Source organism: Struthio camelus, chromosome 5, assembly GCF_040807025.1.
Source record: "Struthio camelus isolate bStrCam1 chromosome 5, bStrCam1.hap1, whole genome shotgun sequence".
Lineage (NCBI taxonomy): Eukaryota > Metazoa > Chordata > Aves > Struthioniformes > Struthionidae > Struthio > Struthio camelus.
In genome coordinates this window covers 82,789,638-82,861,726 of record NC_090946.1, presented here as the reverse complement: position 1 = coordinate 82,861,726, position 72,089 = coordinate 82,789,638, and positions in this window count along the sequence as shown.

Below are 72,089 nucleotides of genomic sequence, written 5' to 3'. Positions count from 1 at the left end.
AATGCACTGTTATTTTTATTTTGGCAGAATCTCACCCCCTCCCTCCTCCCCCCCCCCCCACCCAATCTCTTTACTGAAACCTGAGTATCCCAAATCTGTGCTGAAGAAGGAAAGTTTAATTTCTAGCAAAATTATGCAATGTAGAAAAGGCTTGATTAGTTTCATGTTTATGATGGTAACATGAGTTAAGTTCCCTTACAGTGCGATGAGGTTCAGGGACACTGGCAGTTTGCTCTCTCTTGCAGTATCAGACATGCACTCCGTGCCATACCACTGTACCCCTAATGTTAAATACGTGTGCTGACAACATACCATTTGCTGGGGTAAGCATTCTTATTCTTTAGGTAAGAGTTTAAAAAAATCTTTGTTTTTGGTAGAAAATGACCGATAAATAATGGCATATTGGTTTCCTTGCATTTAATTAAATCTGGTTGTATAGCATCGTAGTTTAGTGCTTGCCTGACAGAACTTTAATGCGGCATGACAGGGAGTACACATTATAAATTTCAAATAAATTTCTCTTGCTCTTTTTCCCTCTACCTCCTCTTCCCCACATCATCATCATAATAATAATAAGTCATTAAAATCCTGCAGGAGGCAGCCAGTCCTGGCAGGAGTAACCAGCCTCTTCATCTGGCAAGTGAAGGTGAGGTTCATCAGTCCATTAACGATGAAGTTTAGTTTCAGTTGTATAGATTTTTCTCTTGTCCTAGTTTTATCCTAAAATAATCTGTTTGGACCACAGATCAAGGCTGACCTTTATATGCTAAGACCTTCATACTGAAGAAATGAGATAGGAGAAGAGAGCCAGGAAGTTCTGTGGGTGAAGCTTAGAAATAACTGACTGACTCCAAAGGCTTTTCTGCCACCTGCAGAGTTGTAAAGGCTCAGTCCCTACAGTCCTTCCTTTACTTGCCAAAAGGAGTTCCTGTGTCCTCCTCTAAAACTACTAGGTGCAATCTTTCCATCATCGTTTCTCTGCTCTTAACAGGATCGTTGGGTGGTCACAGAACGTACAAAGGAGAAGCCTGTAGCTGCATGGTGTCAGGGGTCCAAGTACAAGGCCAAACTGAAAATTGGCTGCTGGCTACACAACTGTCCTAGTACAGGAATCCTAGCGAAATGAAACTGCCAGTCATTTTCATATAAGAATGCTAAATGAGGAGAGTAACATAAATGATTATATAGCTTGCTGTCCAGACTGAGCACTGGTGGCATCTTTTTCCTTTCTCTCTCTCTCTTTTTAAAATAAAATCCAAATTCACTGCAGTGCTTTTGAGATGACAAGAATAAAGCCTGTTAATAAAATTATTTTCAAACAATGTTAGCATCTCAAGCTGGCTGGAGATCTGTTGGGCCTGCTGATGATACAGTATGATAGAAAATCAGTAGCATAGGATAAAAACACTAATACAGTAGGAAGGAAAATAGATAGCCGTTGTGGGTTGCTATGGCTACTTGGTGCATTTGTTCTCCAATGTCCTTTTGAATGTCTTCATTCTAGAGTTAGATTATGTTGCTTCAGAGTTGTGGTCACGGTTAACAGGGTTATGTTTGTGAGATGGCCATTTCCAGGTACAACTTGATACATTTTAACATAATTCATTTTTAATGAGAGATGCTAATGAGATACTGTAAGAAACTCCTATAGCAGAAATGCAAGAATTTTACTGGATCAGCTGGAGCTGGCTAGAGTTACGCACAAGGGCAATGCAGTGGTTGGCAGTAGGGCCCAGCCAGGGTGAATGGAGGATTTCTGAGTCGAGGCCTGTTGCTGGTGATCAGTGGCATAGTCCTGTCCTTAGGACAGGAAAGGTGAAACTGGTCAGGCCTGTGTAACCCTTTTATCTCAGGGAATTAAGTTTCATTTATAAACAATTGTAAATGACTGGTGGTGTAGCCAGCCACTGGTGTTTGGTCCTCATGATGGAAAACATCCCTGTTCAGTTGAAATTAAACATTGTTCTTGGAGTGAACCTTATGCCCAAGCTGGGACCTCTCCAAGTGAGATAGCTCCTGTGTGAGGTCATATTCTCATTCCTGCAGTGCTAGATAAGCCTATCCTCTCCGCTACTTTCCTCTATTTATACACTATTGTTCATACTTTCTTTTAGCAAAGCACTTCTAGCAGGCTCTTAGCTCTGGTTCCTGCAGTGGCATTGATGTCACTAGTTACATAATGCCATGCTGAGCCAGAGCCTGGATGTTCGAACAGTCATCTGCTAACTAGGATGCCTGTGCTAGAGCAAGACACAAAAGGACCCTGGTGCTCACTAGTGGGAGATTTTCCCAGGTTACGCTTTTAGAGCCCGTTTGAGTGAGTCCTTGGGTACTTTGGGCCGGTTCATGGATAATTAGCTGCTGTGCCAGGACACCCTGCTTAAGTAGTTGGCTTAACAAAGCAAAATGATTGTTTGGTCCAAGCACTGTCAACCCAAACTGTCCTGTCTGACCATGAGAAAAGCCACCTGTTATCAGGAGGGATTCAAATACTTCTGAATGTGATGGACTGCTTCTCCATATTAGAGGAGACAGCTCTGCACTGCTGCAGCCATGACAACTTATGTAAAGAGTGATTTGTGCATAGTCTGCAATTTCATCAAAGACTGTTACTGATCCTTCTTCCACTATAACTGTATAGGAATTACTGTACTGGAAGAGGCCATTTGTAGACCTACAATAGGGTCTGTTGCTGCTACAGAAAAAAGACAAATCAGTCCACTTTCCATCATGCACTTGGCAATATTTCTTTGCTTGCTCCCCAACGTACTAGAACTAATATCCTCTTTTATTTGTTAGCCTGGCTTGGGCATCTTTTTCTTTCTTTACTGTCACTGCAGTAAAGTTTGCACCCAGACACTGCAGACACTGTCACGGCATTCGGAAGTGCGTGCCGCAGGTGGTGTGCTTGGCTTTAAAAAGAGAAGCTCCTAGGAGCTGGAGTGATGACTTTGTGAGCTGTGTCTACAGCACCAAAATATAGAGCAAACAGTCTTTGCTTTCCACAGTTTGGTAACACCGCAGAGATATTGTCTTTATTAGAAACAGATAAAGGAGGAACAACCTTCTATCCTGATGAAATGCAAATCTATAAACTAATTGTAAGGAAATGTCTGGTTTCTGGGCTTTCTTTGCTCAGCATCCTCTAATTAATTTTTGTTATCCCCTTCTCTTTTGTAACTCACTTTTATTAAGCCAACGTTTGTCATCTATTTGAAGTTGATTAAACACTCTTTAATCTTTTTTTTTAATTATTGTTATTATTAAATTTCCAAAAGAAGCAGCAGCATCACAAAATATCCCTCCTCTTTGTTCCCCAATCCCAGTGAGAAGGCGCTCAGATGAAATACGTTTTCAGACTAGGTGGGAAGGTGGAGAAGGTGTTGGTATAGAGATGCAGTTCAGTGTCGGGCAAAGATAACTGCTCTAAATGAAAGAACTGAGGTGCCATTACAGGGTAGCTGTGTTAGCACTGAGGTCTTTGGAAGCTAATTTGCTCTGCTGAAAAGTTTGTTCAGAGATAGCCTGGATATTTCTAAACATCTTCGTGTTACACCGTGTCCCCCATGTGTTGCCATCCAAATGCTAAGACGGACTTTGATAATACAGTTCCATATTAAAACTGGAATGAATAGACAGCAAATGTACGCTGTCAATAAGATGTCACTAACATAGACCTCTACTCACAGAGCCCAACTTGTATAGCTTTTTTGGACAGTATCATGCACAGAATGTCATAAGTCAGCCCTCTATTTTGGGCTGGATTGTACAGTGAACTAATGCGTAACACTTTATTACAAGTCAAATGATAACAGTATTTAATGGCATTGGTGCCCTTTCCATGTCACTCCAGTCAGTTGAATGGGAGGAGCAGACAGCCATCTAAAACTCTGTGTGGTTAACAAGAGATCTTTGTGCTACAAGACTGAGCCATGGAAAAGGAACGGTGCATAAGGTCTTTAACATTTATCCTGTTAGTCCTTTGGAAGACATCTTTGGACAGAGAAGTCACCCAGAAACTGCTCCGTAAAGAGTCTCAGTTTTGTGCAACAAAGGCTCTCCAACTTGAGGCAGTCCTGAGAACAGCTGGCAATCAGCTCTGTGCTAGAGATGCTCTAGGACAGCCGTGGGGCACAGTAGGATTTTAAGCGTGATTTTGGAGCCGCTGATCAGTCAGTGGTCTAGTTGTGGTCATTTGGCTGAGAGTTTGTTAGCAAACGCCTTGTTGATGTCAGCAGAGCCAGGATTTCTGGCTGGAAGTATAAGGCAATCTTTTATCCCGTTTCTGATGTCTTGCATTCTCTAACTCTTGAAATGCCTCACTTGTTCCAAAGTCACTTCTGTTTGGTTTTGGAGATGTTTTCATCTATTCCTGCTCCTGAAATGTCTGATTTGAAGATACAGAGGCAGGATTGCTTGCTGTGTCTCAGCTTGGCTGGGCATCACGTATTTGTGAAGCTCAGTGGTATTTTATTTTCAAATATCAAACAGAGTGTGCCTCAGAATAACACTGTGCTCCTAGAGCAGGTGCTAGGAATACAAGCCATCCACGAGACAACGGTTATTTTTGAACAGATGAACTGGTTAAGCAAATAAGGCTCACATCCTAACAACAGAGGTGATGCATCTTTGTAATCATCCTGCATTGTTTTGGTTGGTTTCAAGTGTACTGCCAAACCCCCCTGGAACTGGACTTATGAATTATTCATTGGACACAGTTTAACAGTCGTTATTTTTGGTGCTTCAAGTTAGCTAATGATGTCAACTTTCTACCTTAATAATGACAGAAATAATGACTTGGCAATGTATCTGGGTGCTTTAGTCTTGTGTTATTGTTTACTGAAATAAAGTCCAAGATATTTGCAAATGGGCACAGCTGAAAGCTATAACATTTTATACTTTGGGACAAGAAAACCTTTGTTCAGGTAGCACTTTTAATTCTGTAATGAATCAGATTAATACCAAATCAGATTTTATTATTGCATTGTTTACTATGGACGTACTCTGCAGAAATTAGATTTTTTTAACGTTTGTGTCTCTCTGTGTAAATGCTGACAAGATGCATTCTGACGAACTGTTTAATTATGAAAAACTTGCCAGAGCCAGGTACATTGTGGATGGCTAATCTTCAGGCTTTCTCGTATTTTGCTGTTACAGAACAACATAGTAACGTTTATTAGTTTAATTTGGGTTTTTTTCTCTAAGGTAGATGGAAAAAAAGCAGCAATTATCTAAAGTACAGATTAGGTTGAGGTTATGCATTCTGAAGCAGAGAATACGTGATGTGGCCAATTGTAGCTTGAGTGGCCATGGCACAGTGCTCTTCTGAAACGTGGGCAAATGAAACGCTTTTGGTCCTGGGTAATTTCCTTGCTGAATAGCTTGGAATGGTATTCCAGACCTTTTCATCCCATCAGCTGATCTTTCTCTTTCGGGTTTTTTGAGTATTCCTGATTCTTGCCCTCTCACCAGACAAGATCAGTTCTGCATGCGAGTAGATAACCAAGGAAAGAAGCAGACACTAATATTAAAGAAACTATAAAAAGTTACTGAATTATCCTTCTGGCATCTTTTTTTAAGAATTAGAACATGGTATAAAAAGAGACCCTGAAATTTTAATCCTTTAGATGTTGCAGAACTGAAGGCTTCTATTTTGGGAAGTGATGAGAGATTATTTTTTGGAAGTAGCTGTGTTCTTTATAGGTATCTTTTGCAATAAGGAGAAGGCCTTAATTTTTACAGATGCTAAGAACTTGCTTAATTAGAGTCCTTTCAGTTACTCAGAATCATCCCTTCTTGTGAAATTAAGGCATGAACCATCATTTGTTTGATATAGATGCTGATAGGTGAGAATCTCTGCGTTTTCTTTCTGAGAGCAGTTTCCCTTGTAACATGTCTTTCCTCACAGTTTGTGACTTAAAGTGGGAAAACAGCTACCTTCCCTTGCAACTGGGAAGGATCTCAGAACATCTAACTTGACGGTACACACCTTTCTCTAGAATTATTGCCTTGAAAAACCTTGAAATCTCAATTTCACCGCCCTAACCATGCCCTTACTCAGCTTTCATTCCCAATATTCCTTCAAAACACACGAAGCAGTAGAAACAGAGCTCAGGAAGCAGAAATATGCCAGCTCATTTTCTTGCCAGCCCACTTAATGCAGAACACAGGCAGAACTGCCTTGCACAGGCAGTGCTGGCTGCCACCAGATTCAATCTCTTTTCATCTTATTTCATAGTGCAATGACAGCAGGATTTAGCACTGTGGTGAATGTTAGTGATCTTCTGAAGGATGTTTTCATGGCTGCCTCACATTTATTATCCTATAAGCTAAAGTTTGCTTTGCTAAATGACATTGCTCTTTTAGACCCCTCATAGAAAGGGAGCTGCCAGCAATTCTTCTCGTATAACAGCATATTCACGAGTGTGGTGGCTGGAAGATGAGGTGACAAACGTTGTCTGTTCCAGCATTTGGTGGCTGCTTGGGACTGATGTCCTCGCTTTGCTTGGGCATGCGTCCACATGAGAACGCTACCGGGGGAAGCTGAGGAGGGAAGCTCTGAAGCTGTCTGTCCTTTCCAGCACCTGCCAGGGCTGGTCTCCGTTCTTCTGGCTGCAGCCGCTCTTCTGTCCCGAGGTGTTGTTACACAAGGACTGACAGCCTTTCTGAGGAATGTTTCTTTGCTGCAACAGAATTTCTGGGTCTACAGGGGATGTTTTCTGACTTGTCTTTTGCAAGAGATTAGACAGGAAAATCAAAGCAGTTCCTTCACATTTTTTAAAAATGGCTCTCTGCCCTCAGGCTTGGTACACAGACTGGAAGCTAGAGAAGAATGGGTTTGTAGTTAGCACAAGTGTGGGGCTGGTGAATCTTGAACTTAGTTCCCTGTACTGGTATAACCTTATGCAAGTGAGGACAGGTAGGTACATGCTTTATGCATGTCAGCAATCCTACAAGGCAGAGGCAGTAACCTCATACATAAAAGCAAGTGTCTTTTTGGATGATTCCTTACTTGGTGCATCAGTTCTTTCTGTAAAACGGATGCAAGAATCACTTCCTTACTCCTGACATTGAGAGTAACTTTTTATGTGTTTATAGCCATCAGTGCAACAGAAGTTGGAGCTGAATCATCACTGTGATGACAATAAATGTGTTTTGGAATGAAGTAATGATGATAGGACAAGTTCCTACTTTCAGTTTATCCACTTAGGTTCCCAGAGTTACACTTCCTCTGAGCTGTGCATCTGAACATCAGTACAGGCTATTGTGTAGACTTTCTAAAGCAGTGCTGAAAACCATTTCCCCAAGATCTCTTGTTGACTCTTCCTATTTTTTTCTCAGCAAAGAAAACCATTCCCCTGCTACTGGGATACCTGCATAGGCAACATCACCTAAGCTGCATTAATGATACATTTTCATCCAAAATCTTTATTCATAGTGGCATCTGGCATGCTAAGGAGATCCCTTCTTTCTTGAGTTCTCCTCATCCTCAGTGTATGCTCCCTCCTCAAATCATTTGAGATTCCTGTAAGAAATGACTAGAATATCACAAGTATATTTGTGACTTTTAAGACCAGGAAACAGCTGTAGAAGCAGTTATTAGGAAATGAGAGACACAGATATACTTAAAGCGTGGAGAGAAAAGAGCAAAGGGAGAGTAGTGCAAATACTGTTCGGTTCGGAAGCAACGTTTGTGCTCTTCTGGGCAGAAAGACTGTCTGTGTGCCCAGCCATGCATTCTGGAGCATTCAGGACAGCTTTTTTACAGTCTGTGTTGTAACAAAAATAAGAAGTCCTCTGTGATTAGTGGAAAGTAGTATTGCTGAGGAATTTCTCACCAGCTCATCCTGTAGTTCATCAAATTACAATGAGATAAAGTGATGTCTTCACACTTGGCTCACTACAGGGGAGATGAGGTAAATTTCACTTGATATTCAGTTTCTACCCCCCACCCCCCAGCCCACATATAAGGAATTATAAAGGTAAGCAACGGTGAATAGTGTGACAAAATGACAGCTTGTAAAATGCTAAACTTCTAAATGGTTTTGTGTGCAAACAGCATGTAAAAAATACATTCTTTTGCAAGCTGGGGTGCTGCCTTTACTGACTGTTCTCAGGGAGAAGAGGCAAAGAACCGATTCTATTGCCATAAAGAAGAAATAGTATTGTTATTTCAAGTGTCCAGTAGGTTTCCAAATTGTTCTATTAAAATCAGGAAGATAAATATATATTGTAAAATGAATTTAATTGGGACTGGTACTAAAACTTATAACAGTGCAAGGATCAGAAAGAAGCGCAATGGACATAAAAAGTACGTGATAACTCTAAACTGTGAATGGACAGTCGTTTCTGACTCAATAGGATTAATGTAGGGTTGAAAAAGATGATTTTGGCAGTGGTACAAAATAATGAGCAATTTTTTGTCACAAGAGCCTTGTAATGTAGAGATCTCTGAATCTGTAGAGTACTAATTCACAAAGCACGTTACAAGTGAGTTTGGTATCACTATTCCTTTTTTTCCCAGTATTGTTTAGATGAGGAGACTAAGCTAGAGGGACACGAGTGACCTTCCCAAAGTCATCTACTAAACCAGTGGCAACATACATTACTGCCTTTCTCTACCACGCCACACTGATCATCTTCATGTTGTCATTCATTATTTGGGTTTGCCTTTGTTTTCTACTTGCTTGGAAAACAAGCTTGCACCTGAATGCATTATAATGCTGCTTTTCCTGGCTATTGCAAGATATGCTGAGCATTCCAGTCGCTCTCCAAACTAAAGAAAATAAGACTCAGTAAACCCAAGGGTTAACATTTGTCTTGCTGGTTTTAAGAGGCAGTTGTTGGATTAGAAAAATTAGAAAGTGCCCTAAGACAGGAGGAGTTTACCATATCTCCTTGCAGGAGCTGGAGTTGTTGATGTGACTAATTTAGAGAGCCTGGCGGCAATGCTGTGGTCAGCAATAGGCTGTAGGGGGAAAGCAGCTTTATTTTTCTGGATGTCCACTGAGTGCTATTTTCCTGCTGATGTGCAGCATTCCCATTGTAGGAATGGCAGAAAGAGTTTGTGGTTTCTGTTTTCTAAGATACAATCAGGCAGAAAGCAGCTGCAAATAACCTTTCTGGAGCAGGCAGTGCAGGAAAGGTGTTGTGTCAGCTTCTGCTGGTGTCTCCAAAGGCTGCTCTGAAGAGCAAAGAAGTCCAGGGAAGCTGGCAAGCCTTTAAGGACAGCAGCCTCCAAGCCCAAAATCGTCCACTCCCATACTCAGGAAAATAAGCAGATGCATCAGGAGACCAGCTTGCCTAAGCAGGGAAGTCAGGACAGAGTTCCTGTGCAAAAAGACAGTATACGGGAGGTGGAAGCAAGGTCAGGCTACCAAGGAGCAATTTAGAAACATTGCCTGGGCATGTCGGGTTGGTACCAAGAAAGCCATAGGTCACCTGGAGTTGAGACTTGCAAGGGATGTCAATGGCAACAAGAAGAGCTTCTACAGCTGTAAAAGTAGTAAAAGGCTGAGTAAGGAAAACATGAGCCAACTGCCAGATGGCTGTATGACAGCAGACACAGATGAGACTTAATGTCTTCTTTGCCCCTGTCTTCACCAGCAAGGTCTCCTGAGCCTCTGTGCAGTTAAAAAGTTAAAGGAGGAGAAAAACTACCAACAGTGGGTAAGGACTGACTCAGGGATTGCTTGTGAAAACCTGACCCGTACGAGTCCGTGGGACCGGACAGGATGCATCTGAGGGTGCTGAGAGAACTGGATGATGTCCTTGCAAGGCTGCTCTCTATCATCTTTGAAAAGTTGTGGAGATCAGGGGAGTTGCCTGACAACAGGAGAAAGACAGATGTTGTACCCATCTTCAAAAATGCTGAAAGAACAACCCAGGGAACTGCAGGTGAGTCAAACTCACTTCTGTCACTGGGAAGATCATGGAGCGAGTCCTCCTGGAGCGCATTTCTGGGCTCATGAAAGAGAATAAGGTGACATTATGCCTGACAAACCTGAATGTCTTCTACAATACAATGACTGGAGTTGCAGAGAAAGGGAGAGCAGTGGATGGCATTTACCTTGACTTTAGCCATGTTTTTGAAACTATCTCCCATAATGTTCTTGTATCCAAGTTTGGATATGACAGTCTGGATGGCTGGACAACTAGATGAGTACAAACCTGGTTGGATGTTTGGGCTTAGAGAGTGGTGATTAATAGGTTTTACTCTACCTGGAGGCCAGTGACAAGTACTACATCGATCTATCCTGGGACCTGTCCTGTTTAACATCTTTATCCATGACCTGGAGTGGGCAGTGAAGTGCACTCCCATCAAGTTTGCACATGACAATGAAGGGCTACCAAGATGATTAGAGGGCTGGAGCACCTCTCCTAGGAAGAAAGACTGCAAGAGCTGGGCCTGTTCAGCCTGGAGAAGAGAAGATTGAGAGGGGATCTCATCAACGTGTACAAGTATCTGAAGGGGGAGTGTCAAGAGGATGAGGCCAGCCTCTTCTCCGTGGTGCCCAGCGACAGGACAAGAGGCAACGGGCAGAAACTGAACCACAGGAAGTTCCATCTGAACCTGAGGAAAAACTTCTTCACTGTGAGGGTGACAGAGCACTGGACCAGGTTGCCCAGAGAGGTAGTGGAGTCTCCTTCCCTGGAGATATTCAAAACCCGTCTGGATGTGACCCTGGGCAATATGCTCTAGGTGACCCTGCTTGAGCAGGGAGGTTGGACTAGATGATCTCCAGAGGTCCCTTCCAACCTAAACGATTCTGTGATTCTGAGAAAACTATGACACGAACCTGGCGGACAGCTGAAATGCCCAGGGGCAGGACTGCTGTCCAGAGGGACCTACACAAGTGGTGGAATGGACTGCTAGGAGCTGTATGAAATTTAACAAGGATGAAAGCCCATTTCTGACCCTGAGAAGGTAAAACCCTGGCAATGACAGTCTAGGCCTGCCTGGCAGCTCTGGGGAAAAGGCCCTGGGGATCTTGGTGAGTAGCAAGCAGGACACAGGCCAGCATTAGCACAGCCCTGGCAGCAAAAGAGGCCAACACCATCCTGGGATGCATGAATAGAGACACAGCCAGAAGATGGAGAGAAGTAATCATCCCCCTCTGCTCAGCACTTGTTAGACCACATCTAGATGGTGCGTCCAGTTTTGGGCCCCAGTGCAGGACAGACTTCAACCAACTGGGGCGAGTTCAGTGGAGGCCACAGAGACAATTGGGGCTGGAGCACTTGCCCAGTGAAGAGAGCCTGAGGGAAAGGGACTTGTTCAGCCTGGAGATGAGACATCTTTGGGGGACTTGAAAGCATCTTGACCATTCTTGCAAGGATGTCATCAGGGAGATGGAGCAAGGCTCTTTACAGTGTTGCCTGGTGAGGGGATGAGAGGCAAGCAGTGTAAGTTGAAACACAGGAGGTTCAGACTGGGTATAAAGAGAAACTTCTTCCCCATGAGGACGGTCCAGCAGTGGAACAGGTTGCCCAGAGATGTTGTAGGATCTCCATCCTTGAAGGTTTCCAAGACCAGACTGGCTAAAGTGCTGTGCAACCTGGTCTGACCTCACAGCTGAACCTGTATTAAGCAGGAGGTTGGGCTAGAGACCTCCTGAAGTCCCTTCCTGCCTGAATTATCCTATGATCCTAATCCATCAGTCGATGTACTACATATACAACAGGGGTCTAAGAAAAGTTACACGAGACCAGTCTTTATCCTCAAATTTCAATACTTGATTTATGACCTTACTAATATTTCTTTAATAGTTTCTGAGTTTGTGGAAGAAGTAAATTCAGTTGTCCCATTGACACTCACAGCCTTGTGAACTTTTCAGCCTCTGTACAGATCTCTGCCATCTGCTCAAACAGCTTTAACATTCACTGGAAGGCTTCTCTCTGAACAAGGTGAACAGGGTGTGAGACGCACACTGTGATGCACCCCTTTATTTAAATGATGCAGCCATGCTGAGACCTTTCAATCCATGTGCAGATCTCTGTACCTAGCAGAGCTAAGGGAGCAGAAGGGTGATTTGCACACCAGTACTTGAAGGGAGCAGGACATACGTTGTGCTGGGGGATGCCAACAAATAGAGAGGTGTGGGGATCCTGGGTTTTGTTCTAAGGTAGAGATTGTGGTGCAGTAAGCACTGCTCTTTTCCCCCCACAATCATGACCTTCTTTTGACTCCTCTGTGCCTTTCTTTGTCCTTTCCACTCCCCGCACTTTTCTGTAAATTAACCTGGTCTCTCAGCCCTGTTCTCTCATTTCTCTGCCAGTTTCCATCCTTGTTATCCCAACTCCTCAGCCAGAACTTGGACCTTTGCTCTTACCTGTACTGGCTCCTACGCACAAGCTGCCTCTCAGATGTACTTTTCTGTCTCAGACTTCTCCGAAGCTGCTCTCCTTTCTAATCTCTGCCTGCCCATTCCTAGTTGGCTCCCAGATCTTTCTTCACAGACTTCCCCACCTGCTGGTTCCCAGTCTCCCTCCACTGCATCTCCATCTCCATCTCCATCTCCTCCTTGCATTTCCCTCATTGTCTCCTTGTCCCACTTCTGCCATCAGTCAAAACTTTAAGCCCTATGAAGTCCCCTTGTCTCCTCCTTGTTCCCTCTGCGTTTGCAGTTGGCAGTTTCCCTCAGGGCAGTCTCTGGGAGCACAGGAGAGATGGGCTCCCTGGTCACTGCTCAGAGGCCAGCCTGCAGCAGTCCTGAGCTGCAGTTTCCAGTAGGAGCATGCCTAGGGCAGACAGAATCTCTGGGGACTTTAGACTGCCACCAGCAAAGAATTTCTGTGAAGAATGTGTTAACTGCGCTTTCTCAAATTTTATTTGGCCAAATCTGGGTGGATTTTCCTCTGCCTTGCAGAGCCTTCTGCAAAATGAATTTAAAGTAGACACAGCAACAATTTTTCTCTGCCATCATTCTTAAAAAGGCCTTACTCATTGCAGCAGAGATGTTCTAAAAAGATCAGCTTGGGACTGACCTAGCATGGAAAAGGTAAACTGAGATGTCTGAAGTTTGTCCAAGGTGTAACAATGAAAACAAGGCATTATAATGGGAAACACCAGGCAACTTCACTTAGATGTAATGGTATCTGCCTTTTATCAAATGTATTCTCCCCCTTACCTTCATATAATTAACATTTATTTATTAAGTCGGTACTGGTGTGTGTCAGAAGTGGTGTTTTTTTCATAGGGATGTAAAGAACATTTTTGTTATTGGTTGAGTGAATAATTTGTTGTCATAGCTCCATAATTTTCAAGTTGCCAAGTTTGTATCTTGCAATGGAAATCCAGGGCCAGCCTTGAACTTAGTCAGGGGTATTGAGAGGAGCTCGTCTTCATGGTGCAGGGAGCAGGGCTGGACACGGGCTCTGGGCTACTGGGGAGGGAGCAACCGCAGAGGGTCAGCAAATTCAGCTTCAGACTCTTTTTCCAAGTGTGCTAGAAGTTCTGCCTGCCTGGGAGCATATGGACAAAGGGGAGAAGTCTAGCGTGTGCCCGAAGATGAGCTAGGGAGATGAACTGTTGCCTGTATGTTAACAGGGACTATTTACCTCTTGCCGTAGTCAACAGTGATTCATTTAAAAGCAAAAGCTCTGGGGCATTTACTAGAAAATGGTAGTGTGAGAGGGGGTGCCCAATAAAGTTCAGCATTTATTTCTACAGGTTTTTTGTTTCACTCTGAGAATACAAACTCTATTGATCCATGCAGCACTTTCATTTTCTGTATAAATAAAAATAAGTGAAAATAATAACCCAATCCACGTGTAGCTTAGTTTGAGCTACATTTTAACTTTCCATAATAGAAATCAGAGAACTGCAGCTATACTGTATATTTGATGTGATAACCTTGCTCAGAACCCCACCTCCAGAGAAAAGAATCAACCTGTATGTATTCTCTTCACTCACATAAACTTCTCAAGGTCCTTGACTGCCCAAGCAACTCTTTTAGGCAATTTCCTAGAAGCAAGTCAACTCTCGTAGTTTATTTGTAAAACTTGTGGATGTGCAGTTCTTGCATTTTATTAATAAGAGCAGAAATGGAATGAATTTTTTATCCATTATGAACCTTGCGCTGGATAAAATACTGTACATTTTTACTGGGAGATCTACTATTTTAACCTTTGAAAAGTGATTAATGATTCAGCTACCAGTTTTTTCCTGATGTCTTATATGGGGCCTGTGTACTTACCCACTTCATTCTCTTTCAATATACTGATTTAATTATGTTGTAATAGTAAATCCAAATGTTCAACATCACTGTAATTACTATATTCTGTATTTTTGAACTGAGAAACAAACATTATTCATTGGGAGAACACATGCTGATTTGGCACACTAAAATGGTGTTATGAGGCCAATATTTCTTTCCTTCTTTTTATAGTAGTCTCTTTCCCTTTCCATTTTGGCCACCACTTTAGGTTTCAAGACTGAAGTGTACTTCCTGGGCTTCCCTTCACTGCTGACCCCTGGGAAGCATCTTCTAGTATTCATCGAAGAGCATGAAATTGGTTTTGGCTGGCTTTATTATTGCACAACTCACATGGACAGCAGCCTTAATCAGCAGGGTTTTGACCATTTTCTTAAGGCTTCTTTCCAACATCCATGCCGTTCTGTGCCAAAACTCACTTGTACAAGCGTCAAGGGTGAGACCCAAGACACCATTTGGGGTTCTCCAGAGCAGCATAAGCAGAATTAAAGTGACAGCAGAACAATCAAAAAAATCCCTGCCGAGACCACTAAATGGCCTCGTAAATTCTCAGAGGGAACCAGAAATCCAGACATACTCTGAACACTTTTCACATACTCACAACACTGAGTGCACAGTCTGCAGTCATTCCCATCAGAGAGTAGAGGAAAAGGAGGAGTCCTTAAAATAGGAGGGAGACCTAGTCTCTGAGATACAGAGGGATGCTCTGGAAGCAGTTGATAAAGAAGAAAATCCCAATATCCCTGAACTCTGGCTTTTGATTATCCACCCAAGTCCAGCAAGCTCCTCTCTTTGAGAGAGAGAGATGCTGAGGTCAGCATTTCTACTGGCTTACTTCATTCTGGCAAAAGGAAGCATTTGTACCATCCAGGCTGGGGGGAGTGCCCACCTTCGCTTCCGCTGTCTAGTGAAGAGGGGTTAGAGGCCTGACTGTTTCCACTGATAGAGGAATCTTGTCTGCTTGGGTAAGCGCCATGCCAGGTGGTGTGAACAATGTTCCTCCACCCATCTCACCACCCTGGGTGCAGCAGACCTCATTATGAGGTGCCTTCACCTTCTCATCAGATGTGTAGAGAATTTAGGGACCTAGCTCAGCATCCTGAATTGCAGCTCTGAAACTCAGCATATAAGTTTTCTACGTTGCAGTACTGGAGCCTTTTTGAATCTGGCCCAAGCACTGGTATTTATCACACACATTATTGTCGCGTTTCAGTCCTAGGCAGGAGTCAGGCACCCGCTATGCTAATTGCTGCATTCACACAGGCAGTAAGAAGCAAGTCCCTGCCCCAGAGACCTGAGATGCAGATTCATGCCATAAAGTCTAGGTAGTTAACCAACACCCACAGATATGGGAGCAGCTGGGCTTTCTTTAGGTGTAGAGAAAGTGGTGCTTGCACAGAGCAACTGGCCCCTATGATCTGAATCACTTTGGTATGCCTTGAGGGAGCCTGGAGTGACAACCCTTACAGAAGACTAATTCGGCGAAGTGCCTGAAGTTAGGTGCAATGAAGCCAAGTCTCCCAGTTCTAAACCCATCAAAAATCAGCAAAATGGAGGAAATCAAGAGCCATGTCTTCTCTGCAATAGCTGGCAGTGGCTGTACTCACTGCCCAGAGCCTGTTTGTTGTGAGATAGCATTTGCCATGCCTGCATGTCTTAACAAAACTGAACCTTGAAAAAAAGAGCTTTCTCCCCTCCCCTCTCAACTCAGTTGGACAAAGGCATGGCTGACTTGGTTTAGTGTTGGTGAGGGTCTCACTTCAAGCGCAAGGTAGGACTAGAGGCCTTCAGAGGTCTATTCAAGCCACCACTTCTGTGATTCTCTCTGATGTTTCTGCAGGGGTAACCCTGCGTCCCTAAACCCACATCTTTTTCTCTCTACAAAGCCCAAGTGTGCCAGGAGGGGCCCAGCAAAGAGATATTTAACATAGTCGTGTTACACCTATAGTCAGTGACCCACATGAGGTGGGGTTCAGTTGCTAGGTCTGTCCCTTTCCCTGTGTGGCTGTAACCATCTGGTGCCTCAGGATAAAAACGGCAAACAGTCGGCTTTGCTTCTCCAGATAGCAAATTCTGCAGGGCACCGGCTCGTTCTGCTCAGGTGGAGTGACAGACACACAGAGGACCCTTTCCTTATTACTACTGCAAGGAAGGAAATGATGGGCAATCTTCAGCCTATGGCGTAAAAGTGTTCTACAGCAGCCTCGGGGCAGTAATATGTCCTTTCCAAGGTTATGGGAGCAATCTTTCCAGTAGATTCTCTAGTCTGGCCCTTCCCTTTCTCTGTTCACCTTGCTGGCCAGGAGCTTCACTGGTCAAGTCCTACATATGCCAGATCTTGGGCATTTTTACTAATCCTGGCCTCTCTTACGAGGGTCCTTTCAGTTGCATTAGGGGAAATAGCTGGGCTAACACCTACCTTTTCCATTGCTTGCCTTGTTCTGCTGCACCACTGTGTGATCCTGCTGTGCATGTGCTGCTCTGATACGTGACAGATCAGCTATTTGGCTTGCAAATGCTCTCAGAGAAAAGTGTTGGGTATGTCAAAGCTGGGATCCATTATGGGGTTTGTCGCTAGTCATTTTTCCCGCAGACATCATTTGCCTTTGGCATGTCAATGGGCGAGACAGCTGCTGTCCAGTCATTGTAGGAAAACAGCGTTTCCCAACTGATGCGAAGCGTGATCTCTTTGCATCTCCTTCAGTGTGTTATATGGTTGGGACAGGAGGAGGAAGATCCTCCTCCAGACATGCCTGTTGGAGCAGGATGCACAAGAGTCTTATGGAACCATCAGGGACACCTGTGGCTGTGGCTCTTGAACAGCTCATAGGAGTCTTTGGAGAAAGGCTTTTTTAAAGACGCTCCAGTAATACAACATGTAGAGAGACTTGGGACTCCTGAGATTTGAAAGCCATTAATCACGCAGAATTAAAGCAGTTAATCAAGTCTCAGAAACTGACAAAAGATTGTCCCTGAGGCTTTTTACCTTGAATATCTTCGGAAAATGGTAGTTTCAGCTTTCCACTTGACTACCTCTGTAAGCTAATTCATTTTCTTCAGATGCAACCCAAGGTCAGCCATTATGCGACCGTGTCAGCTTGAGATGATGCTTCAGTCGTGTTAAAGTAGAGCTCTGCTGTGACTGGCACTGATGGTCCTGGTGTCAAGGAGATGCCATCAGGTATTCTGGCAGGAGCTTTACTAGGGGAAAAGAGCTAATGCTGTAGACTTCAATTTATCTTAGTTTAAAACTTGAAATATTTCAGTCATCAAATACACCAAATAAGATATTGTGTGCAGTAATGGAGAGTGTTAATGCGGAGTAGGAGCGTGCACAAAGCATGGGGCTTTGGTCGTGCTGTCTGCATTCTGAGTTCACACAGAAACACTAATTTAGCTAATTTTTTCTCATTACATAATTTATGTAAAGAATTTCAAATTCAGTTGCTCCAAATGCTGATTCTGCCTGCTTGGTTGTCTGCTGCTTTCTTTCTATCAAATCCAGTAGTGTTAATAGCAGAGGCCTAAAGTCCCCTCTCAGGTCTGCTTCCTGCATGGATTTTTGGCTTGCCAGATTGTGGCTCCAAAGTTCCAAATTTCATATCCTAAAAGCAGTTTATGTTGTTCATGGCCAACCTGCAGCCTGACTCTGTGCCTTTTTCCATAGCCACTACATGTTTCCTGGAAATCCTGTAAGCATACTGAAATGTCACACCAATATTTACTGCCAGTCTGTGGGGCTGGCCAGCCGAACCCACTGTATTAGCACTTGTGTTCAGGAGAGGAGTGAGTGCCCTCCGTCTTCACTCTGGCTGCAGAGCCTCTAACAAGAAGGGGAGGGGACAGATGTGGTACAACCACAAGACCAAACTGGTTTGCAGCAGTGACTCCTCACAGGCCTCCTGGGAGTGCTCTGAACTGTGTGTAATGGTAGCCCTGAGATCATCTCCCAGCTCTGTAGTCAGGGTGCAGAACGCACAGTTACAGGGATGAAAAAATAATAAAAACAACTGACAGTCTCTAACTCCAGGCCAAAATAGGGAATCTGTCAAACCCTCAGGACTTCACTGTCACCCCCAGTTGACACAGCTATGACCCTCAGAGGTACCCAGATGACACTTTCCACATAGATTACAGTCTGGGATTTGTTCACCACAGTTTGAAGGAACCATTTCTGCAGCTACTGCATAAATGTATCATAGCAAAGAGGAAACATGAAAACCCTGCATGGAAGAGTGTTAGAAAAAAGCAGTTCCTTGCCATGGAGCAGCAGGGCTTGACTCCTTCATTCTGTACTCAAGTAGGAAGAGACTAGCTAGCTAAATACAAATAATCTTTTTTCTGTATGCTAAAGTTTCTCCCACTTTGGAGGGAAAGTGAGAAATAATCCAGAGCTTAGCAGAGTGTGCTATATAACTAATTCTCACATTGCACCTGTATTACACTGGAACACTGGAACATTATTTCCATTTGATACAAGGAGACAAGTGTTTTAGGTGTGGATTGACTTGTGGTCTCAAAGGGATTCAGGATCAAAATATTGATGCAGATATTAGTGGGAGGTTTTCTGCTAGCTTCAGTGGGATTTGGAAGTTTGATTTTGGACGCTTGAGGTTTCTTCTTGAGAACCTGGGTGAAGTAGCACACGCTGGGCATGCAGACACACACAAAGCAGGTCAGGGAACAGGGCAGACTGGCTGCCCTCTAAAGGACTGGGAGCCGAGGGCGTAACACAGCCAGCAGGGCAGGGGGCCTCAGCAGATGGGACAAGTCCTGCAGGACCTGGGGCAATGCGAGCAGGGCAGATACAAGTTCATGGACAGGTTCAACCAAGAGTCAAGATCGCTAGGCAAGTTTGTTGCAATGAGATAGGTCTGAGGCCAAGCCAGGAAGTCAGTCTGCAGGTCAGAGTGAGGTCAGATGGCCAGGCAGGTCTGTGGTGAGCAGGCAGGTCCAAGGTCAGGCTAAGAAGACAGTCTGCAGGTTGGAGTCTAGTCTAACCTAGTCTGGTCTGGTCTGGTCTGGATTGGATTGGACTGGATTGGATTGGATTGGCCTTGGCCTTGGCCTTGGCCTTGGGCTGGGGCCCAGCACACCTACAGTGTAGCTCAGGCAGGGACTGAAGGCCCAGGGCTGAGCTTAAATGGGCTCCTCCATGGACAGTGTGTAGGTGGAGGCCCCAGGTGAGGCTGGTCAGGTCTGTCAGTACCCTCAGGACCCTAACAAAGTGTCAGCAAAAGCATTCTGTAATGGCAGTAAGATAATTTAGCATAAGTGAACCTAGAAGGCAAGCTGACGTTTATTAGCTACTGGTCAATTCCTGGAGACCATGCAGAGACAAAGCTGCCATCACTCAAGCAGATTTGGCTAGGTAAACAAATAGGACAACCTGCCGGGGAATGCATCTGCACTGAGCACCACACGATGAGCTGACACATCTCATCCCACCTGCTTTGTGATACTGATACAAATAGAAGAAACAACATCTATTTTCTGTCCTCTCCAAAGGCTGCATTATTGCTATGTTTTCAGCACTTTTCCTGCTCAGCACTGAACAGGACAGAAAATGAAGACTCTTTTTGCCACCTAGTTCTAGTGATTAGTTAAGACTCTAGTCCCACAGGCAGCTGTGCTGTAACAGCAGCATTGCTTGTGTGGCTGCAGCTAAGCAATCATTGCACGCACACATTCTTGGTTTAATGTAACATCCGCTGCTTTTCAGAGGCACTGAGGACCCCTAGGTGTGGTACCATCAGTGTTAGTGTGTAGTTAGGGTCAGTAAAAGTGTTAAAAAAGTGTTAGGGACGCAGCACTCTTACTGGGCTGGACAAGGAGAAATCTCTCCAGGCCTGTGTGTCCCTCCACTCATGGATGTGGGAGTCACGTGAACATACGGAGCAAGCAGACTGTGGGACTTCTCTGAGCAGCCAGAGGAAGCATAAGAATAGGACATCCCATAACTGCTTTCCTTTAATTACTCTCAGTAGCACCTAGTGGTGAAAATAGTCTTTATTTAGTGTCGTGTTCAACGCTGAGTACCTGTTGGCAAGAGTAATGCCAATAACAGCAATAACGAGGCCTTGGAAAGGAGATAGAAAATTGTTGTTGTTCTTCCATTTGCGTTAGCATCACAAAGCAGGCAGGACAAGATGTGTCAGTTCCTCATGTGGATCTTGATGGAAATGCTTTCCTCAGGCAGGGCTTAGCATGGATTTGTCTGCAAAAGTGGGCCTCTCAGCCTTTTCCATTTTGGGAAAAGCATTACAGTGATCATCCTGTCAAGGATCAGGCTTTAAAATCAACACAAGCAATAAGCATTTTCCTGAGCCGCAGCAGTGATAGATTGTGATGGATTGTGATGAATTCTGTGTTCCGCTTGTTTTTTACCTAGTGCACGTAAAGCCCATGGCATGGTTTGAAATTGCCTGGAAGTACTTGGTGGCCTACTTGTGGGCATGTGTGCTCTCAGTTGGTGAAAGCTACTTCTGCAACAGCCACTCCCACCTCTGCGTCAAGAACAGGAGAGCACAGTGGGCTGCAGAGCCTCACCACAACAGCTCACGTGAGCGAAACTCCTGCTGGCAGCATGGAGGTCGCTGCTGTCCTCCGACTTATGCTCAGACTTATGACATGAGACCAGCTTTCTGAAGCCGTCACTGTTCTTCTCTTTCCTCCGCACACATGCATCTTGAATGCGGTGTGATGGAGCTTGAGGTGCAATCAGGCACACAGAGACTAGCGGCTGCGAAGAAGTTCCACTGTTTGGATTGAGATGTGCTACAGGCACACAAGAGTTTAGGATGATCGTTCTCTTTTCTGTCTTTTATCTCACAAAATCTCATTTTTCAACATTGATTTCTCTGACCACAGTGCAAAGCCTTTGCAGTCAGTGGAAACCCACCTCCTGACTTCTCCAATCTTTGGATTATGCCTTGAACACTTTCTGGTACACTGTGGCCATGGCGGTCACAATGATCAGTGTTGCCTACTGCCTGTGTGTTGGTGAGGTCTCTGAATGATGACCCATTAAGAATCCCATGTTGTCTGTAATGCATCCCTGTATGCCTTTAATGAGCCTTGGAGAAAGCTATATAAAAATATATTATTTGGGCTTGGTGACTGAAGGGAAGATTTGAGAATAAATTTGACTCAGTCTGAAATGATATCAACAATTTTTCTTTTTCTTGCTGAAACAAAGAGCCCAACCCTCTTCTTCACCAAATCTCTTCAAATAACACAGAGTGTCTCTATAGCCAGAGAAAATTCCTTGGAAATATTTTTCAAAAGTATGTGATCACTAATTTAAGGAAGTCTTTTTCAAGAGTTTTCCTTAACTTACACACACACACAAACACAATTTAGAAACCTTTCAGCCTCTTTCAGATCTCCCAGAGAGCCTGGGCTGACCAGCAGAACATCTGCAATATTGGCTTACAGCCACTATGCTGATAGACTGTGTAATATACACACGTCTTTATTATACTGTATTACCCCTGCATCTGCCTTCCTGTCAGGGAGTCGAACTTGCATGCAAAGACACTAGGACAGAAATATTCAACTAATGGGAGTGTGTAAAGAAATGTTAAGCTAAATGAAGAATCTCCAGTAATTTAATTTGCACTTTTTCATACTTTTTTCTGACTCTATGGAGAATACATTAGCAGGTCAGAGATTGTTAGAGTGAAGATAAGGAGGTCAGAGAGTATCTCTTTGAGCCTACGTTACCCTACACATCGGTCCTGTTTTGACTCACAGAGAGAAATACATTGAAAATTAAGGTTATTATTACAGCTTAACTAGAGAATGGAACTGAATAAAATAACAACCAGAACACAGTCGACAAACCTCCCTTCCCTGATAAATTAGCAAGAATTTATAGAAAGTTCTTTCGGTAATTTAATTACTTTGTGAATTTTTAGGGGGAAAATTGAAAACTTTTTTTTACAAGGTGTGTCTATGGATAACCTTGACTTTCTGGCAAAAACTGAAAAATGAAAACATTTGTCTAAAGCTGGAAGTGCTCTCAGGGTCCTTGTGTCATGCTAACTCTTTTAAGAGTAGGGTTTCGGGTGGACTACATCTCCCATGATGGATCGTGCATTCCTCTTGTTGGGATTTCATCCCCCCCCTTTCCCCCCATATGTGAGGCACTATAGAACGTACAGATTGGCTTAAAGACTGGCATATATATGGGGGTGGCATTAGTACATATTTGGATAACTATACCAAGGTTCTAGAGTAGCATTTGTGATGAAAAGCATTCAAATTTTGTCTGCCATGTTCAGCTGTGGTGTTTGAATTAGCATTTTCCACATAGAAGAATCAGCTTCTTGAAAACTGTTTTTCAAAAATGTTTTTTCATTTAAAAAAAAGCACTCGGAATAAAGACTTTGAGTGTGTTTTGATTTCCATGTTCACATCACAGTGCCAAAACTCTCTTTGTCAAAGGCCTGCTGGCATCTCTACAGAGAGCCTGACAACAGCAGCCGCAGGCAGAGCCAGGTGAATTGCAAACACATTTTTGCCTTCTCCTGTCCCACTTTGTGCTGCAGCTGCCAATTAGCATTAATTAGCATCGATTTCTCTGTGCTGGTTGTTAAGTGAGGGCTATGTTAAATCATCTGCAGTTTCTTAAAATTAGTATTTTGTTTACTGAAAGTTAAGTTTTCAATATAGATAATCCCATTGATGTCCTTTTCCTCACGGCCCAGGAACAGAAGCAAAGTAAGCAGCTGTTTGCATTTCCAGCTGTGCATGGAACAGTAGAGCACTGAATGGGCCATTGGATCTGCACCTGCAAACCCAGCAGAGACCCTATATGTCAAAGAACTGATCTCTCCCAGGCGTCATGTCACCTTCTGTATGTTCCCGACCAGTCCTGTTCAGCACTGGGAACAGTACCCACGCTCTGAGAAGGTATTCACAGAATCACAGAATCACAGAATCGTTTAGGTTGGAAGGGACCTCTGGAGATCATCTAGTCCAACCTCCCTGCTCAAGCAGGGACCTCTAGAGCATATTGCCCAGGATCACATCCAGACGGGTTTTGAATATCTCCAGGGAAGGAGACTCCACTACCTGTGCCAGTGCTCTGTCACCCTCACAGTGAAGAAGTTTTTTCTCAGGTTCAGATGGAACTTCCTGTGGTTCAGTTTCTGCCCGTTGCCTCTTGTCCTGTCGCTGGGCACCACGGAGAAGAGACTGGCCTCATCCTCTTGACACTCCCCCTTCAGATACTTGTACACATTGATGAGATGGCCTCTCAGTCTTCTCTTCTCCAGGCTGAACAGGCCCAGCTCTTGCAGTCTTTCTTCCTAGGAGAGGTGCTCCAGCCCTCTCATCATCTTGGTAGCCCTCCGCTGGACTCTCTCCAGTAGGGCCATGTCTCTCTTGTCCTGGGGAGCCCAGAACTGGACACAGTCCTCCAGGGGAGGCCTCCCCAGGGCTGAGGAGAGGGGCAGGATCACCTCCCTCCACCTGCTGGCAACACTCTGCCTAATGCACCCCAGGATGCTGTTGGCCTTCTTGGCCATGAGGGCACACTGCTGGCTTATGGTCAACTTTTTGTCCACCAGGACCCCCAGGTCCTTCTCGGCAGAGCTACTTCCCAGCAGCTCAGCCCCCAGCCTGTCCTGGTGCATGGGATTATTCCTGCCTAGGTGCAAGACTTGGCACTTGCCTTTGTGGAACTTCAGGAGGTTCCTCTCCGCCCACCTCTCCAGCCTGTCCAGGTCCCTCTGAATGGCAGCACAGTCTTCTGGTGTGTTAGCCACTCCCCCCAGTTTAGTATCATCAGCAAACTTGCTGAGGGTGCACTCTGTGCCTTCCTCCAGGTCATGGATGAATACATTGAACGAGACTGGACCCAGGACTGACCCCTGGGGGACACCGCTAGCCACAGGCCTCCAACTTGACTCTGCGCCATTCACCACAACCCTCTGAGCTCGGCCATCCAGCCAGTTCTCGATCCACCTCACCGTCCACTCATCTAGCCCACACTTCCTGAGCTTACCTAGGAGGATGTGATGGGAGACAGTGTCAAAAGCCTTGCTGAAGTCCAGGTAGACAACATCCACTGCTCTGCCCTCATCTACCCAGCCAGTCATTCCGTCATAGAAGGCTATCAGATTGGTCAAGCATGATTTCCCTTTGGTGAATCCGTGCTGACTACTCCTGATCACCTTCTTGTCCTCCAGATGCTTAGTGAGGACCTCCAGGAGGAGCTGTTCCATCACCTTGCCAGGGATGGAGGTGAGGCTGACAGGCCTGTAGTTTCCTGGCTCCTCCTTCTTGCCCTTTTTGAAGACTGGCGTGACATTGGCTTTCTTCCAGTCCTCAGGCACCTCTCCTGATCTCCAGGACCTTTCAAAGATGATGGAGAGTGGCCTAGCGATAATGTCCGCCAGCTCCTTCAGCACTCGTGGGTGCATCCCATCGGGGCCCATGGATTTATGGATGTCAAGTTTGGACAAAAGATCTCTAAGCTGATCCTCCTCCACCAAGGGAGAGTCTTCCTTTCTCCAGCCTTCCTCTCGTCTCCAAGGTCTGGAATTCACGGATATCCGCTCAATGCATTAACTGCCTGACTGGCCTGTAGTTTCCTGGCTCCTCCTTCTTACTCTTTTTGAAGACTGGAGTGACACTGGCTTTCTTCCAGTCCTCAGGCACCTCTCCTGATCTCCATGACAGTACCCCATGACCCTGAGGCTCCGGGGAGAAGGCTGGAGTTGCTGCTATGGCTGTACTGTGTGTGGCCTGAGCCCTTCTGCATATCCAGACTCGTTCATCCACGCTGCTTACCCTCAAGCATGCATCCTGCTGAACACAGGGAAATCCCTGTGTGCTGTGGGCCACAGGACAGTCCCCGGCTGTCATCCATGCAGTGTGCGTAGGTGAGACACAGGTCTAGCTGGGCACACCATAGCAGTCTGTCAGTCAGCAGCTATGTTGAGCTTGCTGCACCAAAGACAGTGTGGATGCCTTGCGCCAAGTCTGACCATTTGCTCACAGCCATCAGTGTGGATGGGAGCAACTCTGTGGCAGCCTGAAACTTCAGTGAATTCAGGATCAGCTCTGGAGATCAAGACCAGCAAGATGCTGCTTTTTCATACATAAGATTTGAATTCTGCGAGTGCAGCTCTTTGAAGAAGAGAGGAGCACATGCAGCAGAGAGGAGGTTACAGACTCTGCACTGCTTCTTGACTGACTGCAAATAGTAAGCCACTGCTTTGCTTCTGCTGCTTCTCAGCCATGTAACAGAGTGGCACGGCAGAAGAAATAATGGACAAAGAGACCTTTTGGAAGGATTTTAAACCTTTGTTGCACATCAGTCTTCAATGTCCTCTCACCATTAATAATCTGGAGAGGGTAATATGGCACAGCCATCTCATGATTACTTTTGTGATGAAAGTGTTTCGTTATATGTTGCTTTTGGAGCTTTCAACCAGCTGAGTGCTTCGAAGCTAAAGACAAATAATGAAGGTGCAGAGCACGCAGCACCTTTTTTCTCCTGATCTGCAGGTAAAATACCTTCCTTATTACCCACCCCCTAAAAGAACAGGACATAGATTACCGCACATGGCCAATTCTTTCAGCTCTCATAGGCAAGGCTATTTGCTCAATAGTCTATTTGAAAGCCATTTTATGTGGCTAAACATCCTAACAGCAGTTTGCTCGGCAACAAGAGTTGCCCCACTGCACATCAGACAAGCCTCGCCCACATCGCGGATCCTGGTCCCTAGCAAACGCAACCCTCCCAGGACGTCGGGTCAGGCTGACAGACAGGCGCCTCCATCCCCTGCGGACAGGGGTCTCCAGGAACTACCCCGCAGCTGCTCCTCGCCTACCGAAACCGCACTGGGGCTCAGCTGGCCCCGAGGAATCCTTGGTGGGCCTCACCCTCACCGACCTGCTCAGTCCCTGCTGGAACTGCGCCCCCCCCCCCGACGGCCGCGCCCCGTTCGAGCCCCCCCCCGACGGCCGCGCCCCCCCGTTCGAGCCCCCCCCCGACGGCCGCGCCCCCCCGTTCGAGCCCCCCCCGACGGCAGCGGACCCGTTCGAGCCCCCCCCGACGGCCGCGCCCCGTTCGAGCCCCCCCCCCCGACGGCCACGCCCCGTTCGAGCCCCCCCCGACGGCAGCGGCCCCGTTCGAGCCCCCCCCGACGGCCGCGCCCCCGTTCGAGCCCCCCCCCGACGGCCACGCCCCGTTCGAGCCCCCCCCCGACGGCCACGCCCCCGTTCGAGCCCCCCCCGACGGCCGCGCCCCGTTCGAGCCCCCCCCCCGACGGCCACGCCCCGTTCGAGCCCCCCCCCCCGACGGCCGCGCCCCGTTCGAGCCCCCCCGCCGACGGCCGCGCCCCCCCCGTTCGAGCCCCCCCCCCCCCCCCCGCAAGGCTCCCGCCTGCCCGGCCCGTCGCGGCCCGGCCGTCCGGTCCCGTCCGCTCACAGCGAGCGGGGCCGCAGCCAGCGGGCCGAGGCTGAGTGGAGCTGGCTTTGCCAGGCTAGAGCTGAAAAATAAATTAAAATAACAGGTGAGTGGGAACCGCGAGCAAGTGCAATGCCATGGGGTGGGGGAGGACTTGTCAGCTTGGGGTGGAGGGTCAGTCGAGTGATTTATTTTTAATTTGGGCGGACGACAGCTGTGATTTCATTTGTTAGCCTCCGCAAGCGAGGGTGTGACATTCCCACTGAAATGTGTCGGCTAACGTGTCACATCACGTGAGACTGTAACGCGGCGTCTCCGCAGCGGCAGGCGCCAGCTTTTCTCGACTGCCTTGCGAGCCGGCAGCCCGCGGCGCAGCTGGAGCTCCCTGCAGACGTGGCCCGGCGCAGCTCGGTCTGCCAGGCCTGCCTGCGCGCCCGAGCTGTCCCCGCGGTCTCTTGTGCGCCATCCTGCCCCGAGAGCAGCCGGTGCTGCAGGCATGGAGCGCGTGCTGCCCCTTGCCGCCGGCCCGGCAGCGCTCTCGGTTGCGGAGCGAGAGGGTTTTCGCGTGCCCCACGCGTCGCTCTTGGGGCAGACAGCCGGCAGCGGGCAACAAAGCAAACTTAGTCGTAGCGAGGGAGACGGACAAGCTGCTTTCTCGTGCTCTGGAGGAGCTGTTAAATCCGACGACGCCTGCTTCAACCTGGCCGTTGTGCTGCCAGATGTGTAGAGAACCGTTCTGTTTGCTCATGGGGGCTCATAAAAGGCTGTTAAAGGGGAAGAGGAGACCCATTTCTTCATTCTGTGCCTTTTTTGATGATCCGATGTGATGTTTTTAAGCCTATTTGCATCAATCTTTATCTCAGTCTGTTTACTGACTTGCAAGTTCAAACCCAGAGGTAATAGGCAGTGAAGTCATCCTCGGAGTTGCCTCTGGAAAAGAAGAGAAGTTTCCTGTTCAAGAAATTTAAATTAGCCATTGGCATTCTGCAGACATGGTCTCTCTGGGTGTTCTCTACAGCCTGACAGAGTCACAATTCCTAGAAGTGGCCTGATAATATATATGTGGGTTCAAAGCCTAAAATGAAGCTAGCCTTTCATAGGCAATGAATATTCTGAGCGGTTGAAAATGAATCCAGATATTTTCTGCGTACTTTTCAGATATATATGAAGGAACCATGTTATAAGTAATCTATCTGACAATAAAAACAGCATAAGTAAAAAAATACAGAGCATTTGACATATTTCATATTACAAAGGTGTTTTACCACTGCAGAGAGAGAGGAATTTCATTTATAAGTGACAAAACCAGGATTCTCTTGGATTAAAGTGCTGTAATACTTAGTACTAAAAATAATACATTTATTATCAACGCCTGCCTTTCATTACTGGTTACTGATTTATAACACAGCTTATGTGTGGCTCATGAATGGATTACGTCTATCAGACCATAGCATAAAATGCAATGTCATTAGATGTTTAAAGTGGTCATTAATCTTGAGGCAGCATACACCAATTACTGCAATATCTTTGTAGCCTAACTAGCAGGCTGCCAGGGGAGACAGCGTGACATTTCCATCCCCTGGATCTGCACACGTAGCACATCAGTGCTGCTGTCACAGCCGTGGCAGCACAGTGCTTCCTTTTTACTCCAAAGAACTCAAGAGCAGCTGCACTGGGTCAGGCCCAAGGTGCGTGCAGCCCCGTGGCCCACCTGGGGCCATGGCTCGTTGAGGGTGCTTGGGGAGGAGCGTAAGAGCAGGGAAGGCCTACAGCAATAATTTCGTAGTATATTCTTTTAGTCTCCAGCAAGTTACTGCTCAGGGACCTTCTGAACTGGCAGTGGTATCTTTCACAGAATCACAGAATCGTTTAGGTTGGAAGGGACCTCTGGAGATCATCTCGTCCAACCTCCCTGCTCAAGCAGGGTCACCTAGAGCATATTGCCCAGGATCACGTCCAGACGGCTTTTGAATATCTCCAGCGAAGGAGACTCCACCACCTCTCTGGGCAACCTGTTCCAATGCTCTGTCACCCTCACAGTGAAGAAGTTTTTTCTCAGATTCAGATGGAACTTCCTGTGGTTCAGTTTGTACCCGTTGCCTCTTGTCCTGTTGCTGGGCACCACGGAGAAGACACTGGCCTCATCCTCTTGACACTCCCCCTTCAGATACTTGTACACGTTGATGAGATCGCCTCTCAATCTTCTCTTCTCCAGGCTGAACAGGCCCAGCTCTTGCAGTCTTTCTTCATAGGAGAGATGCTCCAGCCCTCTAATCATCTTGGTAGCCCTCCGCTGGACTCTCTCCAGGAGTGCCATGTCTCTCTTGTACTGGGGAGCCCAGAACTGGACACAGTACTCCAGGTGAGGCCTCACCAGGGCTGAATAGAGGGGCAGGATCACCTCCCTCGACCTGCTGGCAACACTCTGCCTAATGCACCCTAGGATCCCATTGGCCTTCTTGGCCACAAGGGCACACTGCTGGCTCATGTTTAACTTGTTGTCCACCAGCACTCCCAGGTCCTTCTCGGCAGGGCTACTTTCCAACAGGTCAGTCCCCAGCCTGTACTGGTGCATGGGATTATTCCTGCCTAGGTGCAGGACCTTGCACTTGCCTTTGTTGAACTTCATGAGGTTCCTCTCCGCCCACCTCTCCAGCCTGTCCAGGTCCCTCTGAATGGCAGCACAGTCTTCTGGTGTGTTAGCCACTCCCCCCAGTTTAGTATCATCAGCAAACTTGCTGAGGGTGCACTCTGTCCCTTCCTCCAGGTCATTGAGGAATATATTGAACAAGACTGGACCCAGGACTGACCCCTGGGGGACACCACTAGCCACAGGCCTCCAACTTGACTCTGCGCCATTCACCACAACCCTCTGAGCTCGGCCATCCAGCCAGTTCTCAAGCCACCTCACTGTCCACTCGTCTAGCCCACACTTCCTGAGCTTACCTAGGAGGATGTGATGGGAGACAGTGTCAAAAGCCTTGCTGAAGTCCAGAAAGACAACATCCACTGCTCTGCCCTCATCTACCCAGCCAGTCATTCCGTCATAGAAGGCTATCAGATTGGTCAAGCATGATTTCCCTTTGGTGAAGCCATGCTGACTACTCCTGATCACCTTCTTGTCCTCCAGATGCTTAGTGATGACCTTCAAGAGGAGCTGTTCCATCACCTTTCCCGGGATGGAGGTGAGGCTGACAGGCCTGTAGTTTCCTGGCTCCTCCTTCTTGCCCTTTTTGAAGACTGGCGTGACATTGGCTTTCTTCCAGTCCTCAGGCACCTCTCCTGATCTCCAGGACCTTTCAAAGATGATGGAGAGTGGCCTAGCGATAACATCTGCCAGCTCCCTCAGCACTCGTGGATGCATCCCATCGGGGCCCATGGATTTGTGGATGTCAAGTTTGGACAAAAGATCTCTAACCTGATCCTCCTCCACCAAGGGAGAGTCTTCCTTTCTCCAGCCTTCCTCTCTTTTCTCCAAGGTCTGGAATTCCTCAGTTATACTGGCCTTAGCAGTGAAGACGGAAGCAAAGAAGGCATTCAATAACTCTGCCTTCTCTGTATCCTTTGTCACCAGGGCACCCGCCCCATTCAGCAGCGGGCCCACGTTTTCCCTAGGCTTCCTTTTGCTATTGATGTATTTGAAGAACCCCTTCTTGTTGTCCTTGACATCCCTTGCCAGATTTAATTCCAACTGGGCCTTAGCCTTCCTTGTCGCATCCCTGCACACTCTGACAACATCCCTGTATTCCTCCCAAGTGGCCTGTCCCCTTTTCCACATTCTGTACACTTCCTTCTTCTGCTGGAGTTTTGCCAGCAGTTCCTTGCTCATCCATGCAGGTCTCCTGCCCGCTTTGCTGGACTTCTTCCTCAGAGGGATGCACTGATCCTGAGCCTGGAGGAAGTGACGCTTGAATATTAACCAGCTCTCTTGGACCCCTCTTCCTTCTAGGGCCCTACCCCAGGAGATTCCCCTAAGTAGGTCCCTGAAGAGGCCAAAGTCAGCTCTCCTGAAGTCCAGGGTTGCAACCCTACTCATTGCCCTGCTCCCTCCTTGCAGGATCCTGAACTCCACCATCTCATGGTCACTGCAGCCAAGGCTGCCCCCAACCTTCACATCTCCAACTAGACCTTCTTTGTTTGTTAGTACAAGGTCTAGCATTGCACCTCTCCTCGTTGGCGTCTCCACCACCTGGGTCAAGAAATTATCATCAATGCTTTGCAGGAACCTCTTTGACTGTTTGTGCCTAGCTGTGCTGTCTTCCCAACAGATGTCAGGGTGGTTGAAGTCTCCCATGAGAACCAGGGCCTGTGATCGTGAGGCTTCTTCCAGCTGTCTGTAGAAGGCCTCATCGATGACTTCCTCCTGATCAGGTGGCCTGTAGTAGACCCCCACAACAGTGTCACCCATGTTAGCCTGCCCTTTAATCCTTACCCATAGGCTCTCAACTTGCTCTTCATCCACCCCGAGGCAGAGCTCCATACATTCTAGTTGCTCCCTCACATAAAGGGCAACTCCACCACCTCGCCTTCCTGGCCTGTCTTTCCTAAAAAGCACATAGCCATCCATGACAGCATCCCAGTCATGTGAACTATCCCACCATGTCTCTGTCACTGCAATGAGATCATGGCCCTGCGACCGCACACAGATCTCTAACTCTTCCTGCTTATTCCCCATGCTGCGTGCATTGGTATACAGGCACTTGAGAGAGCCAGTCAAGCACGCAGGCTTCCCAGAAGAGGTGCAAGAGGATCCTCCATAGCCATGTCCCTTGCTGTCTCCCCTGGTTGTATGCACCCGCTGGAGGCATCCTGACTTGAGCGGTGTTTTACTGACTCCCCTGCCACTATACCACTCCCCTTCCCCCATCTTGCCTAGTTTAAAGCCCTCCGTACCAGGCTGGCCAATCTGTTGGCAAAGACACGCGTGCCCCGCTTGGTAAGGTGGATCCCGTCTCTCCCCATCAGCTGTTGATCTTCAAACAGGGTCCCATGGTCATAGAAACCAAAGCCCTGTTGCCAACACCAGCGGCGCAGCCAGCTGTTAACTTGGAAAATTCGTCTACTCCTCCTCCTGTCCTTTCCCCTCACAGGCAAGATTGAGGAGAAAACGACCTGGGCTCCCAGACCCTTCACCACCATTCCCAGAGCTCTGAAGTCCCGTTTGATGGTTTCCAGTTTGCCTTTCGTGTCATTAGCACCCACATGGAAGATCAGCAGAGGGTAGTAGTCTGACGCGTGGACAAGCCTTGGCAGTCTTTCCACGACATCTCTTATTCGAGCCCCTGGCAGGCAGCAAACCTCTCTGGACAAGAGATCAGGTCGGCAGATAGGTGCCTCTGTCCCCTGCAGCAGGGAGTCACCCACAACAATCACTCGCCGTTTCTTCCGGGGGTTCCTGCATGGCACAGGGTCTGCCAGGCCAGTTGCCTCCCTTGGAGCCATGCCCAGCTCCTCCTCGGCTTGGAGGGCGCTAAACTTGTTCTTCAAGGGTAAGTCTTGAGGAGAAGCAAGAGCCTTTCTCCTTCTGCGAGAGGTCACCAGCTTCCAGCCCTCTTCAACAGCGTTATGATGCACCTTTACACACGGTGCTGAGCCCTCTGACACATCCGCTGCAGTGGGGGCAGGGGACTCCCGGAGCTGAACAATCTCCGAGAACACCCTGTCAATCTCCCGCTCATCCTCTCGGATGCTACGCAGCCTACTAACCTCCTCCTGTAACTCCTTTATCTGGTGACGCAATTGGTCAACCACAGCACACCTCACACAGGAGAGCTGACTGTCAGCCCAGGCCTCGCGGAGAGGCCCCAGGCACTGCCTGCAGCCTGACACCTGCAGAGCTGCATCTGCTGTCTGAGGGTCTGTCTGGGTTGAGGCCTCAGACACAGCCAATGCAGCACCTCCCGCAGCCACTGGGGAACGTGCTCTGCGGCGTGTCATGACCATGCCCCGGGGAAGGACACACCACTGTGCAAAATGGAGAGATGCCTTCTTTGCCTTCTGGCGCCCTTCTGCGCGAACTGCTGCGCAAACTGCTGCGTCTGTTCGCTGCCTCTGTTGGCTGCGCTCTGGGAGCTGCGCTCTAGGCCTGGCTCTTATATAGGCCTCTGCCTAGCAGTGACTCACAAGGGTGCTTGACCCACCCAATCAGGAGCCACCTGAAACAAAAGCCCCAACTCCCTCTGACCAGGGCAGCCCAGAGAGCTCTTTGCATTTAATAGTTCTTCATGGTTTTCTTTTTTATCTTCTGTTGATTGATCTAATTTGCTTTTTGAAGCCCCTTAAACTTTTATTCCTGATTGTGGCCTTGTCACCTTCATTCAGCTGGTTTCCTTTTTTTGCTCCTGGTTTCACTGTGAGAACGAGGAGCTGCTGTTTGTGCAGACTGAAGTACAGTAGGTTCAGTGGTGCCTGTGCTGAGATACTTTCTAGGTACCTCAAGGGGAAGCGTTTCCCTCAAGCAGCTCATATCCTGAAAGGATGCTTTTCATGGATGAAGTGCCTAAGCCTTTCTTTTCTCACTGAGGTTATGAGACACCTCAGGAGGGTGCAGTAATGTGTGCTGGGCACTTTGCTCCTGTGGCTGGACTCCTTCTCCACATTCTGCTTCTGAGCTGCTTGTTTAAAGAGAGCTCTGCAAGCTGTAAGCCTGAAGGATGAGGCCTCAAATCAGAGGAGAGCAACACGTTTCCCTTGTCCCGGGAGCGCCCTAGTGGCAGGGAGCCTGAATAAGCAGGAGCACTGCTGGCAGGGCAGAGGGAAGCAAAAGGAAAGGATGGAGCTGGAGGGGCAGTAAATCTGAAAGCTTTTTTTTTTTTTTCTTGCACATGGTGTTTTTATGCTTGAGATACACTTCTGTTAAGAGAGTCATATAAAGTGAAGGAAAGTCTAGGCCAGCTGCCTCCCTCTGACTAGGCCTGGGTTGAAGGTCACCCTCATTTAAGGCAGTTGCTGCCAGCAGTGCATGCAACAGCTAGAGACTAGTGGAGGGTGATAGAGGGTATGCATGAGTGTTCTCTGCCAGGTGTATGTCATGGACAATATGTTAATTAGGAGCATCATCATCTTAAGTGGAAAAGGACAGTGTCCTTTATTGTGCAGTACTCTTGGGGCTGCAGGTGTTAGTGAGGACCACTGTGCTACAGTGGCAAGGAGTGCCCCAAGTAGGGGCAGTGGCAGTAGCCTCTGCCTCATTTCATAGATTTTGGCTTTAATTGGTGGCTTCACATCTCCATCTCCAGTGAGTTGTGCAGGACTAAGTCTGCGAAAGATTGTGAGATTTTTTTAGGCACTTGGCTGAAGAGAGTAGAGGATGAAAGCTCCTTGCCAGTAAGCAAAGTGGCACAGGAATCTGATCCTATGTGAACGTGATTTGAGCTCTAACTTTCCTAGCTTGAACGTGTCACGGGATTACTTCCTGTGAAGGCTGTGATTCTGCTTTCAGTCAGGCTGAAGTTTCTTGGAGATGAAGCTGACTGTAATAGCTAACCAGCTGTGTCCTGTTAATGCTGGGAGATCCTCTGTGCATGTCCATCAGCTGGGATGAACTAACGTGCTCATCAGATTACAGTGTCTTTGAGATGTGTTTGGAAATGGCTTCCTGATCAGTTACTTTCTTCTCTGAAGAGCAATGTCTGTAGAAATGGAAAATGTGCTTGATTTGCTAAGGGCAAAAGGAAAATAAGACAGAACATAAAAACTGAAGATCAGAATCTGACAAAAAAAAAAAAAAGGAGCAGGCAGCTCTTTAATTTCCTAGACACCATTTTGCTGTGAGGAAATTTATGCAAAGCCTATGAAATGCAAGAACAGTCCAGATTACTATAGAAGCAATCAGTCAGTCATCAACATATGTTAGAAATGTTGAGGTTCAACTGGGCTTTACTCCTGAATGTCTTGTCTTCCTGAAAGCAGGAACAAGTACAGAAGTCCAGTGTGTACAACACCTATAATAACTGGATCATGCGTGCTGGATGGAAGTTTTTTTGGACAAGTTGATCAATAATCATGGTGGAAAATCAAATAAGAAAGTACCACAGTACCAAAGAAGGCAGCTGTGGAAGCTGGTCCTTAGGATGGTCTCACCATGTGGAGAGAAAAAGATGCAGAAGGGAGTAAGACCGCTTCACAGCCCTCACTGAGAACACTGCTGTTTATGCATTGCAGTTTGATATTTGCGTTTTTTCACAACGCCTTGGAATTGCTAACCAATGTTGCAGTCTGCTTGCAAGCCACTATAAACCCAACCCTTTTCTGAAGAGCTTCTGTCTAGCTCGTTTTCCCCTGCAGCCTGTACTTCTGCAGCCGGTACTCCTGCTTTGTGAAATGTACTGCATTTCTCCTTCTTTAATTTCAGTATTCCCCCCCGCCACCCCAGTCTGTTTTCCAGCTGTCGTGATCCTTTTGAATTCTAAGTCTGGTTGGTCAAGGTGTTTACACATTCTTCCCAGACTGGTCTCATCTGTACGTTTCCTACACAAGCTTTCTTAAACACATCCAGGTGATTAAGCGTTATGTCAGATCTTAAACCTAGAGGGATCCCTGGAGAAGCACACTCAGCATGCCCCCGTGGATCATGGATAACTATTCTTTCAGTATGATATTCTGGCTTCCTACCTCCTTTTAGTTTCATTTAGATGCTTAGCTTGCTCTGAAAATACCATGCAAGAGATCATCAAAAGTATCATTAAAGTCAAAATAAATGGCATTTACTGCCTCCTGTTATCCAAAAGCCTGTCGCAGAAGAAAATTAGGTTTTATAAAACCAGGCTGCCTGTTGCTTGCCCTTTGTCTACAGTCCTTTCTTCCCAGAAAAAAACTCCCTTTGAGTTTTGCTGTAATTAATAGTTACTAAGTTAACATAGTAAATAGTTACCTACAATGCTGGGCATGGGGCACTGGACATAGAGCACCAAATTCACAAGAGCGCTTTCTGAGGTCTGATGTTAAGACCTTATCACCTAGAGGTGATACAAGTAGGCTGTATGTAGACTGGTACAAACTGAGAGACCACCACGCAGTGTTTCTGCGCTTCTGTCCTGAAGAGGAGCACCCTCGGAGCTGCCATAGCTGCGAGGTTAGGGCATTCTGCATTAGAGTCAAGTCTTCATCACCACTATCATGTCAAAAAAAAAAGCCTGTAGGCCATCTGCTTCCTACTTCTCCTCACTCTGGTTATCAAAGACGTGTCGTCAACAAGCAAGGCGGAATTTGAATCAATGCTTGGCATATTGGGTTTATTGAAAGTGTGAACTTTGTACGTTGGGGTTATAGCAAAGGGCTCAGAGCTACCTTCCTGTTCTGAGGGATAAATAAGTTTTTTGATTTGTTTTTTAAACTGCATGGAAAGTTGTGAATACTGCTGCTAATACAAGTTTTTGCAGAACTTAAATTCTCTTCACAATTAAATTTTGCCATGCTGCACAGTGCTATAGCACCATATGATAAATTGGCCGCTACCACTGACTAATGACAGAGACCTGGCTTCTTCATAGCATTTGTTGCAGTTGCTAAGAGCAGCCCAAGCATTACTGTAGTTATGGTGGTTTCCCTGAATATCATTTCCCAAATGCTTTTAGCTTCACTGCGGCTGTTTACCTCTAATTGCAGAAACAACAAAATGCCTTAAGTGTATTTATTCACTTGAATTTTATTTTAGTTACTCGTTATAAAAGTGTTAATAACAGCCTGAAGGGATTTGAGCAAGAGAACCAGAGACAAGTTGGTTTAAAATTTTGCTTAATGGACCATTATGTCCTTGGTAGAGTTTATCTTTTTTGTTGTTTTCATTTCTCCTTCTGCCATTTGATGGTTCGAGAACAGAAGTAAAAGGCAACTGAGTTACATAATACCGTGAGTCTCGGGTCTAACAACTGTTGGTAAAACTCAGTCATTCGGATAAAGTGACTTCATTGCCAGTGAAAGATAAAAGCTTTTTATTTGTTCGTAAAGGCAAGGCTTATTTTTGATGCCCTGTAGATTTAAGTCCTTACTGAACGTGAAAGTTGATTTCAGTTGGTCAGAAGGTGTTCACAGCTGGAAGAGAGAAAGGAGGACTGTGGCTTGAGACCAAGGACAGGGAAAACTGATTCTATGAACAGCTGGGTTCTACCAGAAACAGTTGTTTGACTCCCCCTGCCCTTGTAAGCCTGAATGTCTCTGGTGCGTTGCTGAGTATTTTCAGTTCCTACAGTTACTGGTCTCATCTGGGGAGCAATGATTTCTTATAGCAAAGGGTAGTAATTCATGTCTTGCAGCTCTGGGGATAACAGGTTTACTTCCTGGTGTGGCAGCTGAGGGACATTCAACACACTTGGAAAGACTTGCTTAGACCTGGCAAAAAGACCTCAGACCTGGCTGTATCTCAGGAAAGTTATTTTGAACTCTTCTGTGCTGTGTGGCCCAGCCCTCACACTGCCCAAAGAACATTACAGTAGCTGGGTGATCACCACGTGAACAGGAAACAGGATAGTGCCTTTCTCTGCTGCGTAGCCCCCTTTATGGCGTACATCAAGGCCCCTGTGCTCCACAGGTGTGGAAACTTAAGGAAGGAAGGAGCAGCCTGCAGCCCTAGTCTCTGTGTTGAATAGCAGTACTTCTTGAAGGCCTTATATTTCTGCCCACACCTTGGCTTTAGTGCCTTTGACAAGTGAATTACATGTATTTACAATGGTCAGGCCCATTCTGATCTTGAACCTTCACGTTGCAAAACTGGGAAAGAGCTGTTGTGAGGAAGCTGGGAAAGGAAGGAGGAGTATGTATATGGCTTTGCAACATCTTCCTGTCTTCTACTAGTAGATGATACTCAGTCTCCTAGAAGAGCCATCATTGCTGCAGGATTGCTTTTTCAGGAGCTATGGGCCTTGCTTATCAGGATGGTCTTGTTTTGGGACTCACGTTCCTGGTTCAGCCAGCATAGCGGGGGGAAATGTCCTAGGGTTATTGCAGTAAGTGTGCTACCTTGCAACTTCTTAGGCAAGAAAAAAAATTATCCTTTTGACCAAGTTGGCCCTACCTTTCCTTCCATACACAAAAGAGGTGCTTGAGGCTAAGAAGGGCGTTTCTTTCTCTGCTTCTCTGTTTCCTTCTAGTAGAGGCTATGGCATCATCAATGAGGTAAGGACAGAGTGGTCATTTTGAGGGTGGCGGTGTTTCCCAAGAGAGATGCCTTAGGAGTTAGACCTTCAAGCCATGTTAGTGGGGTATAGTTTTTGCAAGTTTGCTCTGATATGAGGTTGTGCAATCCATCCCATGGTGCTCTTCCCCTTGAGCTGAAAGACAAAGGCTTTGACATGAAGGAGAGCTGCGTAGAGAGCTTCCTCTGGGACTTCTCTTGTAAATTGTATCCAGGCATCTCAGTGTACATGCTGTGCTTCCTGAACCTGACTTGCTTAGGGGATCATCAGCACAATGCTTCTCATATTCTGTCTTTCTTTCTTTTGGCAGCGTGATGCTGCATTTCCATTTAAACCCAAGTGTCAAATTTGCTTTGTGAATTACTATTATTAAAATATGACTGTTTATCTTCCTGCAAGACTTCCGAGATTATTTATACATTCAGAATTTGTCAGAGGGGAACATTCAAAGGAGTTAAAATAAACATGTAATTTATTTGTGGTAGTGCAGGTAGCTTGGAGACTTTAATTCCCCTGCAGATTAAAGGTAGAAGAGACCCATTTATCAGGTTAGACAGGAAATGTAATGCCATACCGGATTTAATAGCTTTGGTGCATGATCTCCCGATGACACTGTTTTAATGCTTGTGGTTTGTTCTCTTGATGGAGGCACCATTTCACTTTATTTTGGACAATATATTAATTATTCTGTATCTTGTAGTCTTAAATCCATGCCTGATTGAACAGAGTATCCTTCAGGAACATCAGTTTCTGTAGATGCTCCTCTTCAGAACAGCGTCATTGCATAGAACAGAGATTAACTTAAATGTGAATCAACTTATTTCCTTACTGCAGGTAGGGAAATACCTGGGGTGCTCTTGGTCAGACTTGCTAACCTGATGCATAAATCAATAGTCAGCAAAGCCAACAGGCCTGTCATTGACATTATCTTAAAACGTTTGAAATATAATGTTTTTTTTGTGAAGTTACTTTGCAAAATGGTCAGAGAAGTAAGGATTCTCAGTTGAGACTGTCTAAAGCTAAAAGTGTCTTTCTGAAGTTTATTGGTTTTCCACCTGTGAGAGTAATAAACCCTTTTCTCAGTTTAATATTTGTTTTCATTCTTATAGTTCAGTGATAATTCTTCCCCCCGGTAAATACATGGAGAGGTGATGAGCTGGGAATAAATTAACTCTGAGGCTGTTGTTCAAACCATCCTGTGTTTACAGTAAGTGGCAAATCATTAGCATTTCAGGTATCTATTGCCACAGCATTGTTCTTACAGAATCATTTTTTTCCTTTTAAGTTTGCCAACTCTCCCTCCATCCCAAAAATAAGAGCGTAACAGTGGCTTTATTTTTATTTGATCATTATTGGTTTGGAGTTTTGAGGGGGCTTTTTGAAGAAGAGCAGCTTTGCCTTGTGACCGTCTCACTGGTATCCTCCCCCCTCCCCATGATGGTACAGTGGTAGGGCGTTCCCTTCCTGTTAGGACAGTCATACTCACACGCTCACTGCATGTTTTATGTCTCTGAGGTGATGCAGCCACCCGTTGGCATTGGCCGTGTCACCAGACCTATAGCACACTTAGAAGAGAAGCATCTACTGGTGAGTTCTGTCAATAACCCTGTATTGTCTGCGTTGAGATCTGCCTCTCCTTTGGTGATACCCTCTCCTAGCTGAGATGGAAGGAAGGCTTGCTTCTGTTTGGTCTTTCAAAGTACACTTTCAGGGTCCAGAGTAGCCCAAAGGAGGCAGAACAACTGGCTATATTATTTCTTTGCTGTGAGCAACATGTATTCACTATGTGCATGCAGAGCCATAGTGTTAAATGGTGGGTCTAGGTGCTACAGTCCTTCAACGAATAAAATAAAACATATTTGAGCAAAGCTTCACCTTTCCACAGACTTGAATGGCCCTTATGTCCCCTGTCTGATCTATCTGCTTTGGAAGACTCAGTCTTAAGGAAAGAATAGCTAGGCTAATGTATCTGATGCACTTCTTAAGGACTTCCCTTTGAGAAAGGTCCTACAGTGCACACTCTAACAAGACAAGTGATTATTTGAGCATCAGAGTCACAGCAGTCAAAATCATAGCATGAGCCTCTAGCTTTTTATTTTCGCTGTGGCCAGCTTGGAGACTTGAACCTGCAAACTGTATATAAAGGTCAATTTTCTATTTTCTCAATTTTTCTATTTTGGCTTGGGTACAAAACAACATCCTTGTTCTTCCACCAGCGAGACAAATGAAAATGAAGTGTGGATATTTGCACATCTGACCTCAAGGAAGATGCAGCAGATAAGAAGTTGCAAATCACTTCTTGAGTCCTGGAAATATTTCTTCTTGTATCATTCCACAGCTTCTGCTCCAAGCGATGAAGCCCAGCAGAAGAATCTAGAATCTAGTTGTGTCTCATTGGTGCACTCATTCCTTCTGTTTTCCATCAGCCTTCAGGAAAAAAGCTATACTGCATGTTTCTTAGCAGTCTGAAGATGGGTTTATTGCTGTTATGTTAGAGGCAACAAGTGCTAATGAGTACTTGAAGATTCTCTGGTGTAACTTCGTTAGTGTCAATGTACTGTCACACATACCTGATATGCATGCTCACAAGTTGCAGGAGAGCTTTCTTTGCTGATCAGTCAATCAACTGAACTACACTGGTGAGAAAGGCTGGACGAAGCTTTGCTAGATGCCACCAGCGTGGCTCTGTGCATGTTCTCAAAGAGCCATTGGAGATAGGGATGACATCTTAAAGAAACCTTCTGTGTCCCTTCCGGGTCTTGATGCTTTGGCTGCAAAAAAAATGCTTTTCTGTGTCCTTTAAAAATGGTTTGAAGTTATTCTGGGACTGACTCAGTCCTGGCAAAGTTCTGCAGGCCTTCTAGGATCTGACCTTACTGCTAGTAATTTCATAAGAGACTTGGTGGCATCCTCTTCCTCTTACAGGGTCAAACTGGGATAATATCCTGTCACCACTGATAAGTCACCATACATTAGGGTGACAAAGAGTCTTCAAATATTAATTACTTCGTTACATGGAGAAGCAGTTTTTTTAAAGTGGGATGGAAAAGCAGCAGTGCAGAATAAAGATTAAGAACTTGACAATTTTTTGTTTTTAAAATGGTCGTGTTGTTACTTTGGGTGAATAAAAGAAGTGGGGCTGACTGACAGTTCTCTAACACGATTATTTTTATTTTTCTGCAAGCAGCGATCAAGCATATCAGAACTGAAGTTAAATTTGTATCTCAGTAGATTTTTGGGAGGGGAAAAACCCCCTGCTTGTGACTGTAGAGATTATGGGAACTGCAAACTGCACTTCTCCGAGCGTTAGGCCCAGAGCCTGAGCAGAGGTGTAGCCAGCGAGCTGCCTAGTTACGAGCGTGGGCTCAGCTGGCTTCCTCTCCTGGCAGGGCAGGAATAAGCTAGGTGGGATAAGCCGGCATGGGAGGTGCCTGTCTCTTGCCGCTGATAATTCTTGGAGCACAAACAGCAAAAGTTAGGAGAGGGGAGCTCGCCCGTCAGGTGTTAGCGGAAAGAATGGATTTACCCTGGAGACAGGGGTTTTGTGGAAGTAAATTTCAGGCCTTTGGCATAGACACAGTCTAGAAGCATTTGGTGTGCGAGTGTTGCATAATGGTTTCCGCATGGCGTGTCTTTAACTTAAAGTGCAGCTAACAGAAGCAGCAGCTGGCACAGCGGTTCACGCAGAAGGGGCGGAAGAAGGGCCTTTCAGCACTGCTCAGACCAGCGTACGTGTCCTCGGCTCTGGCAGTTACGTGCCACAGCGCACAGACCCCCAACAGCTATTGGAGCAACTGTCCCTGCAACAGCAGAGGCTTCGACCCAGACGGAGCTTCAGAAGGATGATGCAGCTCTGCAAGTCTTGGGCTGCAGGAAATGCCTGGGGCCTCATGCCGGTGCTGATGGTCTTTTTGCCTGCAGGAGGTGTGCAGTGATTGAGGAGTTGTGCTGCCAAGTCAAGGAGCTGCAGGGGGAGGTCAACAGATGATTGCGCAGCATCACAGAGAACAAGAAAGAGATTGACCAGATCTCCTCTGAGGCTGTGCAGCTTCAGGAGCCTGAATCTCCAGCTATAGCAGAGGGGGAGGCAGAGTCAGTGCTTGTTGGGTCAGAATGTAGAAACCCCTGTGATGGCAAAGGCTGGAAGCTGGTGACTTGTGACACCGTGAGGAAGGCTCCTGCTCCACTTGAAGAAGGGACAGGTGACCCAGGGGGAATATAGAGGCGCTATCTAAGCATGCAGGAAGGAGGTTGAGGTGAGGACAGCTAAAGCCCACCCGGAGTTGAATCTGGCAAGGGATGTCAAGGGCAACAAGAAAGGCTTCTACAAGTACATAAGCACCCAAAGGCAGGCTGCAGAAACTGCAGGGGCCCTAATGACAAAGGATGCAGAAAAGGCAGAGGTACTGAATGCCTCCTTTGCTTCAGTGTTTACTAGTAAAACCAGCCTTCAAGAATCCCAGGGATTCTTCTGTCTTCTGTGACCAGCAGGGAAGTCTGGAGCAAGGAAAAATTCCCCTTGCTGGAGGAGGATCAGGCTAGGGAGCACTGAAACAAACTGGACATACACAAGTCCATGGGCCCTGATGGGTTGAACCCATGGGTGCTGAGGCAGCTAGATGGTGTCGTTGTGAACCTCAATGGGTTGCACCTATAAGTGCTGAGGGAGCTGGCCTATGTCATTGCCACTGTCGATTATCTTTGAAAGGTCATGGTGATTGGGAGCAGTTCCTGAGGACTGGAAGAAAGCCAATATTCCCCTTATCTTGAAGCAGGGCAAGAAGGAGGATCTGGGAAACTGAGGCCAGTCAGCCTCATCCCGCTCTCTGGGAAGGTGATGGAGCAACTAATCCTGGATGCTGTTTCCAAACATGTGAAGGACCAGAAGGTGGTCGGGAGTACTCAGCATGGATTTACAAAGGGGAAATCATGCTTAGCCAACTTGATAGCCTTCTATGATAGCCTTCACAAAGATGATTTAAGGGCCTGGAGCATCTGTCATATGAGAAGAGGCTCGGAGAGCTGGGACTGTTCAGTTGGGACAGTTCCTCTCTCTCGGAGGAGAAAGGGAATTCAGCACAGCAACAAGGGAAAGGAAACCTCTGAAATGAATGAAAACACTGTGCACTGAATGACCCTGCTTTTGCAAACCTTTTATCTTATTTTAATGTGAATGCCAGGTCGTATAGAGTGAAGCAAACTGCCAGCTTCAAATTCTTGCCTCATGTGCTTGGCAGCTATATAAAAGCACAGTGGCCTGCCTTCTCCTAGGTGGCAATTTCTTTTTCAGTGGAGACTTTGCTATTCCCTGTCTTCCTGTGGATGCAGTGCTGAATATATACTGCCTGTTATAGTGTCACTTGGTTTTGTGCTCACTGTTTATTTGAGCTAGGCTGCCTGTTCCATTACTAAGCCCTCAAATTAACTGCATTTCCCATTTTTTCAATTGTCCTACTTTTGTTCACTGCCTTAATAGCTGTGCTGTTGCTATGCATGGAAGGGAGAAGAGCCTCAAAGCCAGTACGGCCTTGGTGCATGTGCAGTGGAGATGTAGCCTGAGCATCAGCTATGCTTCCCACTCCCTTGCTCTTCTCCTGGAGTAGTCTAAGGCTGCAGTAACCTAGGGACATGTTCCTGCTGTGTTCTGTGGGTACGAGTCTCCTTGGATTGAAAATTTATGAAATACATATTTTACAGAATTACTGTTAGAATGGGCTTGTTGCCTTTGATCCCAACCTGGCTGAGCTAGATTTTTTGTATCATTTCAACTGAGGGAACAGGGCAAAGACAGAAGAGACATTCAGTGCATTACAAAATAATCAAGGCCTCTATCAGAATAAATTTTGATTGCAAGGTCAAGGTTTTGATGGGCCATTAGTTATCTTGCATATCTGGAGTTTACAAGCAAAATTTCTTCTTATATAGAATTTTTTTTTTTTCAGCCAGAGCTTACTTGGCTGAGGAAATGTTGCCTGAACTGAAAAGCTAACAAAATGGAGGAAAACAATAATTTTTTCCAGCCTCTTATTTTTAATGTTCTTAGTTCCTGTTTGTAATTACAGTTGGTGCAGTTTTCAGACACATATGGGATTTTTCATTTGATTATATTAGATTAAAATGATTGTTACATCTCATGTAATAAAATGTTTTCCATATGTTAGATATAATAAAAGCTTAATATCCCCCGGTGCTTTCCACAGTAATTTCCATATTAGTACGATATTAGATGGCATAAAATGTTTGTGAATTTGGGCTCCAAAGGCACAAACACAAGCGTTCAATTTTACATCCATAAGAGGTGCTAGTGATTTCAGTGGGACTGTTGTTGAGCACATGCATGTTTGTAGAGCCAAAGACCTCTTTATGAAACAATTTTTTTCGATTACAGTTTTAGCAAGAGAAGCCACTTTCGCCATCTGTGCAACGTGTTTCTATCCTGCTCCGTAGGTGATATTCACATATTAAGTGCAGCACTCTGCATGTGTAGGTGGCAAAGGTGTTTTTATCTGCAGGATAAATAGCATTGAGGATGCTAAGTAGTTGGTGAGAAAGTCCCTCAATGTAATGGAGGTGAAGCCAGCAGGCATTTGGAGAAATTAAGCAGATGTCTGTGGAGAGTGCTGTGGATGCCAACATAATTTGAGAATGATTCCTTTTCCCCTGCTTTTAGATCAACCCACAGAAATTATTAGTAGAGAATTATGTAACAGAGCTGGCCTTTTACAGGAGGGAGTGAAAACATTTTGCAGCAAGGTTATAATTCTTGCTTACAGTCTCTGTACCTTCTCAAACAAGTGAAGAGTACTTTGTTTAGACTACGTTTCAAACAGAAGGAATAGAAAAGTAATACTTTAATTGAAAATTAAATAATAAAAATATTAAATTTCTGTTGATACAAAACTAACACAGCAGGTTAAGTACAAAACTAACACAACAGGTTAAGTACTTGTAAAATTCCTGTATTTCTGAATTTTATTTCTGGTGATTCCTAATGTCTTGTACTATATTCAACTTCCTGGGCTTTTTTATTCTAATCTACCATCAACTATAGGTATCTGATACCATTTTCTGCTGGTCTCAAAAGATTTTAAATGTAGGATTTTAGGAATACTGTCCTTCTGCTTCACACCCTTTTTGTGGGAAGAGGTCCAGAGACTGTGCCGTTCCGAATGTTATTAGTTGCGTTGTTCTAAATCAGGGTGACAGCTCTCCTGTTTAATTGTTCCCTGGAATAGGCACAGCTTGTTTCTGTTCTGCTCTGTATGCTGTTAATAGCCTGGTGCTGTAATATCAAGCACAGCTCTAAAAAAATTTGAATGGTGTAATTTCTTTTTTTTTCCTCAGAAAAACCCATGAGTCACGATCAAAGCTTGCGTACCCCTGCTTGGGTAGTGCTGTGCTTCCCCCCCAGTTTGCTTCAGTAATAACTAAATCTGTTCCAACAGAAGCTGCTGTTTTTTACCTGCAATTGGGGTTGCCAGGATTAGGAGCAGGAAGAATTGCTTCCCTTAGTATCTTACAGGTCACAGAATCACCGAATCACAGAATGGTTGAGGTTGGAAGGGACCTCTGGAGATCACCTAGTCCAACCTCCCTGTTCAAGCAGGGACCTCTAGAGCATATTGCCCAGGATCGCGTACAGGCAGCTTTTGAATATCTCCAGGGAAGGAGACTCCACCACCCCTCTGGGCAACCTGGTCCAGTGCTCTGTCACCCTCACAGTGAAGAAGTTTTTTCTCAGGTTCAGATGGAACTTCCTGTGGTTCAGTTTCTGCCCGTTGCCTCTTGTCCTGTTGCTGGGCACCACGGAGAAGAGGCTGGCCTCATCCTCTTGACACTCCCCCTTCAGATACTTGTACACATTGATGAGATCACCTCTCAATCTTCTCTTCTCCAGGCTGAGCAGGCCCAGCTCCCTCAGCCTTTCTTCACAGGAGAGATGCTCCAGTCCCCTCATCACCTTTGTAGCCCTCTGCTGGACTCCCTCCAGTAGCGCCATGTCCTTTACTTACAGCTTGATGCTATCTGCATAAGCCTCTCTGTTAGAGATGAAAACCTCTGTGGTTTAACAAGATAAGCAGAGAAGGTGTCAGGGGCCCAAATGACTTCTCTCATTAAGGATATCACTTTTATTTCAAGTATATTTCTGCACAAGTGCTGATTTTTTCACAGGCAGAAAACACAGAAAAGTGAGCACGTGCATATACATGTTGGCCCATGCGTGAGGGTGATTGTGCCTTGGTGAGCTGGTGGGAAGCTCTTCAGAATGAAATAGCCTTCAGTGGAGTTGGAGACAAGGATGGTTGGTCGTGGGAGAAAGTTACATTCAGTCTTGACAAATCTGCTTTGTGCTTCTCTGCCGTGAATAGCACATGAATATCAAACAGGACATGCGATATACTGCTCGGTATGTATGAATGATCTGCATGTTCCACTGTAATCTGAACCAGGATAGCTTAGTTATTCACTCTTGGCATCGATGAGGTGATACCACCGTAGAAAGGTGTTGCGGATGATGAAGTGAAGCCAGCCTTGTATTTCATGTCATTTGGAAGCCCTCTCCACATAAATATTATGTGACAAGAAATAAGAGCAAAACAATTTTAGTTTTATTCATTACCACCAAAAATCCTGTATCCAATGGCAGGACTATCTGGCCACATTGTTTCTGTGCACCATGGTGCACCATGGTAATTTTAATACGAAAGAAGGATATGCACTGATGCCATATAGTCTGTTGGTTTTTAAGTAGTCACTTTCAGTCGTGGTACTGTTAGTTCTGCTTTTTTGACTATTCTGCATTAGTGATGGTGCTATGGATTGATTACACAGGCAATATTTTTGACAAATAGCAAGGAAACAAAGAATTAAGCCAGCTTATGGTATACATCCTCTGGAGAGCAATGGCTGATCATAAGCCCTTATCTTGCCAAGTTGTAAAGGGCTCCAGTTCATTGCCTTATATAACACCCTGATAAAATAGAGTTTGGATGTTCAACTTTATTTTGTGGGTCTTGTGAAAACCTCGTATGTTCCCAGATCTTCTGAGCATGCAGCAGCTCAGCTCCACAGTCACTGCAGACCGCACATCAGTCCTAGCTCTAGGTACTCTGCCTGTCATTGCAATGCACATGTCAGGGAGGCCTCTGACAGCTGCTCTTATCTGATAGAAAGATTTTGGTACAAAGTGAGAGCAAGAAACTGGTGATCTTGCATCTGATCTAGCTATTGGCTGTAACTGTGATTCATATGCTGCTGCCAGATTGTTTTTTCCTTCTCCCATCTAACAATTTCTGTTAGCTTTTATTTCACCAGCCATAATGCACACATCTCATTACCCCTTTAAAAGTTCCTAAATAGTCTTTTTAAGATGTTAAATTGGCAAAGCCAGTACTGGTATCTCCTTGGCTTTTGATTTTTAATGTGTCCCATTGTGGATCAATCTGGAATACTGCATATGGCAATCCACATGTTAGATAATCATCGTTATTATTATAAGTGACCCCTAGAGAACCTTAACAACTGAAGTGGGCAATTACCTTATTTTAAATTTAATTAAAAAATGATTGCATAAGGAGAAAAGTTTTAATGTGATCAGAAGATTCATTTCAATAAAAGCTACTGGCACTTTTCTATAAGTACTGATTGATGTTTGCAGCCTCCAGTGTCTATCAGAGCTGAGTACGCATCTGGTATTGACAGCACATGACACTAAGAAATGCTTCAGGATGTAGCAGCAACCGTCACCTTTTTCCTGTAATTTTTCAGGATCTCTGAGGAGTTGCAGCAACGGCTTTATCAAAATAATTTCTTATCAAATAGTGATTGAGGAATTGCTGATCTCAGGAATAGTTTCAAAACTAAGAGCAAACCACCCCTAGAAAAGAAGAACGCCAAAGCAGGGAAATCTGCGGATACTTTCAGCTTCTAAGGGCACGTTTTAAAAGTGGTACCTCTGGCAGAATATCCACCTAAGCTGCATGGGCAGGTGTTGCCTGGGCCATTGCTGCTGCTCTAGGTAGAACTTTTTATATGGCTACCTGGAAGGACCCAGGTATATAATAAGTGCCAATTTGCATGGTTGCCACAGGTGCTGGTCCTTGTTCAACAAAGAAACTGTTAATTCTTGTGTCTTCTTTTCAGGAGAGGCAGCAGATGTATGGATGGAGAGGTTTTCTCTTAACATTGTGGGTAACAGGAAGGAGAAAAAGCATGTTTATGAGCAGGACAAGGTTAACTATCCAGCCAGTCTGCAGAACTGAAACCAGGCTGCAAAGAAAGTGCCTCAAGTTGACTTTTTCCTGTAAGCTGGGTTGGAGACAGCCAGCTGTTCTTGAAAGCCTTCTCAGGGGCTGAAGCCTGGAAGCGGTAACATACGAAACAGTGCGCTCATCTCAGCTGAATTAGAGTACATCCTCTTTGGCATGAAGGCAAGTGGGGAAAAGACTCATTCTTCCCTTGGGGAGAGACTAAGAGAATATGCAATAATTCTTTCTTTTTTTTGGCTGGCTTCTCACTGAGTTTGCATCCTGCTGAAGTGTCCTGTAACTGAGATGTAAATAATTCAGCTCCACCTTTAAGGGACCTTCTTTGACCATCCAAAGGACTCTGCAGAAATTGTCCATCACATGCACTGATGTATGGAGGAGGTGTTGAGCAAGAGTTGCAGCTAGCCATGTGCCTTAGAGAACAGCAGCAGCACCACCATGAGGGTGTCCAGCACGTCTCCCATAGCAGAAAGGCGTAAGCCCTAAGAAATCCTGAGCAAATTTTCAGGGAAGTCGGGTGTTTCCGCAGCCTGGTAGTAAGGATTGAGAAGTATGGAGATGTTCCTGCTGTCTGACCGGGAAGTGCAAAAGTGCAGCTGTTCTACTGATAAAGCCCCCTTTAAGCTTTTACAATTATTTTGTAAAAGAAAAATGCTATTTTCAGAATTTATTTTGCGTCACACAGAACAAGCTAATGCTGTGAGATTAAGTTTAATTATATCTCTGGTAAATTACAGCAAAGTTAAGGGGTGCTGCCTCTAATATCCCTTTAGTGCTAGTTCTGCAATGCATTTCTGTGATAACGTTGAAGAAAAGCCTGAGAATTGCTTCTTTTATGTTCATAGAGCTTAAATGAACCCCAAATTAAAATGATGGGCATATCATGACTTCAAATTAATGGCCTTAGCAGTTTAAATGACAAATCTGTGAGTAAGTTAAATAAAATCCAAGTTCCTCTTGCCTCTGTCCTTAGCAGCCTGATATTTTTGATCTTCTAAAGACAGCAATTTCATCAGCATTTAACAGAGCTGGAAGCAAAAGCACAATAAAACTGTATATAGACAGAACATGGTAAGTGAGGGAATGGATAATGGGGTGGTTAATGCTGTTAAATACCTTGTGCTTAATGTTGGCAGGTCGATTGGTTTAGCCAATAAAAATTTTTAAGTGGTTGCAGGTCTTGGCTGTTGGAAGCTTTGTCCAAAAATAATCCACCGAATTCACTGAAGTATAAATCAGACTTTTAACAAATTGGTGCCATGATTTATTGCCTCTTTATGTTGCTTTTTTTGTAAGGCTTTATTTTAATAGTGTTATGTTCATTCTCAGGACTATTTTCTTCTGCTGGAGTTAGGATTGTAAGTATAGAAAAAGAAAGACTCCTTAGGATAAATTGAGCCCCAGAACAGACTGCCTAAGAACAGTGCGGAAAGCTCCTGCCCCAGCCTGGTGGTAATCTCCTTATTTGGTTACCTGAAACTCATTCTTCAAACCTCTGCGCCCATTGCAGCCTGAAGGTGACGTGGAGATTGTTTAGGGATTTGGGAGATCACCTGCATGAGCAGAGCTTGCTGGAGTAATGCCTTAGACAGTGATTTCTGGGCTGTGCCTTGTGTATTTTTATAAATGCTCAGCCTTCTTGCTTTTCTGCAGCGTAAATGTTAGTTGTTTCTGGTGCACTCTTACCTGTCAGATTTTTGAAAAACATGAGAGGAGCAAGGAGACTGACTGTAGGGATTGCCTCATGAGGAAGAGGGATCAAAAGAGCTCAGTAGGAAAGACCTGGCTAAGCTGTGAAAAGTGCAATCGCTTGTTGTCTCAGAAGTCTTTGCCAGTAAACCAGAGAACGCTGGAACTGGAGTTAGCAGTTACCAGAGCACAGAGTCACTGAGGAACCTCTGAAAATGCGTCCGTCAAAGCATAGACTAAGGCTCTTGTGTTCTTACTGTGTGACGTCCCTCATGAATGTGGCACTCTTAAATTCTTGTTGTAAATCCCAACTTCTGGAGTCATGTGATAACTGAGGGACCTTTTTCAAATATAAGTTTGAAGTCATCTGGGTTACATTTCGAAGCTCTGTTCTGCTCATGGGTCATACAGATAAAAAGGCTCATCAAAATGCAAATAACAAAATCGATTCCTAACTATTAAAACAGCTTAAAGATTTTTCAGCTGTTACCATGAGTTTGGGTTGGCAGTACGGAAGCGTCTGCTCGTGACTCCCAGTGTGTCATATTGATTTGATTTGTTGCTTTCCCTAGCTATTAGGTGAGCAACTTTTATTGTTACCATCCTGCCCTGTGTTGCTGGCAGCAAAAAAAGGAACGAGGGACTGGGTTTAGATTTATAAAGGCTGTTACCATAACCCTGAGCTACAGCCCTGCCCGAGTCCTGAGAAATACCTTCTTAGGAGACTTGTAGGCATGTTTCCTCCCACAAGTATCAGTGAAGTGACTTGTCTTATTTATCTCAAGGCACCTAGTGACTGACTGAAGAGCCTGGACACCTTGGGTTTCCTCTACAGGCTGGGATGAATTAGGGGCTTGCAAGGACAGCTCAGGCTACCTGAGATGTGAGTCTTGCTCTAACAGTCCCTGTCACTCTCTGTAGGTTCTTGAGGGACCCTGGGATGACTAGGCTCCAACTTAAGCTCTTGTATTTATATGGAAGGTTGGGAGAGAAGGCAGAGAGCGTCCACGTAGCACAAACAGGACGTAACATGGTCAGACAGATGAGTAAGCCTCTGAGTAACATGCTACCTTAGACTTTCTTCCCATACCTCATATTCTTGTTGTTGCTGTGAATGTCTAATGTGCAAATATTCCTCTTGATACCGTGCTTCCTCACCTTTTCATGTGTCTGTGCATGGGGATCAGGCGCCTCCCAGATGCTTGAGCAAGAGAAAAAAATTATTTGCCTCTCAGTCGTTGCACCAGGGCTTTTTTGGCTTTGCTGCTGCAGATGACTTTTCCAGGCTGTACCTTTGGCCATCAACGCTCCCTCTCTCAGCCTCTCTCTCCCCCCGGCTCTTCCTTGGGATCATTCCAGAGGGGCTTGCTGCTTTGCTGCACTGCGCAGTCATGGGAGAAGCACCCTTGCACTCATTCCCTTTCCTGCTTGGATAGAGGAGTTCTCTGTAGATGCCCATACAATTTTGTCTTTATCCTTTTCCGATCCTTCGTAAGGGCAGCGATGCTTACAAAAATACTTGGTAGCAAATTGATCATGAGTACCCTAAGACTCTGATCAATAAACCTCCAGTGCTACCTGTGTTTCCATCTGTACCTAGGTATTATCTCCCAGGTCATATTTTACTGTGAACTCTCAGAGGACAGAGTCTGCCTTTCCGTAATCTGTGCAGCACCTAGCACCTGAGATTTCCTGCTCTGATGAGGCCGTGCATTACTTTCTAATGCTTTCTGAGCCTGCTGTATCTGCTTAGCTGTGAAACAACTGGTTTTAATTAGTAAAAGCTACTCTCTAGGCTGTAGTTCTGCTGATACTATAAACTGTGTTCCTGTCGGCAAGTGAGATGCAGTATTAGTGGCCAGTCTGCAACTCTTGCTAGGCTGAGCTGGGAAGTGTTTGGGAAGCAGCTGCTGCTGCTGCTGTACCGTGAGAGGCGCCTGCTTTTCAATATCCCCACAGTAATTCCGTATCACAGAGGTGCTGGATTTCCATGTCTCATGCAGGTGATGAACAGCTTGATACGTTCTGAATAGTTTCTTTTGTAGGTTTGGTCAGTGCCCTTCACCTCTCTACTCTGAGTGTTGCAGGATATCTCTGTTGCTGAGGTTCTTCCCCCTGCAGCTCTCCAAGGATCCGGTCTGAGCACAGGTTTCACTAGCTTTTGTGGTGTTTATTCCCTGAGCAAAGTCTGTAATCAGCCCCAAAGTCTTTCTTTGCATTGTACATCCAAGTTGTACGTGTAAAGTTGCTGGAGCTTTTCATGGAGATAACGAAGGCTTTCTGAAGTTTGTCATCTGCAGCCGTTAGCATGTCTGTAAGAAATACTGATTGCATTTGGTGTACTGGAGTTTTGGCCTCGAGTGGTCCCTGTGAGTCACTGACCAGTTTAACTGTGCAGGAAGTGTTGCCTTTGAAAATGAGGACACTACAGAATCCATCCCCCAAAAAAGAGAGAGATGGAGAGAAATAAACTGTTTATTGCAGGGTAAAGAAAACAGAGGCCCTGTAATCTTTGGATTTTTTTCTTTTCAGATGTTTTCAATGGGGAAGGCAAGGGGCATCCTGAATTGTTAGAAAAAAAAGCAAAGTGTCATTTTCGGGGGTTTTGTAAATTCATGACAGATACAGAAGGCAAACAACTCTTTTTTGCTGGGGGCAAGCTATTTAGGAAGTCAATACAGTAGCAAATTAGGATTGTAAAACAAGCCTTACAGCATCTTCCAGTTCCTGGGAGGGAGCCTGGGAACAACTGCACATCTGCAGGAGACAAAGAGCATCTCGTGGGTGCCAGCGTGAGAGCTCCTGGAGTTAGCAGGTTTTGGCTCCTCGGATCTCTTTGATCGCTTGCTGAATGCTCAGTCTCCCGTGTGAATACTTTCTAGGCCTTTCTGTTGCTTATACTGCTTTGATTTGATTAATAGATTACTCACTTAATGATTACGTTGCCATAATGAGGCAGCTACAGAAATGAAAAAAAAAAAGCTTACAACGAAGATATGAATTCCTTTGGTTTTTTCCATGTGATTTTGGGCATTAATAGCAAGGGAAAATTAAACAAAGACTTCCTAAATGTAATGGGAGGCTTGAAAGGAGCATGCCTTCAACTGCCTGCAGAGTGCTTTCACAAATGTGTCCAGGCTGCTGTTGCTGTTGCGAGACAGATTCACTACCACTGGGTTTGCACTTTCTGGAGCGCCAGGCACCAGCTTCTGTCTCTTCAAGAGAGCCTTTGGGTAAAAGCAGGAGAGAAGAGGGTTTAGCGGAGAGTTCCACAGCGCAGTTCCCTGCGGTCTGGTACAGGTAGGGGATCTCTCTGAAATAATGTTACAAGTCCCAGACATAAGCTGAGTGCTTTCCAGCAGGACCTGGACTGCAGCTTCTTTGTCAGAGATAGATCTTTTTCTGTGTCAGCTGCTGCCTTTCCAAGCGCTGCAGGTGAACACACTAGCAGCGTCTTCCACATGCAGGCAACCTGGAAAAAGCTGTAAGCACACTTCAAGGTTAGATGTGTTTTAATGATTAATTACGCTGTCTTTAAGACCTTTGCCTCCACTGGCTCACTGAAGTGGTAATTAACCTGAGCCGCCAGCATTGCAAAAATTTCTTGACCCAGATAATGACTCTCAGTGAGTGTTGCTGTAGGGTCTCAGTAAAATATTTCTCCTACTTTCTTGCTCTCTAAGCCGCTCCGCCTCTGGGAGTACTCAGCACCTCTGGTGATAACAGGAACGTAGATACACCTCTATGAGGGTATCAGTAGGATGTGGGGGAACACATTCCTCATGCAAGCCCACTGACTTCAGCAGAGCTGGGCTGGTGCAATGGTTGATGCCACTGCTTGAGGAGACCTTGTATAAGTGCTGTCTAGACCGTTTCATGGAATCTCCCAATCTCTGAAGGTGCAGCTATTGATCTCAATATGGGGGCCTAACCTGGGGTGTTGTTTTTACCTGTAAAACTATTCTTAATCTTAAAATGTTTCATCTTGATGATACTGCATATGGCTGGATGCTTTACTATTTTTTGTCTTCTTTGTTCATATTATATGTTCATACCTATCACTGTGTGTGTGTGTATATATACATATATATATATATATATATATATGTATATGAGTTCTGAAGTGAACCTAGAAAGAAGCACAAAAAATAGAAGAAACGTAGTTTTAAGGTGTAAGGATTGGGAAGATAACCCATTACTTTTACTTCTGTGGAAAAATAAGAAATTGCAGCTAAGGCAGGTGGCATGGCTTTATATTAAAGTTGTCGATGCTTCTTTCTCTTTTGAATTCAGACAAAACATTCAACAGTTTCCGTAAAAGCACTTAAGGAAAGAAATATTTCTGGTATACTCAAAACTCTTTTACATATTGTCCCATATCCAAAATACATTACACTGTTTGCTGTCATCACATGCATATTGCTGAGTTTGCTGGAAGGGAGTGGGGGAAAAAGTGCTTTATACCACCAAAGTTTAGATACCAAGTACCTAATTATCAGGCCAGGCTTCCTGTATAGGGAACATAGGAAGACAGGTAGGTCCAAAGGGAGATTCAGAGCAGGAGTCCTCTGTTTGTGATTGCTGCACTGGTGAAATCTATATGCCATCCATTATCCATTTGGTAATAATGCTGTGAGTCATTACACTTTAAAACTCTGACCTAAAATTAAAAGGTAGCCGGTATCCTATCGATTCTGTCTGTACTCATTTCTTCTAATAACCTTTGTTCATAGGAGAAGTGTGACTGCTTGCTGACACTGGGATGCCCTGTGGCCGTTGCTCCCCGGTCCCCGTGGCTCCTCTGCAGCTGGAAGCAGTGACCCTTGCCAGCTGATTCCCTTCACGTCAGACGCAGCTGCTGTTTTGGGGCTGAGGCATCATTCACAGACTGTTTTTAAAGCAAGAATTTTGACTTCACTCTGCCAGTTTTTTAAAGTTTCAGTCAAGCTGAAATTTGATTTTAAATTAGGCCCAAAAACCTTACTTGGTGCACAAGAAACGTCTGATTCTTGAAGGAATATTAAAAGTTCCTTTCTATGCTTTTAAGATAACGTGATTTTCCATTCTTCATGACCTTGAGTGAAGGGATCGTTTTAAACAATGTGAGGAAGCTGCTAGCGTATTACCAAATAACAAACTCCCTAGCTGCTATCAGTGTTGTATCTGCAAATACATTTTGTAATATTAGCCACATGTAGCACCAAATGTTTCTGTTTTATTGTACATAAGCTGTCTTACTGCTTGTATAACAAGGAAACCTAAAAGTTATTCTGTGAAGGCTTGTCTTTAGCTACATGGGCTGTACAATAATACCTTTCAGAAGTGTGTCGTCTCCAGCATTTGATAAAAAACCTAGTGTCCAAAGGAACCTCAGCCAAGAATATCCAGTTATCAATGTCTTTCTATTGTCTGAAGACCTGAGAACAGTTACAAAAGGAAATACTTCTGTACCTCTGTCCCTTCAAACTAGAAGCTTTTTCTTGCCAAAGTAAAGGTGGGAAAGGCTAGCCTCGTTGTTTGGTGACTAATTCCTATACTTCTTTCTTCTTCTCACTCTTTAAAAGTCCAGCTCTCCTTCTAAAACAGAAATACCATTCGTTTTCTTTCATTTGGCAATTTCTGACTTTTGTCCAAATGTCTTTCATCTTCCTGCCATCCATTTCCAGCATGTTTACAACTTGAAAGCAACAATCTTGATTAATTTTTTTATACAGTACGCAACTAGTAACCAATGCTAATATATATTATGGTTAAGAGTGCCATATTCATTACTGTTTGGATTTGTTCTGGGGTGGTAAAAAGCAGAATATTCCTGAAATTATTTAATTAAATGACTGTCTTATATAATAAAACTATAACAGTGAGAAACAGCAGTTTTTCTCTGAGCAATATATCATAACATTTCAGACCAGGTGGCTCCTTCCCTGACAGCAACAGAGGTAGCTTACAGAATAGCTCTGGTCTTCAGAATGGGCATGGCGTGGGCTGGCAGCCCCTGGGACCAGCCCAGCTTCAGAGCAGGGGTCTGCTGGCGGTGGTGCCAGACCCCTGGTGAGGGCTCAAAAGGGGCAGAGGAGAGGGTATTTTCTTGTGGATCCAGAGGAACAGTGTGGCTTTTGTTTCAGTATAGAAAGCCATTAGAAATGCTGGTTTGGAGGGAAGAAAAGGGACTGGTTGCAAGGACACCAGGAGCAGAAGGGGGATATATTTTCAGTGCTTGCATTTAATGTGTCAGATGGCCTCCCCTGTTCACAGAGTTGGTTTACATTCTGGAGATGGGAGGCCAGCAAGAGCCTGCGCTGGGTAAAGATGAAAGGGTACTTGCCCTTGATGTCCCATCAATACTGAAACTCGGGGAGAAGGGCAGTTGAGCTTCTGGCAGAAAGACACTAAAATAGTTCATTAATGTCTGTTTTTGCACCGTGCTGAGTGGGCATCATTGCAAGTCAGTGCAAGAAGACGTCACCTTTGAGGACTTTGAGTCAAGTTCATAAAGCGAAAAAATTGTACTAGTTGTCTTTGAGTCTCTTTTGCTGTGATATGGTTCATCTCTTGAGCGGTAGCGTGCTTTGATCAGGTATTATCAGACTGTTTCAGTTACTGTTAGTATCGTTAAATGATGCTGTCATGTATGTAGCTACTTATTGACAGTATAAAGAGCGTAGGAATATTCTATCTGGAAAAGTAGAGCTTCCAGGGCTAACACTTTTTCTGTCTGCAGCTGGGAGAAGGAAATGCCTGCACAGTTACTTTTCATTACTCTTTCTTTTCCTTTTTCAAACTGATAATATTAGTATACTCAGGCATCAGAAAAAAGTGATCTGCAGTGAAATGTAGCAAGGTTTAACAATTCCCTGTGTTGAAGTTGGTGATAATTTAGGATTGCAGGACCAGCTGGTGTAATTTTTAGGAAATGCTGAGGCACAACTGCAGCTGAACGAAATAAAATCACTCCCCACTGAAACTCAGATATAAAGAACATATGGATTGACCAGAGACAGTTTAACTCATGAGCAGAGACATGAGTGGGCTGTAGTCCCTGAATGAGACCTTGTCTGCTCTTGGGTACTGTTCAGTTTCCAGGTGCACATCTCCAAGAGGCTTCTGAGTTGAAAGAGTTCGTCGCAATTTGCAAAACGCGTGGGCTAGAGGAGGAGTGTGTGCACTGCTGTTTTGCATGTCCATACTGCTTGCTAACACAGCACTGGTGACTGCCTCTCAGGGATGCTAGTCCTCTGGTGCACAGCTCCTAGCATCTCCTGTATCCAAACTGGTCTAAGCTGTAGGGTTTGCAATGTGCCCTTCAATGCACAGGAAGGGGCAACAGCCTGTGGTTGGTGAGGGTATGCTGCTGTTCCTCTGTATGCTTTGCCATTCCCAGATAGCTGAAGTTCTTTGAAACTGTGTTAACTTGTTGCTGGGCTTGTTTATAGTAAATACAAACTCCTTTATTCTTTCAGAAACAAAAGATCACTTGAGGAAGCAGGGCAGATCAGAGAGCAGGTGGCCCTACTCTGCCCACCCTCCGAGCTGTGGTTTTCTGCTGCTCCTTTTGCACTTGACCCCAGTCATCCTTGACTTGGACTAGGTATCATGCAAGACTTCTCTTTGAGCTCTGCGGACAGAACTTTCCCTCCAACTCTCCCAAAGCAGGTGGACCTTCAGAAGGGACTCAGCACCCTGACAGTGCCCTTCCCCACCTGTTCTGAGGGCATTAACCTTCCATCTTCCAATACCTAACCTTGCATCATTTAAAGATGTTTCTGTAAGCTCAGAGTCCTAGGCCCTTCCTTTATAGGTAACTGTAATCCCCTGCAAGAAGGGGCTGCTATCAGACTCTTTATCAGTCTTCTCACTTTTTTGCTTGTTGACTCCAACAAGGCTTGTGCTGCATAAGTCAGCACAAGCCTCGATTGCCTTTCAGCACCCAGATGCTTGTAAATGGGTGAAATAAGTCTGGGTGAACAAAGGCCTGGTGAGGCCTCACCTGGAGTACTGTGTCCAGTTCTGGGCTCCCCAGGACAAGAGAGACATGGCGCTACTGGAGGGAGTCCAGCGGGTGGCTACAAAGATGATGAGGGAGGGGACTGGAGCATCTCTCCTGTGAAGAAAGGCTGAGGGAGCTGGGCCTGTTCAGCCTGGAGAAGAGAAGACTGAGGTGATCTCATCAACGTGTACAAGTATCTGAAGGGGGAGTGTCAAGAGGATGAGGCCAGCCTCTTCTCCGTGGTGCCCAGTGACAGGACAAGAGGCAACGGGCAGAAACTGAACCACAGGAAGTTCCATCTGAACCTGAGAAAAAACTTCTTCACTGTGAGGGTGACAGAGCATTGGAACAGGTTGCCCAGAGAGGTAGTGGAGTCTCCTTCCCTGGAGATATTCAAAAGCTGCCTGTACGCGATCCTGGGCAATATGCTCTAGAGGGCCCTGCTTGAACAGGGAGGTTGGACTAGATGATCTCCAGAGGTCCCTTCCAACCTCAACCATTCTGTGATTCTGTGGCTTTCTCCATAACCTGCTCTCACTCAACTGAAAGAGAGGGAGGGAGGATTTTTAGTTCATGAAATCTTTCAGTTTTTGTCCATTTTAGTCTCTGCATGAGCACTTCCTTACAGATGAATGGTGGTGCACAGCACCCAGAGGCTGTGGAGCCCTGGCAAGTCACTCCAGAGTGCGCAGACAGCCAGTGTAGCCCATGCAAGAGCAAACTGATCCTGATACATGTGGTCAGGTTGCACTCGGTGACCTTTTTGAAGGACGCCAGCATAGTCCCAGGGAGCTAAGGGCTCTCTCTTGACGTCTTGGACAGGGTGAGGCTTGATCCCCAGCTACAGCACAGGAGATCTGAAACTTGGTCTACGTTATCCTGGTGCTGTGCTTTCATGAACAAGTGATTCAAAGTCAGGATGCTGTTCTTTCTGTAATCTGACCTGGTGTGGTCATGCCAAAGAAGTTAGGGTTTGTTGGGCTTAAGGGTCATGCCCTGAGATTTGGACATGACGGGGAGCTCTGGCCTGCAGGACCCCAGGAGCATTAGCTCTGGTGTGCTGGGCTCTATGCTAGGCATCCAGAGCAGAAACATATGTGCCTCTGATGTGGCACCTGAATGCTGTTTCGGAGGCTGTTGCTTCTCCTAAAAATTGTGCTTAGGTGCATAAGTACCTCTGCAAATGTGGCTCTTTCTGGAAAAGTCACGCTCAGCGGGAGAACTTGGTATCTACACCCCAGCCAGTCCCCTAATCACTGCTGCACAGTCCCACTATTCCAGACACTGCACTTGTAGAGATTAGTCTTTGCTGAAATACACTGGTTGCATCTTGTGGTTTTGTCAGTTGGGTTTTTCTCATTTGTCAGGCCCGTGCATATGTTCAGCATAAGCTATTTACACTGTGAAATGAGCTGCTCAAGCAGATGGTTTCAGAAGGCTGCTGTCTTTAAAGTGTGTGTCTCTGACTCTTAACAGCTTTGCGTGAGCTTCTGGCTCTGGACATTAGGGCAAGTGCATTGTTAGCTGCCAATATTAGTCTTTGGCAGCTTTGCTGTTAGAATTGCTGACCTCTCCCTGGCCCGTGGCTGTGAATGAGTCTTAGTGAATTTTGTTAAGGACACATGTTAACAAATCAATGAAAAGTCCTGGAGCAATTTCCCACTGCAATTAAAGACCCTTTCCTACCTTGCTGGATATTTGATGTAGTTTTTGTTTGCCTGTAATCAGTTGATGACAATACAAACATGAAGCAATGACCTCGCAAAGAGGGAATGTGGTGTGTTTTTAAGCATAATAGAGGTGAAAAAAGAATTTGCAAAATGAGTCACATGATTAATACAGAACTTTTTCTGTCTGTTCTGCAAGAAAAAGAAATTTATTCAAATAGGCCCGTTAATTTCCAGAAAGCAGTGAAGTGGTGGCTAGTGACTGTCTTTTCCTGGGGTGCTGGTGAATACACCATCCACACTGAATGAGCTTTGCCTCATCCTAGAAGGGGAATAAGGGCTTAGTTTGAGGGGAGAGGATGTGTCCAGAGGATATCCTTATTCAGAACGTTGTCCTAAATTTTGTTCACCCTGTTAAAAAGCTCTGAGTAGTCTCATGTGTAAGGTTTTGTAATGACCAATGCTGAGAATCTTTGCAAAATCCTTCTTAAAAGAGAATAAGGAGCAATAGAGGCATGAGAAAATAAGATAAGAGGTTCAAATAAGTCTTTAGAGAATTAAGCTAAACATGAACCAAGAACACTGAAATATTTCTACATGAGAAGATGCACACAATTATTGAGTGAATTTATTCACTTTGAGTGAATTTATTTATTTATTATTAATTGAGTGAATTTATTCACTTTAAAGTCTTGTCTTTGAACCATTCAGCTTAGCTTTCCTGCATGTTTCTACACAGAGGAGCTGCAGAGTTCAGGGTTTCCTAAGCTGTCGAGTAATACACGCGCCTGTATGCCCTCCACAGAGACAAGAAGCGAACGGCAAGCGGCATTATGTTGAATTAATGAATGCCAAGCTATGTTAAAAACTGCTGCTACCCAGGGGCACGACTGAAATCCCAGTTATTCTTGCTAGGCATCAGCACGACATCTGCTCGGTATCCTGCTAGTGAAGGCCATCGGTATCCTGGGGCGCTGAAAAGGATAGCTGTGCTTTGGCCTGTCAGCGCCAAGATTTATTTAAGTTGCCTCCAACTTTCAGTGCATGAGTGAAGTCTATTCATATTTCCTTAGTAAATGTTTCCTTCTGAAGCAAACATTTCAATATCCATTTGGCTTGAAAGATTTATTATTAATTATACCACATGCATGTTGTTTGCGCAGAGAATATTTGGATAGACTGAAAACATAAATATGCATCTAGTTTCTAAAACTGTTTTAAAACTGTTCTTGACTAATTTTTTTAGAGCTTAATTAAAATCTATATTTTGTTGGCATGTAGTTCTCCGTGTGACTGAATGCTACCTGGTCTTTGGAAAGAAATATCTTTAAAGTGTCCAAGATGTTTGTGTTTGAAAAACTGCTGCTGTGTGCAACAGCTTTAGTACATTCCATAAAATTTTTATCTCTAATGTGAGCAATGTCTATAAGATGTTATGATGGAAATGAATTCATAATAGTCTCACTGAAGAGATAATAGCTCTGTGGGTGCCGCACCAGTTATAGTATGTATGAATATCAAAAATGAACAGGGAGGGGCACCAATTAATAATAAACATGTTAAAAATAACAGCAAACATCTGGCAAAGCTATTAACAGAGATGGAGCCTTAGACGACAGCCAAATACTCCTCAGCTGGGTAGGAGAAATCCTGTCTCAGTGCTGCAGCAGGTGGGGCTCTGTGCAGTCATCAGCTCTCTGCTAATTGCTCTCTGTTTCATGAGCCTGGAAGACAAGAAGATTTTCAGTGAGGGCCTAGATGTGGCCAGGGATGTTGGCTGAGCAAGCTTGGGGATGATCTTCCAATGGGAAAAGGAAGATGACTCCTTAGAGAATCTGAAGTCATCGTGGGACGTTGTGAGAGGGAGTGTCAGAAAGGGGTTCAGCATGTGACAAATCGGAGATGCAAGTGAAGGCTGCAACCCGCTTGGGCTGGGCACCCGGCAACTGCTGGATGTGAACTTCTGGGCTCTAGTGAGTAGCTGGAGGACACTGAGAAAGAGGAGGGCAACGCTGAACTCTAAGTATAGTTTGGGTACAGTGACATACCATAAAGCATGAAGTACCATCAAGGTGAAGAACAGAGAAAAGATGGACTGCGGGTCAGTCGTGGGCTTGGCAGCAGTTCTACAGGGAACTGCCTTTCATTCGCGTTAAGGCAGTAATACAATTCCAGCCTTCAGAGTGAGAGCTGAGCCTTTCCCCAGGCAGGAAGTAACTCTTCTGCACTGCATGCTCCACCACAGGTATGCTAATTTTTTGTTGTATGTTTTAACTCTACCCCCAACTTGCTCTGAAACAGCAGTGGTTGGGTGGGAGGAGAGTGTGGGCTCGGGGGCCTGAGAGAAGGGAGATGGCTCAGGGCACTGAAATAATAGACTTTTCTCTAGCTGTTTGGCTGGTATGTCTTGCTTGCATGTTCAGGGCAAACTGTCCCAAAAGAGGGTGAAGAAGGAATTTCCACTCTCCTCACACTGGTGAGGAACTTGGTTTTCTTGTCTCCTGCTTTTCTCTTCAGCATGGCGCACCCATCTGCTAGGGGAGCGTTTCACTAACGAAGTGTCTGCCTGTGCTGGGCTCTTGAGCGCAGCTGGCTCTTCAGGCTGCTCTGCTGCATGGCCCACAGTCACCAGGGGACGGGAATACTTTCTTTTGTTCAAAGTCAAGAAGCTGAGGAGAAAAATTATGGTAAAATCCGAAATGGCTGTATGGTCTGTATTGCTGTTAAAATGGACTGTTTTGAAAGGCAAGTTCCTAGATGTTACAGCTGCAATGAGCCTCAGCCAAACCATCAGGGAGCGTCTGTTGGGAACATCTCTCTTAGAGTTTGCAGGGACCTTCAAACTATAGATGCAGAAGGAAAACAGCTGTATCCATCTCCAGGTGCAAAGTTGGGGTCCAGCCAAATACGTCCTAAATAACAGTGCGCTCATAGTTTTCCTGCTCAGGAAAACATAAAAGGGTGGCAGGTATCATATAATAAATACTTAAAAGATTAATAAAATGTAATAGGAAAAGAGAAGATGTGGGTACGGAGGACAGAACGGCAAAGTCTTTAAAAGGTTTAAGACCTTTAAAAACACTGCAGTTCTTGATGCAGATGTGAAAAGTTCTGGTTCAGCTGATCACTCACAGATAAATGCTAAGCAGGCACTTAAATGCTTTGCTGAGCTGGGCCTAAGAGTATACAGTCCACGCTCACGGAGACCTTGTGGCTGTAGTAGATCTGACTGATAAGCCCTTGAAAAAATTATCATCTCTTTCTGCTATTGCAGTCAGCTCTGTATTGTGGGGAAAAAAAATAAAGAAATTTGATAAACGGTTAGTTATTTTGTTAATGTGTTCTGAAAATAAAGTTCAAGTGAAACCAAACAGTCTACATTTAGAGCTATTTATGCAAGGAGCAAAATCTAATTAAGCAGTTTGAACGAGTACAATATTAAGGTATGAAGTTTATTGAACACTTGGTTAACTATTCAATTAGTCTGTGGGTTTTGTGAGCTGGTATAATTCTAATTCATGTGAGGATCAATTGCTTGATTTAGAAGAAAATATAAAATTTTAATTTCAAGAATAGTGGAAGTTAAGTAATTGTCATGAATTGATTTCATTAGCATAATCATTACTACTGTTCTTCCAAACATAAATATTGCCTGAGAGAGATTTTAGGATTTGCCAATAAAACAAGCTTTGTTTTCTCTTAAATTTTAAACAGAACTGTAATCAACAGTTTTAAATAAAACTGTCTTAAATATCAAAGAATGATCCATTAGGTATACCCAACCTTTCCTTTCTGGTGGTTGAAGTCTTTTATAAATACAGAATGTCAGGTGAGATTTCTCTGCCTTTTGTATGACCAATGGACCAGCTTGGTGCAATTATCTTCCGCCGCTCTCCCCACCGAAGGGATTTAACTCGCACAGTAAAACTGGTACCTGGTCACTCTTAAAATTAACCACGTGAAAGACAGATACCAGAATAGAATTGGATTTGTTTAAGGAAGTTTAGCAAAAGAACATCTGTCTGTAATACCTGTACTCAGGAAGCCTAGTCATTCTCAGGAAAGAACGGGCACTTTTTTAACAGGCTGACTATACTATAATTTGAGTTTTGAACTCTTACTAGGAGTCATTTAAAAAAAATCTATTTTCAGCCCTGGTGATTTGTCAGCAAATGAACTCTTCAGGTGTCAGTCCCAAGGACTGGAGAGTGGTGTGTGTGTGGGTGTGTGGTGTGTTTTTTTTTTTTTTTTTTAAATCTAGTCAGCTGCAAAGCTGGGAAGTATTTGCCATGCTGAATTGTAGTAACATTGGAAGAAGCCATTGCATACATGATGGCACAATATCTAGGAAGCTGATATCTTTTGGTACATGAGGCAGTGCCTGTCTTAAGGTTCCCCAAGCTTAGGAAAATACTTAGCAGTTGGAAATAAAGCATTATTCGTACGACTGAAGTGTTTTATGACCACTTCTGTTGCAAGATGTGCTGATCCCATTAGGCTTGATCCATGTCCCCGTACACAGACCTCTCGCTTTGTCCAACCCCAAAGTAAACTAGCAGCTACTCAGCAGCTATGTTGTGCTCTGCTGTGTGCTCTGAAGATGAGCAGCAGGACAGTCCTCTTCTCGGCTGGAGCCAGGATGTACAGGGTTGGCCCATGGTCTGCACATGGTGCAGGCCAGCTGTCCTACAAACCAGTCTGGAGCCTCTGTGGCTGCCCCTTCTTTCCCTGGTGGTTTGTGTGGGATGCCCAAGGGTCCCTGTTCTGCTCTTGGTTCCTGAAAGTGATGCCCTCCTCCATCGAGCCTGCTCCCGAGCAGCTGGATGCCTCATGTCACGTGAGGTGGGCTGGGAGGTGAGCGTCTCTGAGAATCGCTCTTTGCTTGGCAATGGCTAGTTGCTCTGGAGAGGTGGTCCTCGCTGTCTCTCAAGTTCTGTAAATGAGTAACACAGTGAGTTTAAATGTGTGCCAGCTCAAATGCACTGTCACTTGCTTTTGCTCTTAATATTTCTGGTTGATAAAGCTATTATTCTCAGTTTTTAATTACATCTAATTCCCCTTTTTTACCTCACAGTTTCAGGCTTTCTTTCAAGAACACAGTTCTTTGTTATCTTGAGAGAATGTCATGGGCAGGCAAAGCTTGTCTAGAAAGATCCAGGAAATGCAGCCCGGCAAAGGCAGGAGTGGAGTGAGAGCAGATGCTGGTGAACAGCACTGCATCACACTGAAGCCAGGCCTGTCAAGGCAAGGATAAATTCACATTTTCTATGGTGAAAATAAATATTCCTGTGAAAAATAAGAGAGACAGCTAGCCATTCCTGGGACCCAACTAAGATCTTACTGATCTTGTGGAGATAACGGAATGTGATACCAAAAGCCAGGCCGTTCCTGGGGAAAACTGGAGCAGCTGGAAACTCAAAGCAAATCCCTCTCTGAATATTATGTGCTCTGGCAGTTTCAGTGATCTGCCTGTCACTGGGCCTTCAGTTGGAGCAAACCTTGTTCATGTTGGGAAAAGGTGTGCAGTGTGGGGCAGTGCTATGGGGCATCATTCTCCTGGACACTTGCACCTGTGACCAGTGTCTACAGGAGCCACGTGGCTCTTGAGTCGTTCTTGTAGCGCACCGCAGGAAAGTATCTCTTTGAGAGCTCTTTCCTGGAGAATGTGTTGCTATGAATTGCTCAGACATGCATTTCATCACTCCCTTTGCTGTGAAGAGCAATACACCATTTTGTTATAGAAGGAAACTTCTGTGTGGCATGATTCATACACAGCACCCAGCATGCCTTTTGGAGGGAGATAAGGTTCATCAAATAAACTGGCAGATGGGGGAACTGAGGCACACAGCATGGAAAAGCCCAAGGTCTTGCAGCAGAGCTTTGGCAAGGCTGGGATAAGGTTCCAGGAGCCTATTCTCGACCCTGTGTCCAGCCTGCTCAGCTCTGATATTGCAAAAGCGCTGTATAATCTGCCTAGACAGTGTGTTGGCAGGACTGACAGTGATTAGCCTTTCTCACTTTCTTCTCCTTCTGACCAGCCAGGCAGTAAATGATGAGTCAACAGTTTAACATCAGAAAATGATCTGGGAAAGAAACCATTTAAAATTGTGGGGGTTGAAATCTTTCCTTTTTCAAGAAAAAAGCCTGAATGATTCTGAACTTTTTTTTGTCCAGGAAAATATTTGATTCAAGGGCAGTAGAGATTTGGGGAATAATTTAGTTCTCCACAGAAGCTATTCTGATGCTTCCTGTTTCACAGCAAATCAACATGGCTTAAAGAAACCTGTCACTTCAGTAACACTCCTTGCATAGATTGCATTCAACCTACAAGCTTAGTTTGGACAGGAAGAATGAGCATGACAAAGACATTAACTTAGCTTTACTTGGCTTTCAACCAGACAGTCATGCTCCTAGGAATCCATCCTGTTCTTGCACTGCCAGGCAGAATGAATTTAAGCCTTCACCAGATATAACTAATTAGGTTTCCAATGTTTAAGCTTAACAATGTGTTTAATGAAAGCACATGGATTAACTTTACTGAGGCGTGAAAGTGATGCATAAGGACTGTATCAGATCTTGTCACTCAGAGGACAAAATTCAGGTGTGGATTAGCAAAGCATCCATTACTGCTGATTTCTAGGGTTATACTAAAGGTTAAATTACCTTTGGGTTCTCAGGGACTATTAGATGCCCTAGAGCTATTACAGCTGAGTTTATACTTGCCATTTCACTGCAGAGGGAAGCAAGAAAGGCAGGATGGGAAAAGGAACATCTTCCCCCCACCCTGCTTCTGGTTGAGAAAGATGAACCTGGTTCATTTTCGGCTTGTGCTCCTGTGCTGTCCTCTGGCTATGATGGCACCTAATTTCTTTCTGGGGCTGAGGAGAGCCTTCTGGAAAATGCTTTATTCCTACAATAAGCCCCTGTCTGAGGAGGACGGGATGGAACAGTGGTGGGAAGATGTTTAATGGTTCAAGGACGTCTTATGCTCGTGTCCTGGTTCCAGATGGGCTCACGGTGCTCAGCTCTCCGTAGTGCAAGGGCAGCTCTGCTGCTGCTGGGGTTTCTTCATGGCTGCGTGATGCCTGCCCAGGAGCAGGCCACCTCAGAAAGAAGACTATTTGGTGGTGGTGATGGTGAATGGCAGCCCTCACCTGGCATCCTTTTCTGCCCAGCCATCGCATGAGCGTTGGCTCCATACCATGTTTCTCCTTATTCCATAACTGTCTCTAGTGTCTGCTTTCTCTTACTGCGTTTTGGTTTTCTGACCCCTCCCCTGCTCCACTGAAACTACCAGGCTCCACAGGACTTGAGTACGTTTTCTTCTCCCCTTCCTTGTCCTCCGTTCTCTGGGCTCAAAGAGCATTTCAACTTCTCTAAGAAGTGATTTTGAAACTTCTGGTCATTCTTGCTGGGATCTAAGCTGCCTGTATCTTCCTCAGTGTCTGCTGCTCAAAACTGATGTAGTGTTTCAGTGGACCTCTTGCCAGTGCTCTGTAGAGAGGAGCAATTATTGCTCATTTATGACATGCAGTGATCATGCCCGTACAACCTAGAATGGGATTTTTCTTTTTTGGCAACAGCTTGTAATTGTTGGTTCTTGGTCAGTCTGTGGTCTGCATGTCATACCAGTTGTCTCCCAGGTTGGTTTTATTCCTCTACCTGATGACTTAGGTCTGTTGTCTTTATGATGGTCGTATTGTTGATTTCAGACCAATTTCAGGTTATCAGGATAATTAAGAATTTAATTTAAAGTCCTTTCATAGTGATGTTATTTTAAAACTGTGTCAGTTGACTCTTTATTCCATAACAACAGTCCCCTGAATGCTTCCAAAAACAGAATTAGTACCAGAACAGATAACAGTGGGAATGCATTTGAAATGATCTATGTTTGGCTGTAAACCACTTGCAATAACTGTTTGAGACTAGTTTTTCAGCAATCGAGCTCTACCTTTTGCTGATTTGCTAAGGTCTGTATTTTCCTAGTTTGCTTGTGAATCTCATGACAGTCTCTCAATCCTTGTTAAAGTCGGGATGTATCACAACTATTGCTTCTTTCTTACCAGGCTGCTTACCCTGTCCAAGTAGGAAACTTGCCAGGAAATGTTATGCTCTGATCCATGCTGGCTTTTTTTAATCACCTGGTTTCCTTTCTGTACTTAAAACTTCACAGTTAAATAATTTCTTTACCTTTCTTTCTGGGCGCTGAAGTGAGGCTGGCTGCGTGTGATTCCCAGGGCTCCCCGTGTCTGCGCGTGAATGACAGGCTCTGCCTTTGCCCTCCCGCAGCCCTCGGGGCTGCCTGCCTCCCAAACAGCTTTTCGGAGAGAACGGCTTCCAGTTTAACAGTCACTTCAGCCCTTTTCCCGAGTCCTCCAGGGCGGATCCGTCGGACCCTGAGCGCTCAGTCCAGCCAGCAGAAGTGCACAGTCTGTGGGTTGCTCTTTCTCTACTCTTGGCTGTTTTCTCCCCTTTCAGACTACACTAATACCTTTCTGGTCGCAGTTGCACTGTTCTAAGTAGCACAGCAGAAATGATGGGAAGGTTTCAGCCTTCTCTGATCGCTGTTATTTATTCTTCCTCCTCATTGACTAACTGGCCTATGCTTTTTCATTGTCGTCTTTTCTTTTTCAAAGATATTTATAGAAGAACTTGATACCTGTTTTGTTGCCGTTGTCCCTTGCTAGTTTCAGCTAATTTGACCTTTCAGCCTTTTCTGTTTTCCTCCTAGGTGCCCACGCTATTCCTGTGCAGTCAGTCTTTGCTGTTTGCCACGCTTCTACTCTTTGATTATTCCTCTCTGATTTCTCAGTCATTATGGAGTGCATGTGTACCGTATTAGCCTCTTCTTGTGCTTCCTTCTTTCCTCTCTTGGATGGTTTGCCAGCATGCCGTATCAGCACAGGCTGTCAGCCTGCCCATATCCATGCTTGGACCTTGGGCTCCCTTATCTACCTCTGGCTCAGATTTTGAGGTGTTTCCTCCTGCTTGCCATCTAGTTCGGCTCAACATTTCTTAATAAATTAACTGCACCTACATACCCGTGCACATCGGGTTAAATTCACTAGGGGAATATATACGCTCCGGCCCCTCAAGGTGCTGGAGCGCCAGACACATGGGCCCTATGACCCGCAGTCCCGCTGCAGTTGCAGCACAAGCAGGGGAGCCCATGCCACCTCTGGTCCACTCCAGTTAATGGCACTTGATTACACTCACTCTGGTCTGCCCGGTTGCTGGCACTTAGACCTTGCAGCACTCACACGTGGGACAGAGAGTGAAATTACTCCGAAGGATAGGTAAGGAAGGATTTAGTAAGGACATAGGATAGACTGCAGCAGTCAAGCGCAGAGTTGTGTCAGAAAAGCATACTGACTAGTCCCTGTTCGTGTGCAACTGTCCCCTTTTATCCTTCCTCCTCTCTTTTCCTCTCCCTTCTTCCTTTCCCCGCCTTTGACCCTTCCCCTAAGCGTTCCTTGATTCGTTTTGCATGGTCACACTGGCGCCCTCAAGATATCCTTAATACTCACCTTCCTCTTGATTCCTCTTTCCTGTCACTTACAAAGTCCCGGTTGACCCTCTTCAAAGCTGTGCCCGTAGTTTGTTAATGGCTCATCGATTAGTGGCTGAGGACCTTTGGTCCTGCGTTCTCTGTTATTACTAGTTTGTCAGGTTTGTGTCTCTGTGCATTTTTGTTTATGACCTTTGAACTGAGAAGATTCTCCATCTGACATCCTTAAGGAAGCAAATGCTTTCACGTTCCTCATACCCTTACAACCCTGTCTACTGCTGCAGTGCGTTCTAACTTTTTTGCATGTCAGGGCAGAATATGGAGAGCGAGCAAAGTCAAAATAATGAATTCACTTGCTTCATCGTGATCTAGTGCACGTGCCCAAGTCTCTGCTGACCAGGCGTTTCAGACATAGCCTTTTTCTAAAGTGCCGCATCTGAATTACTCCCCACTCTGATGTGGGGAGTGACCTGAGTTCTCATTACAGTGGTACATCCAGTGTGAACAGAGTAGGCTAGTTAGTAGGAAAAAAGGAGAATACAGATGTGTCAGAGGCAAACAGTTTGTAAACTAATCCATGTAAGAATAGGTGTATTTAACACAGCTGGAAAGTGCTTATGTTGCTTTCTAGATATTTCCTAACCTGACGAGGTGCAAGAGAGAGAATTTTGGCATTTATCAGTTTCCTCTTGGTGGACAGGGCTTTGTCTCTATCCATGGTGGGGTACTTCATGCCTCTTCCATCCATTCTGCACAGATCAGTGGCCTTTTAGGACAATGGATTATCTGTGCTGCAGACTGAATTTCAGAGCCACTGTGGGATCTCCCTCCTTGGAGATTTTCAGAACCCAACTGGGTAAAGCACTGAGCTACCTGGCTCGGTCTCATAGCAGACTGCGGTTTGGGCAGGGCAGGGGCTGGACTAGAGACCTCCTGAAGCCCCTTTGAACCTAAGTTACCTATGACATATAACTACCAGATGAGCCTGTTGTTCCCTAGCTTTAATGCAAAAATTAATAGAAATGGCACAAACTTAGAGCATTGAATAGAATGATGTTTCAGAAATATCCAGTGATAAATTTGCATCTGGAAGTATATTGAATATTGAAAAGTTGTGCACAGAATTTGGGAAAGCAATGAGGTGTATGATTGCTGTTGGGGACTATCTTCCACTCTCGTTTAGGTTGCTCTCGTGCTCAGCGGAGGTCCTTGATGTCATGATGAGGCCTTGGTTTTAACCCTGGGGTCGTGAAAGGTGATCACTCTTATGGAGGAGCAGATAGCTAGCAGTTGCTGACTGGTCATCTCTTATGAATAGTTTTCAGGAAACCTTGGTGTGTGAGCAGGGGTGCTGGTCCTGCTGTAACCAGCTGTTGCCATGGCTTTGCTAGTGAGGGAGACTGTGTTTCTGCTCAAAGAGGCCATGCTTGCCCTCCACCTTTGTTCTTAGGCATGCCATGGTGGTCATGAAGAGCTCAAAAAAGCTTTGGATTATTCAGCTGCACTCAGCCTAATGTGCACTGATGCTGATTTTGATGTGCTGCTTTGGTCAAACAAGATTGTTCTTTCTACATTACATTTCCAGAGTGAGAAATAGAGGTCTGGGGGAAATGTAGCATCAATAGCATAAATGCTGTAGCAGACAGGATTAAAAATTGCGTGGAAAAGATACCCCAAGGTGGAGCGTTGCTTGGGAAGATGATACCTGTCCCTGATTTTGCCACTGCTATTGCATGATCTTGAGTGGGTTATGTCTCTGCTCAGCCTTTTGTTAGATTGTGAGAAACCTGGGAAGGTAGTTTCTCTTCAGGTTACCTGCAGCGCCAGACACAGTGGTGAACCTGAAATTCCCAAACAATATCATCTGAACAAAGGCCTGAAGCCATACAGTAGCTCACCCCCATCACAGCCTTAATTTCCCTGAGGAGACCCTCACCAGGTTCTCACCAAGACTGGAAAGAAGATTTCTGTACTGCTTTGCTTCAGCCTGAGAAATTTGAGGCTGAGACAAAACAGCCCCCAGGACCATGTAACTTTTGAAAGAAGTTTGCAGGTGTCAGAACCTTTGGGTTAGGAGACTTTATGTTAAATATTAGAAATCTTGAAATAACGTAGAGTAACATGGAGAAATTGCTGTGTTGATACTAACCTAGACAAAGTCTAAAAGAGGAGCAATCTGCAGATGAATTGAAGAGCTACATACACCAGGAAACAGAGAAATAGTTCACTAACTATTTAGTAAACATTTCAGTATTGTTTTTACTGTGGTTAATGGTTCATTAAAAAGCAGTAAAATGGAGTAGTAATAAAGCAGAAATCTTTTATTGGGAATTAGCCTCCCTGTGCGGAGTGGCTGGGGGTCTGTGCAGTTACACTCCTGGAGGTCTGCACTACTGGAGGATGCTCGTGGATGTGCTTGGTCTGTAGATGACCGCCCGTTAAGGCTGAGTTACGCACGCTGTCTCCAGGCTTGGTTGCAAAGGGAGGAAGCATGATGCTGAGGCTTTGTTTCCTAGTTGTCTGCTTTTCAGGAGTTCCTCTGGTCCTGCTGGAGAATGCATGGGATGGCATTGCAAGATTAGCAGTGGACTTTATAACGCTAACTGCATCTGCAAATGCTTACAGTTTACAGTCAGTAAATATTTAGTGTTTCCACGGTCTCTGGGTGGGGAGGGACTGGTGATATATATGTGAGTGGTTTTCCGTGCTGCTGGCGATGTCTGGCAGAAGGGCCATGTTGCAGATGCACTCTGTGTTTTTACCTTCCAGCGTTGTTACCTTGTGGTTTCAATGAAAAGTGGGAAATCCTGTTTCCTTTTAACTCTCTTGAAAATTTCCTGGGTTAAATATTCTTCCCTGTTCAAAGTAAGATCACGGACGTGTAGACGATGTGTTATATTCCCTCTTCCACAGAGAAGCTGAAAGTGATTCCGACTCTTATTTTCAGAGATTTATATTAGAAATACCCAGGATTTTTATTTAAAAATTGCTATTATCCACTTGTATTCTGCTAAAATCCTGCTAAAAATATTTAACTCAAACAGCAGCAGTGAGGTGCAACCCCTGTGTATTGCTAAATCCATTCCTGTGTGATGTTGTTTTATTGATGTTTATCTCTGGGAAAGTAGATATTTTAATGAAAATGTAGATGGACCATAAAATCACTTGTCTGATTTTATGTGGGTAGTTTACTGTTGA